General features: G+C 40.3%; 2 protein-coding genes across 2 annotated transcripts; both read left to right on the forward strand.

Moving 5' to 3' along the window:
• Window positions 1-2,828: 2,828 nt before the first annotated feature.
• Window positions 2,829-5,269, forward strand: LOC101530708 (T-cell surface glycoprotein CD1a-like). Its single transcript, XM_004589244.2, has 5 exons — window positions 2,829-2,889; window positions 3,214-3,480; window positions 4,076-4,354; window positions 4,542-4,820; window positions 5,175-5,269. Exons 1-5 carry the CDS (start codon window positions 2,829-2,831, stop codon window positions 5,267-5,269), a joined length of 981 nt encoding a protein of 326 aa, XP_004589301.2.
• A 1,447-nt stretch (window positions 5,270-6,716) lies between these two features.
• Window positions 6,717-45,673, forward strand: LOC131478130 (T-cell surface glycoprotein CD1a-like). Its single transcript, XM_058655979.1, has 6 exons — window positions 6,717-6,770; window positions 7,924-8,053; window positions 38,027-38,311; window positions 38,495-38,783; window positions 40,001-40,090; window positions 45,652-45,673. Exons 1-6 carry the CDS (start codon window positions 6,717-6,719, stop codon window positions 45,671-45,673), a joined length of 870 nt encoding a protein of 289 aa, XP_058511962.1.
• The last annotated feature ends 10,890 nt before the right edge of the window (window positions 45,674-56,563 follow it).

Genomic DNA, 56,563 nt, shown 5'->3' on the forward strand with positions numbered 1-56,563 from the left:
AGAGTGCATATCAGTCATCCTAGGATTTCTGGTGGTTATAGTCACATTGCTGGGGCTTAGGATCCTGGAATGGCTGTTTGTCCTACCAAGTAGGTCTGAGTGAAACTGCACCAATTGCTATGGGCTTTCAATTGTATGATGTGGATATACTCTTTTCCTGGTTCTGCTTTGTGTGAATGAGTTATGCTGGGTTTATTTTGTCGAGAGCCCGTGGTCCATCATTGAGAGATGTTAATGGGACCGTGGCCTCTTTCCACATGGTGGATACAGGTTGTGCTGAGGAGTGAACACAGCCAGTAGTGAATGTGGAGCCCTGGAAGACAAGTATGTTCTGTCCTGGGTCCTAAAGGTTGTATTCTGATCATTGTCTTCTTGGCAAGATAGCCTTCCTAGACAAGCAGTTCGGGAAAGGGGAAGTTGGTAGTAACAGAAAGAGTTGTTCGTTGCTCATTTCTCTTGTTTAAACAACTGTGCCAATTGCAGAGCTTATCACTTACTGAAGTTTTTCCTTCAGTCTTTTCAGTTCAATAGATAATATGTGAAATTTCAAACAATTAGCTTTACTATTTCCATGATACATTTTTGTAGGTTTAGGGATTTCCCCTTCCTTCCTGTTTGTCCCTCCCATTTCCCCCCATATTATTATAGTAGTATAACCCTTTTGTAACAGTTAAAAGTATAATATACATATATTTGGAGCTCTTATCATGACAAGATAGTGGGGACATCTTCAGAAGGATAACAAAGAATATTATAGACTCAGGTTAAGCATATGTAACACATAAAACATATCATATATACACTTATATGTGATATTTTGCCTGGAAACAAGCATCTGTTTTTTTTAGGCTTGTAGGCTTAATGTATCCCTGAATCATCAGGGTTTGTGTTTTGCTGTTGTCCCAATGGTCTTAAAAGTCTTTCAGTATGATTCTGATCATTTAAAGCTTAAGGGATGATTTTGCTTGTTCAAATTTTAAAAATTGTGAGTATATTTTCAGATTTCTATCTGCTAATTTTAGCTTTTAGAAAGTTTATTTCCTAAATTACTTTTAGATAATTATTCTTATAAGACAAGAAATAAGAAAAATAAATAACAAGATATACTGATAGGACAATACTAAGAAACCATAAAAATACTTGGATTTTTAGGTAGTTACAAATATCATGAAAGAGAAATATAATATTGCCAGAAGATACTAGATCAGGACAAGACAGTTATTGAAAATCCTAAGAGTACCAATAATAAAGGAATCCCCGATAAACGGTTTCAAAACCCTCTAGTTTTATTTTTCACAATATCAAGTTATTTTCTTATTATAGATAGCAGCAAAGTAAGAACAGAATCCTTGGCGTAAACTTTGTGCCTAGTAACATATGCATTTAAAAAATTACTGTGTGTGTCCCATTTAATTATGTAAGTTTATAATTAAATTTTCTAATGGCCATAAAAAGTTTATGTTGAAGGTCTCCTAGATAATTAAAAACTTAATTTTATGCACATGCACTGAATTCTCTCACATAAGCTACAACATTTTGTAAACCTTTACCCACGTGTCAGCAGTTTGGAACTAACATCCCAAGGCAACAGCTGAAGTCAAGGTCTGAGTGTGCAAACTCTGTTCAGAGTCACTTTAGAAACTCTCCCTCCAAGCAGGATAGTTTCTATACAGAGACCTCAGGTGTTATATTAATAGCCTTCTTGGTATTTAGAATGTTCGATGCGCCTTTTTTCTCTCTCTCTTCTTTCTCCCTCCCCTTTTGTTTAACTAGGTTAAACTTCTCATCCTGTAACCAAACATGGTGCATTCATAAATGTGACCAAACACTCAGTTCCCAACAAGTGCTCTCTGGCTGATGAATGAATATGTGACGAGACAATTCAAAGAAAGAAAGTTCGTCTTTATATGTTTTGTTGTTCCTGTGGTTTTCCTGATCATTCTTGCTCTTTTTAAGAATAATTAAGATGGGTCCGGCGCGGTGGCCTAGTGGTTAAAGTCCTCACCTTGAACGTGCCAAGATGCCATATGAGCACAGGTTCTAATCCCAGGGGCCTCACTTCCCTTCCAGCTCTCTGTTTGTGGCCTGGGAAAACAGTTGAGGATGGCCCAAAGCCTTGGGATCCTGCACCCACATGGGAGACCCGGAGGAAGTTGGAAGTTGGAGGTTCCTGGCTCCTGGCTTCGGATCGGTGCAAGATATTTCTCTCTGTATATCTGATTTTGCAATAAAAATAAACTAAATCTTTTTAAAAAAGAGTAAGACTTAGTGTTTGTATATAATGAAGTACATGGCAATGATAGAGGACTGTAAAAATGAAAGTAGAGGACCAGTAATGATTTGATTGCCATTGGATGATGTGGGATTTGGGACAATGGAAGAGAATACCCTAGTGGATAATCCAAAAGGGCAAATAAAGGCAGAGTGACAAAAATGAGTGGAGATATGAGAACATTAGGTAGTGTTGTGGGAAACTGTCTAATTTCTCAGCATATGAATGAGCAAATGAAAAAATCCCTAGCGGTTAGGCAACTTTTCAATGCCATGGAAGGCTTGCTGTTTAACAGGTGAAGTAGGGAACATTAAATGGTATGGAAATTGATGACAGGCAGAGAATCTGGGAGCCATAAACCAGAGTCAGATCAGAGGAAATGAGAGACCAAGTGGGTGGCTAAGGGTTTTGGGAAGGAGCAGCTGTTCCTCGTCACAGGGGAGATTTGCCTGTTGGTTAGAGAAGGAAGTCAGAATAGAGATATAACAGGGTAAGTTTATTTAGAACAGAAATCAAAGAACTCTTTTGAGAAGCAGAAACAACACCTGCAAATGAAATGTTGCTTCTGCTACTTGCGTTGCTGGTTGCTCTGTCCCTAGGTGGGAACAACACAGTTGGTTAGAATTTTGGCAAGAATTCATTTGCGTGCAAGAGGTTTGGGGTGTGTTTATGCGTGTGGGTTGGAGGATTCCTCAGTACATACTTGGACAATAACCAGATCCAGGCTTGCTTTAATCTGGGTATCACTGACTCTAGGTTGCTAAGCTCTTCTGAATGTGTTGCTAAATGAGGGGAACTTGAGGCAGTCAAATGTCTGCTAGGGTAATAAGGTTATGCTTGTCTCCAGATTCTGAGTTCCCCCATAAGGAACTTTTATTCTTCATTCTCTCTTGTTCCTAACGATTTTTTCTCTCCATATTGTGTCTGTTCTTTTTCCACAGGGTTCAAGGAGCCTGTCTATTTCCAAATAATCCAGATATCATCATTTTATAACCATTCCTGGGCAGAGAACTGGCTCTCAGGATGGTTGGGTGAATTGCAGATTGATCGCTGGGATAGTGAATTGAACACGCTTGTTTTCTTGCAGTCTTGGTCCAGAGACAGCTTCAGCCACAAGGAGTTGGTGGACATACAAGCATCTCTTCATGCACACTTCATTAGATTTACTCAGGAAACTCAGACTTTTGCCCGTAAATTGCAGTTGGAATGTGAGTGGTGGATATGTTCTATTTGTTTTATTGTTCCTTAGGCAACTGACTTTTTCTCTTTTGGATATTACTCGATTTTCCCTAGACTAAAATTGAGATCACAGATTTTTGGACAAGAGCTTTTTCAAGATTTGGTTCTGCAAAACTGTCAAGGCTTCTGCTACTAATGATCACTCTCATTGATTGAAAGTATTCTTTCATTATTTTCCATTATAGGTGTCCTGTGTCCATTCTTTTCTCGTTCTTCAAGCAGATATTCAGAGCTTTCTTACTCTTGATGGCTTGTTAGTGCAACCCCCTGATTCAGTCTCTGTTTACTGTATTCCATTCACTCTGTATTGCTATAATTTCAAGTTGATCACACTAAAACCTCTCTTATTCACACTATCCACATCTTTGGATAACTCCCCATCTGCACAAGAGATTCTTCTCTTTTTCTGCCTCCTGCTTCCCACAATTTGTCTTTTTCTGCACCTCTGATCAAACCCAACTTTGTCCCTTCCCTTCAAGGTTCTCTTTCATTTACATTGTCTTTTGCCTCTGCTTTATTTTATTTCATCTTTTGTTCCTCTAATTCACATCTTTTGTTTCTCAGACCCTTTTGTGTTGCAGGTGGCATCAAGATGTGAGCTGCATTCTGGAGAAGCCTCAGTAGGCTTTGTACGTGAAGCTTATCAAGGAATTGATTTTTTGAGCTTGGAGAACAATTCATGGCTGCCATCTCCACAGGGTGGAAGTAGGGCCCAGCAGACCTGTCAATTACTGAATTTATATGAAGGCCTCAAGGAAAGAATTCACTGGCTCCTCAGTGATGCCTGCCCACGTTTTGCCTTGAGACTTCTTGATGCAGGCAAGGAATATCTACAACGACAAGGTGGGTTGTACACCCCACCCCCTGCTTCTATTTTCGTTTCTAACATCAAACTTTTACACAATCACCTTCAAATTTAACATAAGAGAGGATAGTTCAGCAGTGTGAAAGTTGTGTCTATCTCTGCTAATGTGGAATCTGAATCTCATAGCGCGTTAGAGTTCTCGAATATCTTTCCTATCTTTTGTAGAAAAGCCCGAGGCCTGGCTGTCCAATGGCCCCAGCCCTGGTCCAGGCCAACTGCTGCTGGTGTGCCGTGTCTCTGGTTTCTACCCAAAGCCTGTGTGGGTGACATGGATGCGTGATAACCGGGAACAGCCTGGCACTGAGCAAAGTGACATTCTGCCCAATGCTGATGGGACATGGTATCTCCGTGTAACTCTGGAAGTGACAGCTGGAGAGGCAGATGGCCTGTCATGTCAAGTAAAGCACAGCAGTCTGGGAGACCAGGATATCATCCTCCACTGGGGTGAGAAAAACTGGGCCCAGGTTTTTGGAAATGGGAGGTTGTGATCCTCAAACACAGCAAGAGGGGCAGCTGAAAATGTCCAAACTTTTGTGAGTCCAGATCTAATATGGATAAAAAGTAGCAAACCAAGGAATAGAAAGGTAAATCAAGGGTGAATACATAAGTGAGGATGTTGGGGGTTAGGTCAAACCTCCGTCTTTGATAAGGAATGAGTAAGAAGTAGGAAGGAAGGAGAATTATGTGTAGGCCACCAACTGAGCAAAGTCGAGTGGATTGCAGTAAAGCAGGGAGTGTTTGGGCAATGTCAGGGAATGGATCTTCAACACTATTTCTGATGTCTTTTCCACTACACAGGGCATCACAACTCCGTTGGCTTTATCCTCCTGGCAGTGATGCTGCTCCTGGCTCTGCTGACAGGTCTTGCATTTTGGTCTAAGAAGCGATGGTGAGTTTTTGTATCTATTTCTCTTTCTCTTCTGTGGTTCCCTCACCAAGCTGCTTCTGTAAAAAGATTTCCTCCTCATTATTTTCTTATTCTCCTTTCCCTGTCCTCCTAAATTGTCTATTCTGTGGCGGATGGCTTCCACTCCCATCTCTGCTCTCCATGTTTTATTCCAGAAGACAGAAGAACTCTCGAGGAACTCGTCTATCCTAAAATGAGAACGTACCAATGCAGAAGCTTGGGATATACCTGCAAGCAACAAGATCGTGGCATCTTCAACTCCCTTTATGAAGTATTTGTTGTTATTTATTTATTTTTGGTGATCAGTTGCCAGTATCAGATAAATGTGATGAAGCTGTATATGTTGTTGTACTCTCTGCTCTGGAATTTTAAATGTTAGGTTTTAGCTTTTGCTAGAATGGGTTCTTAGCAGCCTTCTCCTTCATGTTACAGAATCATTAGGCTTATTTTAGGATGTTACTGTAGAGCTCCTTCCCTGATTCACTAATGGGAAGCAGTCGCTACCTCATCTGAATTCCTGTTACATCCTCAACCTACTTTGCTGGCTCTACTGTTTACTGTCTCTCTGTGTTTTGCAAGTATTTACATCACTTCTCCATACTAATTTTTCAGCTACAGTAATATTCAGCATATATATGCATATGTGTATACATATACATATACATATACATATACATATACATATACATATACATATATATTTGTCTCCCAGATGAAGTGTATGTCTGTATTTCACACTTTCTCAATGAAGTATGCTAAATTTATGTCAAACCTGCAGTCATTTATATTCTCTTTCTTATTGACCTTGTGCAATTGTCGAGACACTTCTTGTCCCTCTTGTTAAAAATCCTTTCACTTGGTTAAGAAACTCGACATTTTCTTGAGCAGAATTACTGTTCCAAGTGTTCTAAACATGAATAGCAAGATAAGATGTGGCCCCTTGCTATTAGTGTGGCTCAGAGGCATGCAGCAAAAGTATCACATCGGAGCTCTTTGGAAATGTAGCATCAGGTTCCAACCTAAGCCTTATTGAATTATAATGTTCATTTTTAATGAAATCAATACAATATTGACTGGAATATTGAAATTTGACAGACATACACACAGTTGCTATCTAAAATATAGTGCAAATGTGACCATAAAATGTTTAAGAAAAGGCTTCTGTACACCTGGTACCTTATTATTGTGTATTAGTTACATTCTGCACTGTTGCTGTCATTGGGTCAGGGAATATTGAGCCATTGTGTCTATGAGAAAAATAATAATACATCCCTGTGAACTTCTGTTCACAAATGCCTTATTAAATGATAAATACATAATCATGTTCTTTTTGAGAAAAAGTTATGTACTTATTTATGAACAAGGCAGAATAAGAGAGAGAGTTTGAGCAAGCTTTCATCTTCTGGTTCACTTGCCAAATAGTTAGAGTAAACATGGCCAAAGCTCAGAATTCCATCCAGTTCTCCCAGATTGGGAAAGGGGTCCAAGTACGTTGACCAACAGATACTGTCTTAGTGTGAACATTAATAGGGAAATGGATATTAAGACTGTTCTTCAGGTCAACAGAGTCTTTGGCTTTTTCAGCCATCTCAGAATGTTGCCTAGAGGTTACAGTCAGATTTGTTTGCTCCACTGCACCCAGCTGTACCTAATTTCCTGGGGCCATGAGCTTTGTCCTATGTGCCCCACTTAATGTTGCATATTTCCCCTGCTTGTTAAGATATTTGGGTCTAGAGTTTCTGTGCTTTGTTAGAACTTCAGATTTTTTTTTTTGTTCTTCTTGGAATAAGTGTTGTGGTAAGGTCTTCTCTCCATGCATTCAAGAATTTAAGGTAGATGCTTAAAGGAGTGCAGGGAAACAAAATTTCTATAAAGTTAAAGTACACACTCAAAAGAAGTGTGGGCAAGCTAGAGAGAGATGAACAGATGGTACCAGCCACGTTTGGACCATCCTTTTACACTATCGAGATACACATGGGGTGGTGTCTGGGATAGACTTCATTGAATATTCCAAAAAGATGGAGTGTGGCATGGGGTTTGAATGCTGCCCATTTCCTTGCTCCTTTTTCTGAAATATCAGAATCGTCATAGTATCAGGTAGGTAATGCGAATAGGAGTATTCCAATGACAATTGTATCAAAATGACTTAAAGGACACTGTCGGAAAACATCCTGGAGCTGTATTAGCTGTTTCCAACTGGCATGAGTTCTAAGCCTGCAACAGTGTGGAATTTGTGGTTTCTGTTCCATGGACAAGTTGGGGGTGGAGTAAGGCTCAAAGGCAGTGCACAGAAGGGACAAGCTATCAAATCTTAGCTTATTTTGCCAAAACCACCTACTTACCCATATCAGTAGATTTGTCTTTCTGTTTGCACATTCACTAGGCTATATCAACATTATTTCAGGACATGTGTGGATCCTATCATCAAGGCCTTTGGGAACATATTCTCAAAAATATTCTGGGAAGATCAAGTGTCACCTCCCCTCTCTACAATTTTGTATTTAATCTATTTTTTATGCAGATTCTCTATCTTATTAGTTCAACGTAAACAGGCATAAATCTAAGATCATAGCGTGCCCAGTATAAGTTTGTGACTTGTAATTATTTTTATTCCTTTTTTTGTTTTCTCTTGCAATGAAGACATGTTGTTGTGCTTCACATATTCACACAGTCAAGCCTCATGGTGAAGCTATAATGCAAAATGTTAAGCTGAAGAAGTTGGCCAACCTGGTGAGCAATGTGTATGATGAAGAGGAGGTTAAAATAGGAGGTTAAAGAGGAATTGGATATGAGATTGGAAAAGACTAGGGAACTCAGACAAAGGATGAACAGAGAAAAAGATGAAAACCCTAGGCAAGTGAAATAAGAAGCAAGGAAACAGAGAAGGAAAAGATTAGGTAAAAAGATTTGAATAGAAGCAGAGAGCAAGGCATTCTATAAAGCTACAATAATTAAAACAGCATGATGTTGGCATAAAAGTCAATGCAGGGGCTGGTGCCGTGGCTCAACGGGCTAATCCTCTACCCTGTGGTGACAGTATTCCATATGGATGCTGGTTTGTGTCCCAGCTGCTTCACTTCTGATCCGGATCCCTGTTTATGGTCTGAAAATGAAGTGGAGGGATGGCTCAAGTCCTCGGGACCCTGCACCTCCATCGGAGACTTGGCAAAACTCCTGACTCCTGGCTTTGGATCAGCTCAAGTCTGGCCATTGCAGACATTTGGGGAGTGAATTAGCAGATGAAAGACCTTCTCCATCTTTTCTTCTTTGTTAATCTGTTTTCAAAGAAAAGAAAATATTTTTAAAAAGCCAATGCATACGTCAATGGAACAGAATACAGAGCCTAGAAATAATTCACCTATCTTTAGCCAATTGCATTTTGCAAAAGTTCTCACACCTTAGTAATTTTTCCACTCCATTGTAGTTTATAGCTATTGTCTATATTCCCATAAACCTGGAGTGTTTTTGTTTTTTTACTTGTTAACTTATTATTCTGTGAAATATTTCTTTTAAATTAAGTTTTATTTATTTTTATTGGAAAGGCAGATCAGATTTACAAGGATGAGAGACAGAAAAAAATCTACCATCTGCTGGATTATTCCCCAAATGGGCACAACAGCTGGAGCCATCAATATGAAGCTAGGAACCATATTGGGTCCCAAAGCTTTTGGGTCATTCTCTGCTGCCTTCCAAGGTCATAAGCAGGGAGTTGACTGGGAAATGGAGCAACTGGGGCACAAACCGGTTCCCATAAGGGATCCCAGGGCTTGCAAGGTGAGGATTTGACCATTAAGTCAACATGCTGGGCCCTAATTTTTGAAGTATTAAGTCTTTTCCTGTAAGATAAATTAGAATATGTTATCTTGAGAATTAAAAAGAGAGAGATAAAGGGAGAAAGAAGGAGGGTGGATAAAAGGGACTAATGAAATATAAGTATGTTCATAGAAGTGACTCTGTGCATCACTTTGAATCTGCTAAAAACTAATTGAAAATTAAGTAGTCAAAAACATTTAAAAAGTCCACATTCTTCTAATTCTGTCATTTTACAGAAAGGATTCATGGTTTTAGTAAGCAGATCATCCAGGAGTTTACCCAGTATATCTCCTTGTATAGATAGATGTGAGAGAATACCAGCTGAAGACAGGAGCTGTCTCTGTAAGGCAGAGCTGATGGGGAAATGAAAGGGTCAGAAAGAGACATGTGATTAAGGGAAGCTGTGAAGTTTGTGGAATTTGTCTGTTAGGGAAGTGATCAGAGGAGGAAGTTTTTGCTGATGGTAAAGAGGATGACTAAGTATTGGGCAAGGAGCTAACATCCGAAGTCTAGGGAGACCCTCTTTTTCTCTTTCTTATAAAGTCACCCCTGGGGGTGGGATTAGGGAAGAGTCATATGGGAAATCTGGAGAAGTTGTACTTGAGAATGCCCATGGTTTCAGTAGCAAAAGGAAAACAGGGAGCTTGGGAAAGCGGGTTACAGGGAAGCACTGTGGGGTTGCATTGACATTACTGGGGGTCCCTGCTCAGCCTGGTCTCCCATCACAGCGTCTCACTCACCTCATTATTCTTTTAGGGTACACTATGTCAAGAGAGCTAATATTCTGTTTCTCTCTATTGCAGTGCATAACAACTTCAGATTCTTTGATCTAAAAGTATTCATGAGCAAAAGTGTCCACCTCTTTCTCCTTCTCTCCTCTGAGGATTGAGCCTCACACACCTTTCCATATCCAACTGGCATTGTTAAAGATCTGGATTTGTCATGGCAGTAATGAAAGTGTTTTATGCACAGAATTCATGTGACCAGGTTCTGAAGCAGAGGCACGAACAGGAGCACAAAGATCACATGGATTGTGAAGCACAGTGCACGACCGATGCAGTGGTACAGGTCACAGATGATGAAAGCAGACCTAAGTGTCTGTGAGGTTAGAGAGGAAAAGTGAAATGTTTAGGATCATAGAGAGAGCTAGGACCCGGAGACCTCAGGGAGCAGAACGCGTGCCTCTACGTCTGTGGGTGATGTGTCCTCCCATGCAGAGGATGAGGACGCGAACTTCCCTTCTAGTTTCTCTGAGAGAATTTTCCTTAATGATTTTTGTCTTTATCTCTCACTGCTGTCTATGGAAGTGGGGTTAATTATCTCCTTGGTAAATACAGGAGAGTACCTGGGCAAGTCTTTTTCAGTACTTTCCATCCACCTCTGCCACCTGGGGCCATGTTACTCTCACAGGAATTGCCGTCTTTGCCCTGTCTTGTCACAGCAGAAGTTCTGCAGATGAGACTCAGGATTTACAACTAAGTGACATTGCCACAACACACATGACTCTGGGTGGTTTGAAAAGCTGAAATGCCTGTCTACAGGTTTAGGATTCAAGTTCTGAATAAAAAAAGATTCAAATTCTGGCAGGTTTGGTTTCTGATGATAGCTCTTTTCCTCTCTTATAGACAGCTGCCTTTTGCTTTGTGTTCGCATGGCCTTCCCTTATGTATGCACAGAGTGGAAGAAATAGAAAGAGAAATACATATGGAATTGGATTCAAAGACAGCTGGGGAGGGAGAGGGGGAAGAAAGGATAAAGAGAGAGAGAATGAGAAGGAAAGTCAAAAGCAAACTCACTTTCTCATTTTCGGTGTCTCTTCTTACAAGGGTGCTAATCCTCCCAGATCACAGGCAAACTGCTTCCTGTTTCCTTCTCTCGGAACAGTTGCCCTGCACACCTGTACCTCAGAGGAAGATGATCAGAATAATTTTATTTGCCTGAGCCTGAGGAATTGTTTGCCTCTGGCATCACAGCAATTGCCCAAAACTCAGTCCTGTGGCATGTTCCAACTGAAAAAGAACAGAGAATTCTGGTTTCATGTGAAAATTAGAGAAAAAAATTACATTCTATCTCTCATAGCTTTCTAAACCCTCCATATAAGAGCTTGCCACTGCCATCAATATCTGGGCAATGATGAGATCTGGGCCTGTGAGTGATTTGAAGAGGGCTTAATCCGTGTGTTGTTCATAAAGGTGTGTGCAGTTCATACAAATTGCCAAGTAACTATGGCCATAATAGGAGGAGTTTTTTTGAAAGATTTATTATTTATTTTTTATTGCAAAGTCAGATATACAGAGAGGAAGATAGAGAGGAAGATCTTCCGTCTGATGATTCACTCCCCAAGTGGACATAATGGCTTGAGCTGCGCCGATTTGAAGCCAGGAGCTCGGCGTCTCCCACTCAGGCGCAGGGTCTCAAGGCTTTGGCCTGTCTTGGACTGCTTTCCCAGGCCACAAACAGGTAGCTGGATGGGAAAGCCGGGCTGTGGGATTAGAACTGATGCCCATATGGGAATCTAGTGCATTCAAGGCAGACTTTAGCCACTCTGCTGCCATGCCAGGCTGAGGAAGAATGCTTACTTAGAGAGTGACATCCAATCTCATTATTGTTGAAAAATCTTAGGACATAATGTGTATTGAAGCATACTATTTCACCCAAAAATATACATAATAGAACAAAAATTAAAAGAAATGGTATTACAAGTGTGATTTTGCATGACTGCTCCAACTCATTTTTTTTTGATATGAGATAAAGATTATTATAATAATAGAGATTGCTTGGATCTCAACATAAAATTGTGTCAACATACATTATGTGTATTTTTATACACATAAGCTAGTCAGTTACTGACAAATTACTGGCCACTTCTTGACTTACTTGAATAAATGTAAAAATTAACTATTGTTGCACATTTTGACAGTAACTTTGATCAGATCATAACATTTCACTAATCATGGATATTTATGCGTTCTCCATGCATGTTTCCTCTCAAGAATTTGCATGCTTTAACTACCCTAATCTTACATGTTGTGCACTGCATATACATTTTCCTTAAGATTGAACTCTATACTACCTTTTAGTATTTTAAGTTATGGATGCCCAAGGGTTGTGCATTCAAAATGCCTAACTATTTAACATTATTCTAAAAAATAAATATGAGATTATTTACATTAAAATAATAGTTATAACAATACATGTTAATTCTTAGTTTAAGTAAATGTCTTCTAGAATTTAAATATCACTGATAGAGGTGTTACAATGTCAATCTCTATATGTCCAATTGCCTAGTAAGATATTTGTACCAACCACATATTTAGTGATTCTTTTCTGATTGAATATATGGATTGAAACCAATTTGTGGAGTGAACCAATGGATGAAAAATCTCTCTGTCTCTCCTTCTATTTTTGTAATGTCACCTTTCAAATAATACATGCATAATTCTTTTAAAAAGTGAGTGATCTTTGTGTTTCTGAGTCATTTTGGGATTGCTTGCCACTCCTTGCATTTAGCGTAGGGATGCATGCAGGAATATGATGTTTATCCTTAATCAATTAAATATTACAAGGTAGTCCTTGATTATCAGTAAGGTATTCTGTGATTTTCAATGTGTCTGATGATATCACATAATGCAATTACCCACCCTGTGAAAAAAGTATAAAAAACCATAAATAAATTCAAGCTTGTGAAAGAGCGAACTTAAACAATTTGCTTGTTCAGTTTGTCTTACATTTGATCAGCTGGACAAACTTTAACTTTTTGTTCCCTCCCAAACTCTATTTCACTCGAGAGCTGAGACTTAATCTGGTACAACACTTTTCATTTACACATATTCTAAGGGTGAGTTTATTAATAAGTGGTTGGTTGACTGCTGCTATTCCTGATGCGTTTGACCCAATCAGCTTGGGAAATTTGAGTTTATGTCAGTGGATTCCAGTTCAAATATGTGTTTGATCAATTCAATTAAGGGATTTCAGGAGGATTTTTACTCCTACAAAATATTTTCTCTGCTCCTTTCTGAATGATTGCCCATGATCCCATTCCAGTATAAAGTTCATTTGCATCAGTTTCTTAGGAATATTCTAGATATGACTCCTCAAATTCGCTAGGCGTTTGCTACTTCTGTAATAATTTTTGAGTTCTATTATCTTCTTCCTGGGATCTCATTCTGTGGTCTAAAATCTATAGACACATCTGTCCCTTTCTTTGCTTGAGTTCCATAAAATACAATAGCTTCTCCCTCCCCCCTTTTTCAGTTTCTTTAAAAACAACACGTGTAGTTCAAAAACCAGCAAAAACTGTTCCATACATATTGTGGAATACTGTACTACCTCCCTCACACAAGTTTTCCTCATCCTCCAGTCTGTACTACATGGCTCTCCTATCAACTTTCTAAGCCTTCTTCACATCAATCTCTTCTTAATTGAAAGCATTTATCTCTTATCACCCTATTTCCTTATTCTAGCAGAGTTTCTGTTTTGTTCCTTAGTGAAAAGATTGCACATCCCTATGAAACCTCGACTCAGTTCTTGATAAAATCACAAGTTCTTACATCATTGCTCTCAGATTTTTATTTGAAGTCCTTTCTTTACCTCTCCATTTCCAGAAATTTCTTTGACATACAGGTGAAATTATACAGTAAGTTGCATTCTAGAAAGAGTCCTAAAAGATTCTTCCAGGCACACTCCTTCATTTTCCAGCACACATATTGATTCCATGTCCTGGAGATGGTGGATGGTTCTGGTATCTGTCAGTCTCTTGGCATCAAGGAAGTGCCTCATCAAACATGACTACCCCTGATTTCTCTAGGGTCTTCTGAACACAGGGAAGACGCCTTTCTGGAGAAAAAGACATTCCTTCCACTCCCTCTATGATTTTTACAATTCAAGTTTTTCCATCTTACAACCCTTTTAAAGCCTAGGTCATGGAAGAGGACAAGAGGTGACAGTTTCTTAGAAAAGTGATTGGATATATTAGCATCCACAACTGATTACTTGTTGCAGTTTCTGCAGTGATCTCAGAGGCTTGACTTACAACAAAAACACAGCCTTGGGTATGGACGATTATTGCTGGTTTGTCATGTCAAGTGTCATGCAGCAGCCTGGTCTCTGGAAGCCCTTAGAAATCATTTTATGTCAAATATTTTGTGAAACCATTTTATGCCAAACAAGCCCTCAGTATTGTCCCTTTCAATTTGTCTTCAGTTCCCCAGTCCTGGGCAATGTGTGGCTCCCCATCTTTTACTCCTCATTTTTATCTTTGAACGAAGTCTTTGAAAAGATTTATTAAGCTACAATTTCCAGTAAAATTATTTATTTTAAATCAGTAGTTCAATGGCCAACACGTAGGCCTACAGAAACCAGCCTACAATGAAGATAGAAACCCCTGACTCCTTATATAAAATCATAGTTAAATCTACCATCAGCTCTAGCACCTTGTCACCACTGATTTGCTTTATGCCACTCGTGCTTAGATTTGCCTTTTTCAACTTTACTGTGATGAAAACAAGCTGTAAATATGCTTATTGTTTTTTGTTACTTAGCAAATAGTTGTAATTCACAGCATGAACGAATGCATTGCATATTTTTATTTATCTGTGCTTTGATTGACAGTTTATTTCTAAGCTTGGTATCCTCAAGTAAATTTTATTTTGTGACTTGATTTGCTTTGATTTTTGTATTCTTTACATGAGTGTTTGTGTTTAGTTTCCTGCTTCACTGAATTATGTAAGTTAAATGACAAGTTTTCCTTCTTGTCTCACATTAAAAAGCCTGTATAAATGAAACCTCCAATCCAGACATTTTTTTTAACTGAATTATTGAAACACCACAAATTAGATTTAGAATTTGGATTCTTGTTTCTGTGTCAGACAACTTTTATATTTTATGCATCACCCTGCTGAATGTTTTCTGTATATGTTCTGTTTATGTTCTTCAGAAACATAGACATGGTCAAAAATTTTTACGATAGTTTTGTTTTTAACTGTTATTGCCTGATGAATCAAAGAGGGTAAATTTTAACAAGTTCAATGCCATTTCTTCCAAGCGATGAATGTATCTTTCTAGTCTTGAGATACTGAAGAAGCAATACTTGATCTTATCCAAGCCTTTTGCCTGAGAACTTCCGGCTGTTAACAAAAGACTTATTTGTTTATTTTCATTTTGATTGATAGAGAGATGAGAGAGAGAAAGACAGAGCGAGACTGTCTGTGTGCTGATTCACGCCACACATGTGTGAAATAGCTGGAGACATGTTGAAGTCGGTTTAGAACCCTATGTGCGTCTCCTAATCAACACCAAGTAGCTGGACTCTCAGGATGGTCATTGGCAGATAACTACATCAGAAACAGAGTGATTGAGACTCAGATATTCATCTATTGGTGGGCTCTTTTTTTTGTATAGTACCTTTGATGAGTTTGTGTCTTTTGGTTACATAGGCAGAAGTAGGACTGCTGGACCAAATAGCAAATATATTTCTACTTTTTACAAATTGAAATTCCATACTATTCTCCGGAGTGGCAGGGCTACTTTTTATTCCCGCCAATAGTTTATAAGTTTCCCTTTCTCCATATCCTTGGTAGTATTTATTGTTCTCTGTTTTTTGAATAGCAACCATTCTGACAGGAATGTAGGTGCTTTCTACTAAGCCTATCATTAAAGAGCATTTTTAAAAAGATTTATTTTTACTGCAAAGATAGGGTGACAGAGAAGGAGATGTGAAGAGAAAGATCTTCCATTGCTTGATTCATTCCCCATGATATGGCCACAATATTTGGAGCTAAGTCAATCCAAAGGTAGTATCCAGAACCATCTTTCTAGTCTCCCACATGAGTGCTGTGTCCCAAGGCTTTCAGCCAACCCCAGTGCTTTCTCAAGACACAAGCAAGGAACTGCATCTTAAGTGAAGCAGCTGGGACACAAACCAGCATGCCTATGAGATGCAGGTGCTTGTAGGTAGAGGGTTAGCCAGTTAAGATATTGTGCTGGCCCCAAAACAGAATTTAGAAAATGGAAAATATAAAATCTGTCAATTATTTAGAAAGTATCGCCGCTATTGTTTGGTATTGTTCTGGAATTTTTAGCCACAGCCATTGGGCTTGAGAAATAAGTACAACATATCTAAATGGAAAAGAAGAAAATGTAATTATCTCTGCATATGACATGATTGATAGGGGAACCAAGACATCATTAGAACTGCTAAGTGAATTTAACAAACTTACAGGATGCAACAGAACACACATATATGGTAAGGTTTTTACACATCAACAATGGTAAGCTTGAAAAAAATTTAAAAGAGCAACCATTTCAGAATGGCAATAAAATGTCAATATTTTAGAAAAAAAATTAGCCAAGAGTGTGAAAGTCTTCTAAAATGAAAATTAAAAATATTAATAAAAACAAGAATAGAAAATTAATGAAAACAAATCAATGACATTAGTATATACCAATAATTCCATGACTGAGAAAGAAATAGTAAGTACGGTCCCCTTAGCAGAGAGGAATAACAGAGAGGAATCTCAGATACCTAGGAAATAACCTAATCGTAGATGTGCAAGACCTGTATAATGAAAAATCACAAAACATTAACAAAAAAATAAGAGAAGACATTAAAAGATGGAGAAATCTACCATGTTCCTGGATTGACAGGAAAAACATCATCAAATTGTCCGTATTACCCAAAGTGATACACAGATTCAATGCAATCCAAATCAAAATCCCAAAAACATTCTTCTCAGAAATAGAAAAAAAGATACAAAAGTTCATCTGGAAATGCAAGAGACCACAAATAGACAAAGCTATCCTGAAAAATAAAAATCAAGGAATCACAATTCCAGACCTCATGACATACTACAGGGCAGTGGTCATCAAAACAGTCTGGCACTGGTACAGAAACAGAGAAGATCAATGGAACAGAATAGAAACAATAGAAGGGAGCCCACACATGCAGAACCAACTAATCTTCAACAACAGAACTGAAAACAGTTCAAGGGGAAAAGCCTGGTCTATTCAACAAATGCTGTTGGAACAATTGGATATAAGCCTGCAGAGGTAAGAAGCCAGACCCGCACCTCTCATATTACACAAAAATCAGCTCTAAATGGATCAAGGACCTAAATCTACACCCAGAAGTCATCAAACTGTTAGAGGAAAACATAGGAAGCATTATGTTTAGACATTGGGAAAGATTTCTTAGAAAAATCACTAAAAGCACAAGAAGTCAAGGCCAAAAAAGCCCAAATGGGACTAAATCAATCTAAGAACTTTCTGTACAGCAAAGGAAGAGATCAAAAAAGTGAAAAAGTGAAGAATCAAGATGGCAGAATAGGGTAAGGACACGTTTGTACAGACAGAAAAACATTTAACCAGGATGAAGCAGAGAGGACACATTCCAGGAAATAGGAAAGGACAGAACAGCAGCAGAGGGGTACCTGGAGACTGACAGACACAGGAAAGCAGCGGACACAATGGTGTGGTGTTGCAGAGACTGATACTCCAGCACAGCGATCTGAACTTCACGAGCAGCCAGAACTCCACCAGCAACCAGGTGGGAAGGGAGTTTCACTGGGAGCTTGGGAGGTGAACCCAGACAAAGATCTGTCCGTTCTGCTGGTCCATTTGATTTGACCGGGAGCAGAGACAGAACAGCAGATCTCAGACAGGCAGTGCGAGAAAAGGGTGGATTTCACAGCCCAGTCAGCCCCCTAGAGCTGAATTGGGTGCCATTTTGCATGAAGAGGAAAGGGCAAGGGAAGGGACTGAGCATACACTGAGCTGGGAGTGAGCTCATTTCTGTCTCAGTGAACTGCAACTACGTGGCATTCTACGGGTTCCACCTGGGGCAGGTCTGGGATAGCCCTCAGATCTGATGGGCAGCAAATCAAGCACCTTAGTGGTTGTACATCAAGTGCCATTTTGGCCACTGTGGCAATAGCTTTGGGACTGCAGGGGAAAATAGTGAACTGCGCAAGTGCTGATCTCGAGAGAATTTGCTGAGGTCCGTGGATTGCACTGGTTCCGCAGGAAAATAATACTGACTGTGGCATTGTACCGGTCAAAATAGGTCCGTGTGGCACCCAGACCTAACGTCCAACAGGTTCCGACAAGATCAGCACCAACAACAACCTAATTATATAGGACACCTGGTGTCTCTCTAATCCTGGGACCTGCTCCAACCGGAAGTGGGAGAAAGGTTGCAGAGACAATGGTGAAGCCTCAGCATGGTATCACAGGAGGTGGAGAGTGGTGAGCCAAGAGCTGGGGCTGTGGAGACCATGGTGGAAATCTGACATAAGAACCCAGACCTGGAACTCACTGGAGGTTGTGGCACAAGTGGCTGCAAGGAAAAAGTTGTGTACCAACTGCAATAAGTAAAATAGCACTGTAGACCTGTGGGTGACACAGCTTAGAAACCTGCACCAAGGAGAAGACTCTGCTAACCAGAAGTACAATGATCAAGAGCAAAGGAAGAGACAAAGGCACAATGAATATTGCCGACAACTCGCCTGCAAAGGAGCAAAACCCTATGCTAACCTCACAGTTAACTGAGGAAGACATCGAGAAAATGGGGCACACAGAATCCATAAGACTCATTTTAAAGATTCTGATCAACAATGAGAAGCTCATGCAAGAGTTCAAAGAATTTAAGGAAGCAATACAGCAAATCAAGGCTGATATATCAGAAATTAAGAACACAGTAGCGCAACTTAAAAGTATGGTGGAGTGTCTCCAAAATAGAATGAAGCAAGCAGGAGAAAGAATATCAGAATTGGAAAATATTTCCTGTCATCAGGGGGAAGCAAACAAAAAGCTGGAAGCAGAGCTGGATCAGGCCAAAAAAAAGTATTCAAGAATTGAAAGACACTATTAAGAGGCCAAATCTAAGAGTTATGGGAGTCCCAGAAGGTGCGGAAAGAGAAGCTGAGTTTGCAAATGTCTTTAATGAAATAATAAAGGAAAATGTCCCGCATCTAGAGAAAGAATTGGAAACAAGGTCCAGGAGGGACACAGAACTCCCAACAGGCTTAGCCAAAAGACATCTTCACCAAGACACATGATCTTCAAGCTCTCTCCAATTGAACATAAGAAAAAAATCCTTAAATGTGCACGTGAAAAAAATCAATTGACATATAAAGGAAAGCCAATTAAGCTCACAGGAGACTTCTCACAGGGAACTCTACAGGCAAGAAGAGAATGGAGTGACGTATTCCAGATTCTAAAAGAAAAAAATTGTCGGCCTACAATAACATATCCAGCAAAGCTTTCTTTCATCTTTAAAAATGAAATAAAATTCTTCCACAGTAAAAAAAAGCTAAAGGAATTTGCCTCTTTCAAACCTGCCCTACAAATGATACTTCAAGATGTTCTCTTGACAGAGAACAGGAATAGCACCTACCAAAACCAAAGGCAAACAGGAAGAACATCCCACTAAAATGACAACAGAAGACTAAACCAATGAACAACCCATTCCTAAAATGACAGGACCAAAGTACCACCCACGTATATTAATCTCTGAATGTAAATGGCTTAAGCTCAATCAAACGTCCTAGATTAGTAGACTGGATTAAAAATCAAAACCCATCTGTTTATTGTCTGGAGGAGACTCACTTCAAAAAAGTTCAGCAGAAACAGTATCACATGGGTTTTGTTGTTTTTTGTTAGTTTCATCTCTTCAAAACACTTCCTTCGGAGTGAATCATTCAATGACTCGTAGATCATGCTGTGGCATCATTATCTTCAAGAAGGTTCTTGATTTTCATTTCTTCAGCTACACATTAGTCATTTAGTAGCATGTTATTTAACTTCTTGGTGTTGTTAATTTCTTTTTTCTCCCGGATGTTGATTTTGTTTTGTGGCTTTTCATTTAAGGGGATATAGTAGCTGTGTAATGGAGACTGTCATATCTAGTAACATGTCATTTAACTTCAGGCATTGTAAATTTCTATTTTTCTTTTCATTGTTGATTTTGTACCATGACTTTTCATTTAAGGAGATGTACAGTAGTTGCTTAATGAAGACTGTCATATCTAGTAACATGTCATTTAACTTCATGCCATTGTAAATTTCTTCTTTTCTTTCTATTGTTGATTTTGAATCATGACTTTTCATTTAAGGGGATGTACGGTAGCTGTGAAATGGAGACTAACATTCAGATGTGAGGATGTAGTATGGTATGCATTTCTGCTTCCAGACAAAGATGGACTTATGATGAAACTGCTAACTATATCTTGACAATAGGATTCTGCACTCTCTACCATTGTCTAGGCCCGCAATGATGGATATATGACTGAGCATGAAGAACTGCATGTTAGTAATGATATAGAAGAACTGGGGGGGGGGGGGAACTGGGGAGAGGATAAGGGAATATGAAACTGTATTATAAAATAATAACAATAATAATAAAATATATTAAAAAATAAAAAAAGTTGCAGGCACCGGTCTCCCAAGGATTAACTCCACAGCTTAGCTTGTTTCTCAGAGCATAACAGGATTGGTAATTTTGGCCTGATACATATAGCCACTGGCTTAACCGCAAGTTCCTGCTTCCTATTTGTCAAGTTATCTGCCAGGGGATTGGATAAAACTCAAGGGATTTAGGGTGGCCACTAGAGGATTGGATAAACACTGGGAGGAACTGAAGGGATTTAGGGTGGCCACTACTGGGAGGAGCTAAGCAGAGTATAAAAGAAAGTCTGGAGTTGCAATAAAGATCATTCTGTCATCGATCGGCATTCGGTGTACTGCGTGTTGCCTTGTCTTGTCTCTCTGCGTTGTCTGCGTTGCAACCCTAGTCCCTCCGCTCAGCTCGGATTACGTGGCGACGCGGGCGTTGCCAACATCTGGAGGTCCCACCGAGATTGAGAAAGAGAGGATACGACGAAGGGTCGTCCCAAGAGGCTGGCCAGCTGATCCAGGTAAGTGGGACGTATTGTAAGTCTCTGCTAAACTGGTAGGAGAGGGAGTTTCATTTTGAAATAGAGTCAGGTTTTAGTCTTATTTTGAAATATAGTTAGGTTTTAGACTTATTTTGAAATATAACTAGGTTTTGGATTTATTTTGTAAGTTTTCGATTAATTTAGAAGTATAGTCAGGTTTTAGATTTATTTTGAAGTATAGTGAGGTCTTGGTGTTTAATTTATCCGTTGAAAAGGACGATAAAATGGGTTCTGCCTTCTCGCGGAATAAACTGGCCACCGAGCTTGAAGAACTTCTACATCAGCTGGGGATGCCAGTTAAATTTAAAATGATTAGAAATTTTGTTAAAGCCATTCAATCTAGCAGTCCTTGGTTTATTGTTTCAGGCAACTTGAGTATTCCCGATTGGGAACAGGTTAAGGCCAATTTACAATCCTGTTTACAAAAAGACCCAGATAATTTCCCCATTGTTAACTTTTCTTTGTGGCGCTTAGTCCGTGATTCATTATTTACTGATAAAGTGAAAGTTGAGAGACAGTTAAGAGAAGTACAGACTACTTTTGAAGGAATCCAGAGGTGGGAAGTTCTACGGTCCTTGGAAGCCTGGAACGAGGTGGCCTCGAGTGAAACCACCCCGAGTGAGACCTCTTCTTTAGAGGAGAGTGAGGTCTCTTCTTTAGAGGAGAGTGAAGCCTCTTCTTCAGATGAGAACGAGGCCTCTTCCTCGGAAGAGAGTGAGGAAAAACGAGATGAGGAGGTTTTCTTAAAGCGGAAAATTAAGGATAAAGAGAAGGTTTTCTTAAAGCGGGAAATTAGGGACATTAAAAGAAAGCTAAAGAAAGCAGGAATAGGTGCACGTTCCTCTGGCAAATTGTCCAGTTCAAGACCACCACCATATACCCCTAATTTTGTGACCCCTACCGCTCCTCCTGAGGAGGAAGCTGCGGGCCATTCACCCAATAATTACCCCACGCGGCCATGGAGTGACGGTCTCACTGATCAGCCTGTGGGTGGGGTTCGATGCTTCCCTGTAATAGAGGTCCCAGTTCGAGGGGGTCCCCCTCGCCGGGAGCATCAGCCCCTTCAATTTAAAGACCTCAAAAATGTAAAGCAGGCTGTTAAAGATTATGGTGCCCAGGCACCCTTTACTCTTGCACTCATAGAATCCTTTTTGAGTTTGAATCTTACTCCTAGTGATTGGATGCAATTGTGCCGCTCTGCTCTCGATGGTGGTGACTTTCTCCTATGGAAAGGGGATTTTCAAGATAGGTGCAGATTTTTTGCTGAGCAGAACGCGGCTGGGGGACACGCAGATCGAAGCCTTGAAATGCTTACTGGCACTGGACCTTTTGAGGGCATCCAACAACAAGTTAATTATGACCTAGGAGTTTATGCACAGATAGCAAATGCAGCCCTTGGAGCCTGGAAGGCCTTGCCTAATGCTAATACAGGAGACCAGCTTTCCAAGGTCTTGCAAGGCCCTACAGAACCTTTTCAAGAATTTGTGGACCGTGTTATGCAGGTTGCTACTAAGATCTTTGGTAATGTGGAACCAGCAATGCCAGTAATTAAGCATATAGCCTTTGAGAATGCTAATAAATATTGTCAGGATGCTCTCAGGTTCCACAGAGATAAGTCCCTGCATGATTATCTCAAAATCTGCAGACATATTGACTCCACCCATGCCCTTGGGCAAGTGATAGCAGCCGCTGTTCAACACCCTCAGCCCCACCCTAGGGCGCCTCCCAAAACCTGTTTCAGATGTGGACAGCCTGGACATTTTAAAAAACAGTGCCCCAAACTTCCGCGACAAGGAAGATCACCCCCAAGATCCTTGCAGGCCCCAGATCTTTGTCCAAGATGCCATAAAGGCTATCATTGGAGCAGTGATTGTAGGTCCAGATATGATGCCCAAGGCAATCCCCTATCGGGAAACGGGGTCAGGGGCCCGCTCCGGGCCCCCCAACCTCAGGTGTACGGAGCCCAGCAAACACCTGTAACTTCCGGAACAGCGCAGACTCCTTCCAGAGTCCCTCTCCCAAGGCGAGGAACACCGACATTTCAACCCTCCTCAGAGCAACACCAGGTAGCGCAGGACTGGACCTCTGTGCCACCTCTGGAGAGGTATTGACCCCGCTCCTGGGACCCCAACGGATAAAAACAGGAGTCAGGGGCCCCTTACCTAAGAATACCTTGGGCCTGATCCTAGGAAGAAGTAGTGCTACTATGCATGGAATCAGAGTACTCCCAGGAGTGATAGATGAGGATACTCCAGCAGAAATAGAGGTCATGGCAGAATCAGCCAAAGGCACTATAATCATTCCACCTGGAGCTAGATTTGCCCAGCTGATCTTGATCCCCAAGGTTCCAACTGACAACCCCATTCTTAAGAGAGATAGACAAGGAGGATTTGGACATTCTGGCCCCTTGGCATGTTGGGTCTCCGACATGCAAACCCGACCCACCTTACAGTTAGAGATAGAAGGGAGAAAATTCACAGGTTTACTTGATACCGGGGCTGACAGTACAGTTATATCCCAGGCACAGTGGCCAAGTTCCTGGCCATTAGAGGCTACCCCAACCGTTCTCCAAGGGATAGGAACTTCTCAGCCACAGAAAAGTGCCAGGTTGTTAAGGTGGAAGGATCAAGAGGGACATTCAGGAGTTTTCCAGCCGTATGTCTTACCACATATTCCTATCAATCTGTGGGGACGAGATTTGTTGAGTGCCATGAATGTTGTATTGACCTCTCAGCCTGTGCCAAATATGCTTAATAGACAGAGATACTTTCCTGGAAAAGGTTTGGGCAGACATCTTCAAGGTGACCCCCAACCAGTCTGTGACAGGGTTAAAAATTAGAGGCTGCAATTGAATTGGTAAAGGAACAGCTTGAGAGAAATTAAAAGAAGCCCATTGTTTACAGGCCTTTGCCTATATTTTAATATAACTCACAAAACAGGCATTCCTTATAATCCTCAGTGTCAAGCCATTGTTGAATGTGCTAACCGCACCCTTAAAGTTTATCTAGAAAAAATAAAGAAGGGGGATGTGGCCGAGCATTGCAGCTCACCCCATTCCTTACTGGCATCTGCAATCTATGTGTTAAATTTTCTAACTGTCACTAATGATGTAGCTCCTGCAGAGCGCCACTGGCTTCACCCTGCTAATGAGAATAAAGGCCAAGTAAAATGGAAAGATCTGGCCACAAATAAATGGCGAGGACCAGATCCAGTACTAACGTGGGGGCGAGGCTCCGTTTGTGTTTTTCCCCAGGATGAAGAAACACCTAGATGGGTTCCTGAGAGACTTACACGGCAAATCTCCTTGGCTCCAACTCAGCGTGATCCCACTCCTAATGATGTTCTTGCAGGATAGGAGACCCTGACAGCAGTGGTGCAACTTCCTGATATCCTGCCCATGGGATCTCCAGCTGCTCCCCGATTTACCATCATATATGTGTTACCCCTGTGAAATGGCATTTAACTGGCAGCATGGATGTTTTAGGAACAAAGCGGAATCTTGGCCATGAGGCTGATGGTCATAGCCATGATTGCAGTACTGTTTAGTCTTCTTTGCCGCCTATGCAGGCAACAAGCCTGGGAGCAGGTCATTATTTGACAAACCATGATGGTTTTAGCTGTGGAAAACCCTAGTGCTGAACATGGTGTGATGGGCAGCCAGAGACGGGTAAGATCTGGCAGCGCTGATGACCAACCTAAGACAGGGATTCCCCAGGTGGGGCTCCCCATGACGGGTAAGGCGTCAACTGACTGCTGGACAACCTAAGACAGGCGTCCATTAAAAAAAACAAAAAAAGGGGGACATGCAGGCACCGGTCTCCCAAGGATTAACTCCACAGCTTAGCTTGTTTCTCAGAGCATAACAGGATTGGTAATTTTGGCCTGATACATATAGCCACTGGCTTAACCGCAAGTTCCTGCTTCCTATTTGTCAAGTTATCTGCCAGGGGATTGGATAAAACTCAAGGGATTTAGGGTGGCCACTAGAGGATTGGATAAACACTGGGAGGAACTGAAGGGATTTAGGGTGGCCACTACAGGGAGGAGCTAAGCAGAGTATAAAAGAAAGTCTGGAGTTGCAATAAAGATCAATCTGTCATCGATCGGCATTCGGTGTACTGCGTGTTGCCTTGTCTTGTCTCTCTGCGTTGTCTGCGTTGCAACCCTAGTCCCTCCGCTCGGCTCGGGGTACGTGGCGACGAGGGCGTTGCCAACAAAAAGTGAAGAAGCAACCAATGGAATGGGAGAAAATCTTACACACCACACAACTGATAGGGGACTAATACCCGGGAGTTACAAAGAGCTTCAGTAACTCAACAACAGCAAAACAAACAATCTTGTGAAGAAATGGGTGCAGGAAATGTACAAACATTTAAAAAGCATTCAAATGGCGAATAGACATATGAAAAAATGCTCAGTTTTTCTATCTATCAGGGAGATACAAATGAAAACCACACTGAAGTACCACTTAACTCCAGTGAGATTGGCCTACACTCAGAAATCTACTAACAACACCTGCTGGCGTGGATGTGGGGAGATAGGTACCTTCCTTCACTGATGGTGAGAGTGTAGGCTAGTACAACAATGTAGAGATCTGCATTTAATTATTTTTGTCTCCTTGTATCGTTATTTGAGCATTTTTATTGAACGTTTTCCAAGTTCACTATTTTGATCTAATTTAATGATGAAGCCATCAAAGGCATTATACTTTCCATGTTTTCATTTCTGTGGCATCTATTTGATTTTCAAAAGATAATGCATCAGAATTATGAAATAATTTAATGATTATTCTCAGCTCCAATGCAACAACCCATAGTTTACTTATATGTTAGTTTTGTTGGAACCACTGCACATTTAACACACATTTATTTACTGTTTAAAATGTGTTTTAGTTATTGTTAATTTAGATAACATACTTTGATTACATCACAGTAAAAAAATCTTTATACAAGTTCCATTAAGTAAAGAATCCAACAAACAAAACATGGAAAGACCTTGATTTGGCAGAATATTGGTGATATTCCCAAAATGGATGCTGTGCGTGGCTTCCTCAAGCTAAAGCTGAGTCAGGAGCTTCCTCTACATCTCCCACATGGAAGTCAGGGTCCCAAGCACACAAGTCATCTAAGCACATGGACCACTTTTTTGTGTTTCCCAGATGCATAAGTGGGTAGCCAGATCATATGTGGCATGGCCAAAATTCAAATCAGTCCTCAAATGGGGTTTCATCAGCACAGGCAGGGCTCATTTGCAGTTCCACAGACAGATTCCCAAATACTGACTTTTTTTTTTTTTTAAAAAGATTTATTTATTTTTATTGGAAAGGCAGATATACAGAGAGGAGGAGAGACAGAGAGGAAGATCTTCTGTCCGAGGATTCACTCCCCAAGTGGCCACAACGGCTGGGCCTGAGCCAATCCGAAGCCAGGAGCCAGGAGCTTCTTCAGGGTCTCCCACGCAGGTGCAGGGTCTTAAGGCTTTGAGCCATCCTTGACTGCTTTCCCAGGCCACAAGCAGGGAGCTGGATGGGAAGTGGAGCTGCTGGGATTAGAGCCACTGCCCATATGGGATCCCGAGCGTGCAAAGCAAGAAGCTTAACCACTACGCAATGACGCCAGTGTCCCAAATACTGATTTTTTACATGTTAGTTGTATAACCTTCCACTTTACTGAATTGGCTTATTAGTTCTACCAACTTTATGGTGAGTGTTAGTTATTTTTAAAAAAAGTTCTAGTTATTACAATATTATTATGCGCAGTTAATTCCCAAATCCTGGTTCTTTACCGTGAGCCAAAAACACCAGACACAACGAGGTATTTTAGAAGGTTATTGCAGCAGGGGAGGAACGGGATGGAGGTGGTGGGAAATCAGCGGGAAAAAGAGAAGGAAAGGAGGGAAGCCAGGAGTAGAAGAGAGAGACAGAGCCGCGCCTGGAGGCCTTTATGTCATTCAGGTGAGCCTGCAGGTGTGGGGCGAGGGATTGGGAGGGATTTAGGGCAGGCCCCAAGGATTGGTGCCTGAGACTGTCACAGGTGATTGCCTAAGAATGATTGGTAAGCTGGCAGAGGTGGGGAAGGGGCTGGAAGATCGGGGGTGGGGTGGGGTGGGATTTTCAGGTGAAATGCCTGACTGATGTGAATTTCATGAGCTCTGAGGAAGAGGAAATGGAGCCGGGTCCAGGGTGGGATATTTGAATAATTCCTTACAGTGAGGTTTTGAGGTTTTTTTTTTTTCATGTACAATGCAAGTTCATCTGAAAGCATTGATATTTTGACTTTCTGGTTCCCAATTTCACTGCCCTTTATTTCTCTAATTGTGCTTCCCAATACTTCTAATATTATGATGGCTTACTCCCTATTAACAGATATTTCTTTAACTTCTCTGTTCAGTATGATACTGACTCTTGGTTTGTCATTTGTAACTTGATAAATTTGAATTATGTTTCTTCTGTGCTTAAATTTTACAGTGTTTTAATGATGATGCAGTATCAAATCTTAGGAAATGCTCTTTCTGTGTCTGTTGAGGTTACTGTTTTCTTTTTTAATTTTACTGATGCAATTTATGGCATTTATTGACTTGTAAATCTTGAACCACTAGTAAATCTGTTGGATAAATCTTGCTTGACTTTGATATGTGATTCTTTTGATGTAGTGCTGAGGTATTTTATTTATTTATTTATTTGATGGTAGACCAAGGTGGGAAGGATTGAGGATCAGGGAAAAGTGGTTGAGATCATTGTCTTCTAATTCTCCATTTCTTCTTGTCTCTGAGTGAAGGGGGAGGCAAAAGAGAAAGCCAAAGTCAGCCTCCCTAATGTCCCAGCACCCAGGAATAGGCAACCACCACCCAATAACAACCCACTATAGTGTCCCACTATAGTGCATGTTTCAAGGGTTCTGATCAAGTGGTTTGGGTAGATTTGCAATGCTGTTGATTACGCCAATCCAAGGGTGATGCAGTCCTCCCAATGCCCATTGCCTGACAGTCAACCTCAACTTTCCATTCACCCAGATTTTTGCTGTCATTGTCTGCTGGAGTAGTTGTTCGATTTGCTCTATTTTACTTCCTCTGTGATGCTACCAAATGGGCTGCCACATTCTCCATGTGCATCAGGATCTGCGTCCACAGCTAGGACTTTTTACTTGTTGGCAGGACCAAGGACCAGGGTCAGGTGACATGAGCGTTATTGGATCTCCCATTCCCAGGGCTCATGAATCCAGCACCCATCTCCCAGGTGTCCCTAGTTATTACTTCGTTACCCCAATCCTCCAGAGCTCCTTGCTGGGCAGCCAGTGGGCTTCACCAGGTACCACTGGCACACTGGCTGCCCAGGCTGAGATGGTGCCAGTGCTTTACATTCAGTGCTAAGGTCTGTCTTACTAGTATTTTGTTGAGAATTTTTGTGTCTATATTTATCAATGATATTAGTGTGTACTTTTCTTTTTGTGTTGGGTCTTGCTTACTTTTTGTATCAGAGCCTCATAAAAGAGTTTGGCGAAGATCTAGCCTGTTCAATATATTGAAATAGCTTAAAATGTCTAAAGTTGACCCTAAATATTTTGCAGAATTTAGCAGTAAAACTATTGGATCTTGGACATAGTTTCATGGAAGACTTTTAATTAATGCTCTAACCTTGTTGCTTGTTATGGATATACTTGGATATTATATATCTTTTAATTTAATTGTAAATGTTATAAGTGACTGGGAATTTATATATCTCTTCAAGGTTTTCAATTGGTTTAGCATTATTGTTCACAGTAATTTCTCATGGATCTTTTAATTTCAGTGATCACAGTTATAATTGCTTATTTTTAAAGCTCTATTATTAACCTGAGGGTTTTGTTTTTGTTAGTTTGGCTAACGTTTTGACTATTGTGCTTATATTCTAGAAAAGCTTTCTTTGTTTTGCTGATCTTTTGTATTTGTTTAACCTTCAATTTTATTTATTTTTGCAGTGCTTTTTATTTTTTGCTTTCTGCTAATTTTTTTTCTTGTTTTCTTGTGATGCATCATTAGGTCATTTATTTGAGATCTGTTTTTTTTTTTTTTAAGATTTTATTTTTAGTGCAAAGTCAGACATATAGAGAGGAGGAGAGACAGAGAGGAAGATCTTCCATTTGATGATTCAAAACCCAAGTGAGCACAATGGTTGGAATTGAGCTGATCTGAAGTCAGGAGTCAGGAGCTTCTTCTGGGTCTCGCACATGGGTGCAGGGTCCCAAGGCTTTGGGCCGTCTTCGACTGCTTTTCCGGGCCACAAAGCAGGGAGCTGGAGGGGAAGTGGAACTGTCGGGATTAGAACCAGCGCCCATATTGGGATCCTGGCGCATTCAAGGCAAGGTCTTTAGCTCTGGCCTGAGATCTGTTGTTATAATGCAAATAATTTTTACTATAAACTTCACTATTCACAATGTTTTTATTACATTCCAGTGCTTTTAATATTCTATGTATTCATTTTAACTTGTTTCAGGAAGGATTTTTGATTTTACTGTGGTGTGTATTTTCAGCCTCTAGCGTACTTACTATTAGCCACACTCAGGTTTGTGATAACTAGAATCTCATTCCTGATGCTGTTACACCAAGATGCTAAGTAGCCCTTATCCCGTCTCACTGTGAAATCTGGATGGTACTGTGCCTGTAGAGCCAACAGCTGTGGTTCTAGAACAGCACAGGTCCTATTGGTAGAGAGTAATTGCTGTGTTTATAGAACTGAAAATTCTAGTCCTGGAACTGCTGGATGTTAAGAGGACCCTGCTCCAGTTCTACCGGGTGACTGTAAGATATCATGGAGATTTTGCACTGGCAAACATGGGTTTTGGAAGGTAGAATGAGGAAGCTACTTCACTGAGTCTGACAGGCTGGAATCCAGTGAACCTGTGGAAATTGTTACCAATTGTCATACCTTGTGCTGAAGAGGTCAATGTGGTCATTATCCAGTTCTCCCAATGTTTTGGGGATGGTGGTTGTTCCTAGAACACAGTACAGCAATGAAGAGTTCTCCAGATACCACAGAGAAAGTGGGTTACTGCAGAGATTGTAATAGTAACAACAACACTATCAGTTCTTCAATGATTGGATGAAACTGCCTTAGTTCTCACATGACATACAAGGGTGATATTGTGCCTTGTTCCCTGGGCTTCTAGCACATGAGTTAGGAGATACAGAGGGAACTCCTTCAGGCCTGATCCTCTCAATTTTTATGGGTTATTGCTTGTGCTAGCCCCAAGAAACTGAAGGGAATCCCCCTGGTTTACACAGATTGAGTAAGTGGAAGTCTGGTTTATGCCCAGAACCACCACAGCCACAGGATGCAGTGAGTCTGTTCTCACAGTGAGTTTGGAAAGTACCTTGTCTGTGGCTCTTGTGGGTTTTGTGGGACTGTGAGCTTTCCCTCATGTCAGAGCAGTGTTCAGCAGTGGCTCTGCTTCTGTGAACTAAATCTAGCACTTTAAGAGGCTGTTGTTAATTGGTTTTCCCATTTCCAAGCAAAATAGCTCCTCAGACACATTCAGCTTTCCAGGAAGGCTAGACCTCACATCAGTAGGGATGTGGAATTTCCCTACCAGTTGGGCTTCTGTGGAAGGGATTGTGAAACAGTTTTCTTTTGTTTCCGCCAAATAAACTTTTATCTTTTGATTACATATTCCCATGAACTTTAAATAATTATTTTCTGTGATAGGGTTTTATAGGTTTAGGGATTCACCTTTCCCTTTCCTGTCTCCCAATTCCCCAATTCTTCTTGCTGTTTCCCCCATATTATTGCAATAGTATAGTCCCTCAGCAGCAGTCACAAACTCAACATTCTGCTCTTTAATGTATCATGGCACTATAGGTATAGGTAATGGTAAACAATCTAGTATCATATTGCTACAGTATATTTGCCAGTTTCATTGGGAACCCTTTTATTCCAGAGTTGATGTGCATACTGCAGCATGTATTCACTTTCTGGTGTGAATCCCAGTTACGCAGTTCATCCATGAGTATCTGTGTATATACATACATATCTATATATCCATTTGTTTTGCAGTTTGCATGAATGTTGCCTTATATCAAAAAGAATGTATGATATTTGTCTTTTGGGACTGGCTTATTTCACTGAGCATAATGGTGTCTAGTTGAGACCATTTGCTGCAAATGGTAGAATTTCATTTTTTTTCTAATGGTTTAGTTGTATCCGATTGTGTAGAGATAGAATTTCTTTACTTGAGATTAGATCAAAGGTCTGTGCATCACCCAATGCTTAGATTTTTAAAAAATTTCATTTTTGATGGTGATTACACAGTTGATTGGGGAGGGAAAGGTCGAGGAGTAAGGGAAAGCTAGGAGAGCACTACTTTCACACCTTCCTTATCTTCTTTCTATATCTGGGGAAGAGGGATATAAGTGGAGCAGTCACACAGATCCCTACCTCCCCATCATCCAGAGATGTGGAACAGTCACCCGATGTATTTCCAGGGTCCCCAAAGTGGAGTATTCTCTGAGAGTTTTGTTCAAGTGGTTTTGATAGTTCTAATGTGCTATTGATCTCATAGATCCAGGAATGAGGAAATCCTTCCAAGGTCCATTGGCAGATACAGTGCATCCCAGAGTCCCCATTCAGCCAGAGGTTTGCTCTTTTTGTTCTTTGGGGTAGCTGACCAATTTGTTCTGCTATCTTTTCTCTGTTATGGTACCAGATGTGCTCCGCAGGCTACAATGGACTCTAATCCTCCATATGCATTTGTGTACACCATCAACCGCACCATTTTCAGTAGCTGAAATGGCTGCTTTTAGACACACGATTGCACAGATTTTTTCCCTTTCCTCTTCTTCCTGGAGCCTGCTTCAGTTACAGTTCAATCTGGGAACAACCCAGATGTATTTTGGATGGAACTCTTGGTACACCAATTTGACATTATTTTCTGGTGAGTCCACCTAAATGCTTTGAGCTGGACATTACTTCTCCCTTGGCTTGTGCATGAATAGCTCACTGTTGTCCTCTCTCAGGGCTTTTGCCAGGGATGTAGAAATGGCACCTGATATGTTACTGGTAGTCATCTGGGCTGTGAAATCCACCTTGTTCTCACACTTGTCCATTAGGGCTGTGTCATTCTGCCTCTGCTCATGATTAGATTAATGAAAAATCAGCAGAATTCACCTCATGCATTCCTGGTGAATCTCTTTTCCTATCCTCCACTGGCTGCCAGCAGAGGTCCAATTGCTCCTGTGTTTGCTGTAGTGTTACTCTACTCTCTGCTGCTTCCCCGTGTCCACAGGTATCCCGGTGTCCCTCTGCCGTTAGCCTGTCTTTTCCTATTTCTTTGGATTAAACCATCTCTGTTTCTCTTTGGCTAATTAAAAAAATCATTTTTTATTGGAAAGCCAGATATACAGAGAGAAGAAGAGAGAGAGAGAGAGACAATGATCTTCCTTCTACTGGTTCATTCCCCAAGAGGCCACAAAAGCTGCAGAAGAGCTGATCCAAAGCCAGGAGCCAGGAGCCTTTTCCAGCTTTCCCACATGGGTGGAGGATCCCAAGGCTTTGAGGCATCCTCCACTGCTTTCCCAGTCCAAAAGCAGGGAAGTGAATTGAAAGCAGGGCCACTAGAACATAAATGAGCACCCAAATGGGAAGCAGGGCCTCCGGGACATGAGCCAGTATCCATATTGGATCCTGGCTTGTGCAAAGCAAGGACTTTAGCCACTAAGCTACTAGATAGCTCCTTGACTAATCTTTCTCTGTTTGTCTTAACATGTCCTCATCCTATTCTTCCATCTTGCTCTCCCTTGAAACATTCTTCACTTATTCAGATAAGATGGAAGTCTCTGGAAGCATCAGTCTTACACAGAGCCACATTAAGAGAGATTTATCTAGTCTCTATCTTTGGCAACAAAATTTCAACAACCTATGGTGAGCTCTAGGGATAAGAGGCTGAAGTTTTGTAAGAGCTTTCTTGTGTGGGAACAAGAAATCATTCCAGTCTTTAGTGGTTTGTCAACATTTGATCTTAATTCTGGCTTTACTAATATCTGTCCCAAGTAAGCAAAGCCTTGAATCACACCTCCCCTTAGAGCAATCCGTCTTTGTTTGATTTGGTTAATGTATAACTGTAACATACAAAGTCTATGATAAAGACAATTGGGGATTTTGAGTGTTGAAATAAAAAATTACAAACATGAAGGTAAAGTTCTTTTCAGATATCTGCTTTCTATTATTAACTTTAAAAAAGATTGCTTTCTGAGGCTATCATCATGGCACAGTGGGCCAAGCCTCCATTGCATCCCATATAGGTGCTGGTTTGTGTTCCAGTTGCTCCACTTTTGATGAAGCCCCCTATTTATGGCCTGGGAAAGTAGAAGAGGGTATCTGAAGTCCTTGGTGTACCGAATCCATGTGTGAGAGCTGGAATAAGCTGCTGGTTCATGGCTTAGGATCTGCTCAGCTGTCATAGCCATTTGAAGGCGTGAACCAGTGGATGAAAGATTCTCTCTGTCTCTTCTCTATAACTTTGTGTTTCAAAAAAACACAAACAAAAACACGAGCCTTTTAAAAAAAGATTGCTCACTTTTCAAAATTAATTTCAGATAATTTATTCTTATAAACCACATTTGTAAAAATAATAGTTAAGAAGCAAAGAGAACTTTTTAAAACTATTTAAACAATTATAAATGTCATGAATAATAAAGGTAAGTCCATCTATCAAAGAGTTGCTAATGGCAGAGTAATCATTGGAAAATCAGGAAGGAGCATTATAAAAGGGAGTTTTGGATAAATGATTTCAGAATCTACACTTTTATTTCTCAAAAGTTCTAACTAGCTTCTTGTTAACAAAAATTGAAAAACAATAGAGGATGCTCTGCATTAACTTTTTGGCTAGTAACACACAATTATACAGGATTATGAGTAAATTTTCTCATGCCCTTACAAAGTTTAATTTCAAAGGTTAATCCTTAATTAAGAGAAACAAATGAGGCACATGCACTGTCTTTTTTTCATCCATTCTACAAGTTTTCTAAAACTTTAACACTTTACAGCAGATTGGACTAAAAGTCCAAGCTAAGTGTCGGAGTGAGCAAACACCAGGTAATGCATGTGAACTTAGAAAATAGTTTGTCAAGCAGAATTGTTTCTATCCAGATATATTGCCCATTATTAAGATAAGAAGTCTACAGGTACAGTTGTTGGTGTACCTAGGTATGATAAAAAAATTTTAGATAGAGTGAATGTGTTGACAAATATGGTATGTTCATAAGCATTTCCGGATGCTGGGTTCCTGGCAGGTGTTAGGGGACCGTTTGAGTGAATATGTGTCAATGCATGTCAAACAGAAGAAAGTTTCTCAGAAGGTTTCAGTGTTCCTGTGATATCAGTGATCACTGGGTCTTCTCTGAAAATTGAGAACTTGGTGGTAATCTGTGAGACTTGTTCCACAGTGGGGCATTGAGCAGCATGGTAATTTGTGAAAGCAGAAAAGTTGAAAGGCCGAGAGAGGAGGCAGAACCAAAGGGGAAATGAGAGCCTGAGTAGGAGGCTGAGGGTTTGGGGAAGGAACACATGTTCTCTGTTGCTGACACTGGAGTTGTGTCTGTTAACTGGAGGAGATCAGATGACAGATACTGTGAGGGCAGGTTTGTTCAGTAGGGAAATCAAAGAGTCACGTTTTTAAAACAGAGAAATGCTTTGGATCCCCACCCTCTCTTGCAATGACCATCAGGATCGCCCTGGAGCCCCCAACCCTAAAATAGGATAATCAGAGAAATACAAGGAAAGCTTAGAACCAAACAGGAAACGATCAGAGTGGATCCACATATACCTTACTAGATAGGACACAAAGATTAGTTACTCCTCACCATGGTATGGAAGATGTCTCTGCACACCCCTCCTAAAACTGTTCTGCACCTCAACTGTAGACAAAGACCTGGTTAGATTTATAAGCCAGTTTAACACTATCCTAAAATCTACCAAGTTTAGCAAAATTATGCATCAACACAATAAACAGCTAAATACTAAAATGAAAACAGACACAAGGCAGCTGAATAGTACCCTATAGCCACTTTAAGGTGTATAGCAGCCAGTGCTGAGTACAAACAAAAACTGAAGGGTCAATGAAGTAATCACAGGAGGTGGTTAAGAACGTGCACTGTTATAACGTATTGATTACTCAATACTATGTCAATTAATTCTATAATGTTGTAAATTGTTGTTAATGTTGTGCTGGGGCTTCTAATTGATTGGGACGATATTCTGCCAGCTCTGCCTTCAGACCAGAGAGGGTCTCCCTAAGAAACTGTTGAATTTATCTGGACAATAAGATGCTGGACTCTATGCTTGGTATATGATTGCAATGAAAGAATCTAGACTTAATTTGAACTGTAATACTGCAATAAGGTGGAGGAATCCACCATGGCGGAGGGCATGGAGAGAGGATGGGGGAATCCCAGAGCCTGTGAATCTGTGTCACATAAGGCAACGTAATTAATTAAAAACAAATCAAATCAAATCAAAACAAAACAGAAATAGCACCTGCAAATGAAATGGCGTTTCTGCTACTTGGATTTCTAGTTGCTCTCCTCCTGGTGGAGACAACACAGATGGTAAGAGCTCTAGCAACTGCCCTGTGGGTGGAAGTCATTTAATGTATGTATGCCTTTGTGTCATTCAGCATGTGTGCTTTTTGCATGTGCTCGCTTGTGTGTTTTTTAGTGTATGTGGTATGTGTATTGTGTGTGAGTGCTTCTGTGCAGGGTATATAATTGTGTCCTCAATTTGTGCCTGGGTACTGGTTTCATTGTATGTATCCCTTCCTCTAGTTTCTTGTGCCTTTTTTTTTTAATTATTCATTATTTAACTTCAGTAATTACATTGTATTATGTGACACAGTTACATAGATACTTGGGTTCTCCCCACCCCTCCCCAAACCCTCCCACCATGGTGGATTCCTCCACCTTGTTGCATAACCACAGCTCAAGTTCAGTTGAGATTTCTCCATTGCAAGCGTATACCAAACATAGAGTCCAGCATCTTGTTGTCCAGTCAAGTTCAACGGCTTCTTAGGTATACCCTTTCTGGTCTGATGACAGAGCCAGCAGAGTATCATCCCAGTCAATTGAAAGCTCCAACATACCATCAGCAAAAATTTACATCATTATGGAATTAATTGACATAGTAATGAGTAACCAATGTGTTAAAAGTAAATGCGGGTTCCCAGCCACCTTCTGTGACCACCTCACCTATACTTCAATTTTAGTTTATACACAACATATAACATTCAAAACATAACATGTTATACATAACATCATATCATCTTAAATCAAGGCAAACATGTGGTATTTAACCTTTTGGGATTGGCTCATTTCCCTTAGCATTATGGTTTCCAGTTTGGCCCATTTGGCCACAAAGAACTGCATTTTGTTTTTTTTTAATAGCTGAGTAGTATTCCATGGAGTAGATGAACCATAGCTTTCTTATCCAATCCTCTGTTGATGGGCATTTTGGTTGTTTCCATGTTTTTGCAATTACTGATTGTGCTGCTATGAGCATAGGAGTGCATGTTGGTTTCTCATAAAACAAGTGTTCTGGATATATTCCTAGGAGTGCTATTGCTGGATCATACGGTATGTTGAATTTGAGTTGTTTGAATATTCTCCGTACTGATTTCCATAGAGGCTGTACCAGCCTGCAGCCCCACCAGCAGTGGAGTAGGGTTCCCTTTTCCCCGCAACCTCGCCAACAAGTGTCATTGGTGCTTTTATTCATGTGGGCCAGTCTTACTGGCGTTAGGTGGTACCTCATTGATGTTTTAATTTGGATTTCCCTTACTGCCAGGGAACTTGAGCATTTTTTCATATGTTTATTTGCCATTTGGGTTTGTTCCTTTGTGAAGTGTTTGCCCATTTCCCATGCCCATTTCTTGAGTGGCTTGTTTGTTTTGACATTTTGGTTGTTTTGTAGCTCTTTGTATATTCTGGAGATCAGCCCTCTATCACCTATGTCGTGTGCGAAGATCTTCTCCCATTCTGTGGGTTGCCTTTTTACTTTGTTGATTGTTTCTCTAGCTGTACAGAAGCTTCTTAGTTTGATGAGGTCCCAATTGTTTATTTTGGTCTTGATTTCTACTGCATCTGGAGTCTTTTTTAGGAAGTGAGGGCCTACCCCTAAGTGTTCCAGTGTGTTTCCAACATTTTCTTCCAAAAGTTTGAAGGTTTCTGGATGTAGGTTTAGATCTGTTATCCATTTAGATCTGATCTTAGTGTATGGTGAGAGATGTGGATCTATTTTTTTGTTTCTGCAGGCTATCAACCAGTTGATGAGAAAAGTATGAAATATCTGGGAATAAATCTAACAAAAAATGTAGAAGACTTATTTGAAGAAAACTACAAACTACTTAAAAAAGAAATTGAACAAGACCTCAAAAGATGGAGTAACATTCCATGCTCCTGGATAGGTAAAATCAATATCATTAAAATGTCTATACTGCCAAAAGCAATATATACATTCAACACAATCCCAATCAAATTGCCCAAAACATTCTTCATGGAACTGGAAACAATGATCCAAAGGTTCATCTGGAAACACAAAAAACCACGGATAGCTAGAACTATCCTGAAGAACAGGAAGTTAGCAGGGGGAATCACAGTTCCGGACCTCTGGACATACTATAGGGCAGTGGTTATCAAAACAGCCTGGTACTGGCACAAAGATAGAGAGAGGAAGATCAATGGAGCAGAATAGAAACACCAGAAGGAAACCCACACAGATACAGCCAAATAATCTTTGACAAAAAGACAAACGACAACCCAGGCAAATGGGAAGGTCTGTTCAATAAATGCTGTTGGGACAACTGGTTGATAGCCTTTTTTTATTAATTATTTTGCATTATGTGATGTTTTCATAGGCTCTGGGAATCCCCCCACCCCTCCCCATGACCTTCTCCCTCCAGACCCTTTTTTAAAAACATTTTTATTATATTTTTGACAAGCTTTACATAGTTAATTATGGTAAAAAAGTTCAAGGGCTATAGGGAATCGAGACCCTTTTGAGATCCAGGTGACAATAGGCTGTGAGCTGCAGTCTGAGGAAACCTCAGTGGGCTTTGCCCAGCTAGCTTATCAAGGAACTGATTTACTGAGCTTGGAGAACAATTTGTGTTTGCCATCTCCACAGGCTGGTAGTAGAGCCCAGCATGTTTGCAGACAGTTTGATCTTTATAAATTTTTTATGGAAACAGTACACAAATTCATCAGTGACACCTGTCCACATTTTATTTGGGGACTTCTTGATGCAGGCAAGGAAGATCTCCGACAGTGTAAGTGGTGTACCCTCATGGAAAACACTTCTCTTTCTACAGACTTTCCCACTGTTGCCTTCAAATGAGAAAGAAAGGACCCAAGAGGGAAATGTAGATTGTGTCTGTCTAAACTGAGACGAGGATCTGGTCTTTCTAAGTGTGCTAGGGATTTTGTATGAGTACCTTCTTAATTTTCTGCAGTGAAGCCTGAAGCCTGGCTCTCCAGTGGCTCCAATCCTGGTCCTTGTCTTCTGCTGCTGGTCTGCCGTGTGTCTGGCTTCTACCCAAAGCCTGTGCTGGTGACGTGGATGCGGGGTAACCAGGAGCAGCCTGGCACTGAACGAAGTGATGTCCTGCCCAATGCTGATGGCACGTGGTATCTCAGAGTAACCCTGGAGGTGACAGCTGGAGAGGCGGCCGGCCTGTCCTGTCGAGTGCAGCACAGCAGTCTGGGAGACCAGGACATCATCCTTCACTGGGGTGAGGAAGAGTGGGTTCCCGAGCTGGAGAAAGGAGTTGGTTTTCAAACACTTTGTGGGAGGGGACAGATGAAACATGAGTGATTTTATGATTTCAGGCTTAATATTAGTGAAAGTGGATAATCCAAGGAAGGCAAATGAATACGAGGAGCCATAGTGAAGTGTCAGCTTGAGCCCTGACTGTTCTGCTTCTGATACGACACCTTGCTATGGTGCTTGGAAAGGCAGTGGGTGACAGTCCCAGAGCTTAAGTGTCTGCTACCCCTGTGTGATGTGAGTGTTGTTCCTGGTTCTGATTTTGGTCTGTCCTAGTCCTGGATATTGATAACATTTGGAACTTGAGCATGAATGGAAGACTCCCTAATATGTCTCTGTCTCCCTTTGCTCTCTGTCTCTTCCTCTTACTCCAACAGTCTGTTTTTCGAAATAATATATATATAAATATTTTAATTTTTAAATATCTGTTTATATTGGAAAATCGGATGTACAGGGAGAAAGAGAGTGATAGACAGAGAAAGGACCCTCTGCTGACTCACTCTGCAAGATACTGCAATGGAGCTGAGCCAATTGAAAACCAGGAGCCAGGAGCTTCTTCTGGGTCTCCCACAAGGGTGCAGGGTCCTAATGGTGTGGGCTATCCTCCACTGTTTTCCCAGGTTACAAGGAGGACCTGGAAGGGAAGTGTAGCAAGTGGGGCATGGCCCATTCCCTTATGGGATCCCTATGCATACAAGATGAGAACTTTAACCACTAGGATACTGTGCCTGGATATATATATATATATATATATATATATATATATATATATATATATCTCCAGACACACATATATATAAATATAATATATATTTATATATAAAGTGAAATATCTTTTCTGAATGTTATATATAAAGAGAAAATGAATATATGTTTTTAAGAGAAATACACATATTTAAATATATCAATATAATAAATACATATTTAAATCTATCTACAAATATAAATATATATATAAATATAAATGAATAGATACATATTTATATATATTTGAATTGAAAATGAGGGACCAGTAGGAGTTATTGAAGATTCCATCTTTGAATAAGGTAAAGTCAGAAAGAAGAAGGAAGTAAACAGATAAGTATAGACAGTCACCTGAACTAAATACAGTGAAGCATAATAAATAAGGAGGTGGATGGGCACAGCAGGGAATGGATTTGAAATAACATCTCTGGTTTTGCCACATTCGCAGAGCGTCAAATTCCATCGGCTTCATTCTCCTGGCAGTGATACTGGTCCTGGCTCTTCTGGCTGGTCTTGTGTTTTGGTTAAGAAAGCTCTGGTGAGTCTTCTATGTCCATTTCTCCTACTTTCTCTGTTTCCTAACTAAGATTCCTCTTTACAAAGCTGTCTCCTAGGTTCTCCTTCTCAGAGCCCTCATTCCTTCTCCTATATTTTCACTTCTACCCTGTGCTGAGTGACTTCCATCTTGGCTCTCATTGCTTCATTTCAGGATGCACCATGGCCTTCCACACAATCCTCCGCATTGAAAAGAGAACTCAGCAGCCCAATGGCCTGGAGAATTAGTGAAGGTGACATGGTGATGCTATCTTCGAATCTTTTTACACAACTTCTGCTGTTGCTTATGTTCATTGATCAGTTGCTGATAACAGATAAGCTTAATGTTTCATGAGTTGCTGTTCTGACATATGTTATGCTGTTTCAAAATCTGAATTTTAAAAGTTCAATGGAATGGGGTCTAAGTTACCTCTCCCTGTTAAGTTACTTCTGGATCATCAGGCCCATTTCAGCTGTCACTTCCTCATGGGGTCATCTCTGACACTCCAGTGGGCAAATTTCCCTCCCTGGTCTGAACATTTGTGACAACTCTATTTTCCCTGGTAACTCCCTAGTCCCTCTCCACTTTTTGGAAGTATTTTTGTTAGTTTCATTTGTTCTAGAACAAAATGCTTATCACATACATATCCATGCAGGGAAGTATCTTTTCTGAATGTCATATTTTGTCCATAAGAATCTGTTGAGTGTAAGTCAAATCTGTAGTCAGTTTTTTTAAAATTCTTTTCATTGTTGATCGTCTGTGTTGTTTGTAAGCCATTTGATTCTCTCCTTGCCAAAAGTCTTCTCACTTTCCTGCTTGTGACAACTTCTGCACTTTCAAGAAGAAATACAGTGTTTCTTGTTTCTGCTGTTAGTACTTAGTATGTAGAATTGTTAGGACAAAAGCATTGCTCTAGGATTTATAAGCATGAAAAGCAAGACAAGATGCTTGGGCCTTTGCTATCAGTGTGGTTCTGTCCAAGCAGCAGAATTTTCATAGCAAAGCTGGTTAGAAGTGTAGAATATGGGGTCTTCTGTGAAGTGGAGGAGTTACAATGTTCATTTTTGTAAATGTATTAGTATATTCTGAGGTAAATTAAGATGTGAGAGGGCTTGATCTGGGAAATGCCTGAAATGCAGTAAATTAATTTCACTGAAGAGGAGATGGTGAAGAAAAGGAATAGGTTGTTGTCACTTCAGGACTGAAGTGGAACTAAGGTGGGAACCAGGTGTCCAGTGCATTCTCACTCATGGTGTTGAAGTTCCTCACAGTTGCTGGGATCCCTGCACCAGTGAGCACAGAGCCATTGCTTCTAGGGGAGATGAGAGTTAGGTCCCAATGCCCCTCTGCTCACAACTGTTTATTAAATTGTGATGATAGTATTTTGTTTTACATTTGTTTGTGCCTCAAGATACATAATTTTTAAAAAAAATTTATTTATGTTTGTTGCAAAGTCAAATATACAGAGAGAAGAGACAGAGAGGAAGATCTTCCATCCGATGATCCACTCCCCAAGTGAGCCGCAACGGCCGGTGCTGCGCCGATCCAAAGCCGGTAACCAGGAACCTCTTCCAAGTCTCCCCGCGGGTGCAGGGTCCCAATGCATTGGGCCGTCCTCAACTGCTTTCCCAGGCCACAAGCAGAGAGTTGGATGGGAAGCATGGCTGCTGGGATGAGAACTGGTGCCCATATGGGATCCTGGCACATTCAAGCTGAAGACTTTAACCACTAGGCCATGGCACCAGACCCTTGCCTCTTTATTCTGCAAGGTACAATCCAGTTGTCCCAACAGCATTGGTTGAATAGTCCAGGATTTTTGCCTGGATTGTTTTCAGTTTTCTTGTCAAAGATTAGTTGTCTATACATGTGTGAGCTCCCTTCTGGTGTTTCTACACTATTCCATTGATCTCTTCTGTTTCTGTAATAGTACCAGACTGTTTTGATGACAACTTCACTACAGTATGTCTTGAGGTCTGGAATTATGATTCCTCCTGCTTATTTTTTATTCTTCAGAATAGATTTGTCTATTTGCAGTCTCCTGCATTTCCAGATGAATTTTTGTATCTTCTTTCCCATTTCTGAGAAGAATGTTGTTGGGATTTTGATTGGGATTGTGTTGAATCTCTATATTACTTTTGGTAATATAGTCACTATGATTATGTTGATCCTATCAATCCAGGAACATGGTAAGGTTCTTCATTTTTCAAGGTCTTCTTGTATTCCTCCCCCTCCCCCCTTTTTATTGTTTTATAGTTTTCATTACAGAGGTCTTCCACATCTTTAGTTAGCTTAATTCATAGGTGTGTGAGATTCCAGTCCTTTATTTCAAAAGGGACTGTGCTTTCACATTCTTTCTCAGCCATGAAATTATTTGTGTACACTAGTGCCATCGACTTGTGTTCATTAATTTTGTTTCCTGCTACCCTGCCAAAGTCTCTGATGAGTTCCAATAGTCTCTTGACTGAGGTTTTTGGTTCTCCTATGTAGAGAATCATGTCATCTGCAAATACAGATTATTTTACTTCCTGGTTTCCAATTTGGATTCCTTGAATTCTTTTTGCCTAGTAGATCTGGCAAGGACTTCCAATACTATATTGAAGAGTAGTGGTGACAGTGAGCATCCCTGTCTAGTTCCAGATTTTAGTGGAAAGGCTTTCAAACTTTCCCCATTTAGTATGATGCTGGCATTGGTTTTTTTTTTAAATTGCTTTGATTGTGTTGTAGCATGTTCATTTTATGCCTGTATTGCGTAAAGTTTTCAGCATGAAGTGGTGTTTGATTTTATCAAATGCTTTCTCTGCATCTATTGAGAGTATCATATGGTTTTCATTTTTCAATCTGTTGATGTGATGTATCATGTTCATTGATCCCTGCATGCCTGGGATAAATGCCACCTGGTCTGGGTAAATGATCTTCCTAATGTGTTATTGGATCCTATTGTCTAGTATTTTGTTAAGGATCTTTGAATCTATGTTCATCAAGTATATCGGTCTGTAGTTTTCTTTTTCTGTTGTTTCTCTATCTGGCTTTGGTATTAAGGTGATCTTGGGTTCATAGTAAGAGTTTGGAAAGATTGCCTCCCTTTTTATTGTTTGTAAAATCGTGTGAAGGATTGGGGTAATTTCTTCTTGAAACATTTGGTAGAATTCAACAGTGAATTCTTCTGGCCAAGGACTTTTTTTTGGCTGGGAGGGCTTTACTGATTCAATCTCAGTGCATGTTATAGGCCTATTTAGATTGTTAATTGCTTCTTGATTCAATTTTGTTGGATTGCATATGTCCAAAAATTTATTCATCTCTTCTAGGTCTTCTGATTTGTTCGCATATAGTTGCTTGTAATAGTTACTGATGATTCTTTGTATTTCTGAGGTATGTTGTTATATTTTCTTTCTCATCTCTGATGCTATTGATGTGTATTTTCTCCCTCCTTTTTTGATTAGTTGGGTTAGTTGGGAGTCTAATTTGTTGATTTTCTCAAAGAACCAGCTCTTTGATTCATCAGTGTTATGTGTAGTTCTTTTGGTCTCTATGTAATTTGTTTTCTCCGTTATTTTGATTATTTCTTTTCTCCTACTAGTCTTGCAATTGCTTTGTTGTTTTTTTCTAGCTCCTTCAACTGCAACTTTTCTGTTAACCCTGCCTTGATTGTGTCCTGTAAGTTTTGATATGTTGTGTTGATGCTTTCATTTGTTTCAAGCAATTTTTAAATTTCCCCTTTGATTTCCTCTCTAATCCATTGGTCATTTAGTAGCATATTATTCAGTCTGCATGCACTTGCAAGTCTTCTTGGGTGTTTTAACTTCTTGGTCTCTAGCTTTGCTCCATGATGGTTTGAGAAGATGTATGACAGAACTTCAATTTGTTAAAATTTGCTGAGGCTTGCTTTGTGGCCTATAACATGGTAGATTCTGGAGAAGGTTCCATGTACTGATGAAAGAAAAAGTGTATTCTCTGTAGGATGAAAGTATTGGTAGATATCAACTAAGTCCATTTGCTCTAGAATTTGGATGAATTCTATTGTTTTCTTGCTGAATTTCTGTCTCTTTGACCTGTCCATTGATGTTAATGGGGTATTTAGGTCCCCCACTATGATCTTATTGCAGTCTTTTCTCCCTTTAGACCCATTAAGATTTGTTTCATGTAGCTAGATGCTTTGGAATTTGACATGTATACATTTATTATGGTGATCTCTTCTTGCTGAATGTTTTCTTGGATCATTTTGTCGTGTCCTTCTTCATCTCTTGTGTTGTTTTTCACATCAAAGTCTATATCATCTGATATAAGATTGGTTGCTTCCACACGTTTTTCCTTACATTTTGCTTTGAATATATTTTTCCATCTTTTCACTTTCAATTTCCTCTGATCTTTATTATTGAGATGCATCTTTTGTAAGCAGCAGATAGCTGAATTTTGTTTTTTGATCCAGTTCTCTGAGCTATGGCATTTAACTGATGAGTTTAAGGCATTTACATTCAGTTATTATGGATAAGAGGTAGTTTGGTCCTGTCACTTTAGTGATAGGTTGTTCTTTGAGTGAGTCTTCTGTTAACCTTTTATTGGGATGGTCTCCACATTTGCCTTTGGTTTTGGTAGCTGCTATTCCTTTTCTATTTATGAGAACATCTTGGAGTATTATCTGTAGGACAGGTTTGGAGGACATGAATTCTTGGATTTTTTTTCTTTATTGTGGAAGAATTGTATTTCATTTTCAAAGACAAAGGAGAGTTTTGCAGGGTATGTTATTCTGGGCTGAAAATTTTTTCCTTTTATGATCTGGAATATGTCACTCCATTCTCTCCTGGCCTGTAGTATTTCCCCTGAGAGGTCAGCTGTGAGTTTGATTGGGGTTCCTCTATATTTCACTCGATTTTTTTCTCACATGCATGTTTAAGGATTTTTTTCTTTTTGTTCAGCTGAAGAGAGCTTGATTATCATGTGTTGTGGTGAAGTTCATTTTTGGTCAACCCTTTCGGGAGTTCTGTGGCACTCCTTTATATTGTTTTTCAATTCTTTCCTCAGATTAGGGAAGTTTCATTTATTATTTTATTGAATACACCTTTAATCCCAACTTTTCTTTCTGCGCCTCCTGGAACTCCCATAACCCTTATGTTGGGCCTTTTAATCATATCTTTTAATTCTTCAATACTTTTTTTAGCTTGACCAAGCTCTGCGTCCAGCTTTTTGTTTGTTTCTTCATGGTGACAAGAAATATCTTCCAATTCTGAAATTCTTTCCTCTGCTGGATTCTTTATATTTTTGAGACTCTCCACTGTACATTCAATTTGCTCCACTGTGTTCTTAATTTCTGATATATCAGCCTTCATTTGATTTATTGCTTCTACTTCCTGTGTAACATATTCCTTAAATCTTTGAACTCTAGTATGTGCTTCTCATTGTTGGTCAGAAAATTTATAAGGAGTTTTCTGAATTTTGTGTCCCCCATTTTCTTGATGTCTTCTTCAGTTAACTCTGAGGGTGGTCGAGGCTTTTGATTCTTTGCTGGAGAGTCTACAGTAACATTCCTAGTGCCTCTGTCTCTTTTACCTTTTGTCATTGCCATTCAGGTTGGCAGATTCTTCTCCTTAGTGCACATATCTAAGCTGTATTACTTGTAGGACTATGAGTTGATTTTTATGTTCAATCTGTTCCCTGGATTCAGAAAACTCCAGTGTCTAGAATAATTGCTTTTTCGGTGGCACTGATCTTGTCGACACCCGCTGGCCAATAAGTCTGAGTGTCTCCTGGAGTTATTTTGAGTGGAGTTGTGGTAGCATGCCTTGACAGGGCTGTTTTTTTTTTTTCTGTGGAGCCTGTGCAGTGCTGTAAGATGGAGATGATTCTGTTCTCAGCTTAGCTCTTGGCCACCTCAGCTGTCCTCCCTTCAGGCTAACAGTGACTGGTCCTGTGACACTGACATCTGAGTGCTACTGATTTAGGTCATGCACAGTTTATCACTGCTCCTCCTGCAGTTTATCAATGCTCTGAGCCCTTGCATGTCTGTGGAAGATGGTGCCCTTAGGGGCACCAATAGAGATCTGGGGCCGTTGGCTGTCAGATCCAGGGACCACACAGAAACTGTACAATGCAAGCCTGGCACTGCTTTCTCTGTGGGTTCAGCTCAGTGCAATTAGCTAGAAACAAACCCACTCTGGGCCTTCATTGAAATCCACAGTCACTGCCCCACTATACAAGGTGGTGCCCTGTGGGGCACTGCTGGAGAATGGGGCTGCTGGCTTTCAGCTCCAGGTACCACAAAGACACTGCATGGAGAATAGCTGGTGCTACCCTCCCTGCTGGATCAATTCTGTGTGATCAGCCAGAAATGAGCCCCCCTCTTGGACATTCTGTCAACTCTGTACCCTGCTTCTATACACAAGATAGTGCCTGGAGTCCCCTGCTGGAGTCTCTGCTTGTGGCTGGCCAATGCTATTCAGAAAGATTGTCAGGTGTCAGACTGTATTCACTTCCCGAGCTTCCTGCATGAACCAAAGCTCCCACCTGGCTGCCACAGGAGCCAAGCAGAGGCCATTGCTGAGTGTCTGGCTGGTGTTGGAGCCCGGATCGCTGGAGTCTGGATTGCTGCTCACTGACTGTTGGTGGGTTTTTCTGCCCACAGCAACATTGTTCTGCCACCACCGCTGCTGCTGCTTCCATGTGCCCAGGGGGTCTCCAGGCACCCGCTGCCTACTGTCTGACCCGTTTTTTCCTTGTAATCTGCTTCTTGTGCTTCACCTTGTCTAAAAGTTCTCCATCATACTCAGGATTCTTAAATTATCACATTACAGGTTGTGTTAAACTTCTATGTTTTACCTCTTGGTGGCAGTAGAGATTAAGGCAAGCTTGAAACATCCTTAAAACCTTGAAAACGGGTTTTAAGAATCTCACATCCAAAAGCTGCCCAGAAATCTAAACTTAAATTAATAAAACCTTTTTTAGTTCTGAAAACAGTTTAGAAGTGTAAAACAAATACATATTATTACCATAAACTGTACTACGATAAAATTAGAGCCCAGAAGAACATTTAGCCAACAAAATAAAATAAAACTTAGAATGGAGTGATTTTTTTTTTAAGTACCACAATGTTCTGTGAACTGGCTAGATGTGGGTTGCAGACTTTGGGAGCTTCCTAACATGAGTAGCACAGACACAGTGTCTAGAAGATGCAGCTGCTAAGTCGCTTAGCTCTGCCAGATCCAGGTCACAAGGACATTTCTTTCAACAGAAAAGAAAAGCTGTAGAATACTTCTTTGAGGCAGAGAACAATGTTCTCATGAATTTGTTTTTCAGTAAATGTTGGTATCCTTGGGCTGGGTTTTTGGTAAGTTTTTAAAAGTTAGATGAGTATGCCAGCCTCTGGTGAAATTGGGAAAAGCTGCTCTGCACAATGTGACACGATGTGCAGTGATGACGGGGGAGAGTCATCATATAATGTATACAGGAATGAACCAGACTCCAGGTCTCCCTGTATGTCATTTATATGGCATTGGTTTAAGTTGCTTTTGAGCAGCATCAGCTATTACTTACGCATTCTGTCATATGCCCAATTTACTTTGCAACTCTTTTATCAATTAAATACAGAATTACACATTTGATAGTACAATTAAATGATATCTATTGCATAATTTCATAACAGTGAGTTCGACTGACAACAGGGAATTCTTGGAGAGTTAGGAAAACTACTGAAGTGTGGCTCTTGGAATTTCATGCTTGTTCTAGAATGCTGTTAGCACCCATGGGGAATACCAAGATTTTTCCAGAAGTGTAAACTTGGTTTTGTAGTTTTGTTTATACAGAGCACTGACTGGCTTAAATACAACTTCTTTTTTTCTAACACAGCGGAAGTAGCTGCAACTACCTGGTTACAGAAAATTAAAAAAAAATTTTTTTTCTTATGCAAATAAGAAAATAGAGAAGAAAGAAGATTCACAAAATTTATATTTCTAAAATATATGAAAACTTTTAATTTTTGGTATACATTTGCATTCAAATGATTAAAAAAAATCTTCCCAGAGTCATGTTATTGTTTGGTCTCAGAGAAACAGGCACAATGCCCAACATTTATGATCTATGTTAGATTTTTGTGTTATGATGGTGTGAAAGTCAGATGGTATGTATTTGAAATAAACTGCACATTAAACTGTGGTATCGGTCCTTTCCTAGGCTGGTGATATTCAGTAATATATGACTTGAAACTTTGTAGAGGTGATTACACCTTCATGTCAACTGTCCAACCAGCATGATGACCGTACTAATTGACACATAAGGAAGGAATAAGAAATCATAAGTATTTGTTTAGAACACTGTAATTTAAATGCTATCCAGAATGAAGGTGCTATTTATTCTTTGGGTTTGAATAGTTTGTTTCTTCTCATCACTTGAAAATGTGAAATATGTTTTATGCTTTGGTGAATTTTTACACACCTTCCTAAGTTTGCATTGCCCTCCAATATTTTATGGTTTGTGGTGGTGCTATTGAATATTTTTGAGAGTTCCTTTAATGTGAGCTTCCCTGATGACATCTCTTTATTTGGCACATCAAAAAGTTTGCTTATTTTTGTTTCAAAGTTAGAATTACTGAGAGAGAGAGAGAGAGAGAGAGAGAGAGAGAGAGTCTTTTCTGGCCCACTCCCAAATGGTCATTGTGTTCAGAGCTGGGCTGTTCTGAAGCAGGAAACCAGGAGCTGCTTCTTCCATTCCCATGTGGGTAGCAGGGCACAAGAGTTTGGGGACATGCTCTGCTGCTTTTTCAGAGTATGAGTGGGAATGTGGTTCAGAATGGAGCAATTTGTTGCCCATATGGGATGCTAAGATTGCAGGAGCAGAATTAGTTTGTTATGCCACCACACCAGCCTCATCTTCATTGTATTTTCTTTACTTAGACTGAGAGGTTTGTCTTTGCTAGGTTCCTCTAGCTTCCCAAGTGTAGTCTTCCAAACAGTGACAATCTCAGCACTTGCAGCCAGTGATTTCTTCTCTAACTTCTTTTATATCAGCTGAAATGTTTCTTCTAGGATTGTATGTAGCTACACTCCTCTTCCATGCCTTCCTGTTTGTTACCAAATTTCCTTGGGGTATTATCTGTTCATGTTAGGTGCCATATGGGTTTGCTACTGGGATACAAGGAGACAACAGTGCTATACAATTTGTAGTCTGATGGAGTCCATGCAGTAGGTGTGTATAACACGAAGGTGTGAAGAGAACAGCTCCCTGACTGGCAGGGCCCGGGGAGCTACCAGCTGCTTAGCAGGGCTAAGTGGATTCATCTCTGACCACCTTGACGCAGTTTTCACCCCCCTTCGCATGGGCACTCAACCACCCCACTAAGAATTTTGTAATCTATTGAGGCATTGTCTGCCCCTGTGAGATGGCTTTTACAACCCATGTGAGCTTAAGAGTTAATGTTACTGAGGATGTCCTGGTGAGTGGGCCTTTAACTACACATAGGAGTATAATTAAGTCTGTGCTGTTTACCCATTGCCATAAAATCTGGCCCAGATATTTAGCATGCTTTCTGGGGAATGGCTTGGTAAGAGGAACCCTAAAAGTTATCCTGTTACTGTGACCCTAAAGGTCATTCTGCTATGACAAAGAATATAGTTACTGTGACCCTAAAGGCCATCCTGCTATGACGAAGAATATAGCTACTGTAACCTTGAAGCCTATCCTGCTAAGGCAAAAAAAGTATGGTTACTGTGGTCTTAAAGGTTAGCCTGTCCTTGCAATTCTTTAGAATATAGAAAATGTAGTTGTTTTAGTTGTTTTCATACATTTTTAGCCTGAGGAAATACAGGGTGATTTCACTAATATCATAAAGATATATTTTTGATTATTGTTTGATCACTTATGAAGTTGTAGAGCCTGCAGTTGTAGAGGAATGTAATGTTTATAACTTTTTGTCTTAGATCTTCATGTTTTTTCTCTCTTGATGTATTTCTCCCATTTAGTGATAGATAAGTTGTAGAACAAGAATTGTATTAGTAGTGTATTACTGCATAAGATGTGTTGTCTACTAAGAAACTCTTGATTGCAACGTTGGAATGGATAATGCCTTGTCTAATACTGAAACAATTTGTGGAATTGTCTTTGGAAACACTCATCCATTGTAGAGTTGAAGCTTAAATAGAGTAACTTAGCTCATTGCTAACTGCAATTCTTTCCGCCGTTTTTACCCTTGCTTTACTTGTTTGGTTAACAAACTGTGAGCTTACAGACCTATGGCCAACTAATGTCAATAATCCTGATCCCCATAGACCAAGGCCCCAGTCCTTTTAACTCGTACGTAATTCAAGGTAGGGGTCTGGTTGACACAGATGGCGCCTAGGTTATAGCCCAGACCTGAGGAGAGCAGATGAAGACTGGCAAGCCAAGATAAGCAAGGAATGTGGAATCCTTTTTCAATCATTTCTCAAAAAGTTGTAAATTGTGTCCCCCTGAAGCTATGTCAATATGCCCCTAAGAAAAAACTTTGTACTGCTTCTGTATAAATAAAGCGGACAGCTTTCTCGCTTAGTCCACTACGATCAAGGAATCTGGTGGTCCGTCTCCTTTCTTTCTCTCTTCACGCCTCATCCACGCACCCTTCCCGAGCTCCGAACCTCGGCCGGAGCTGGACTCCGGCAGTAGTCTTGGAACAGAATAGCGCAATATTCATTGACCAAGTATAAAGTAAGGAATTGGTCAGTGATAATGATGTTTATTTCTTATTTGCATTGTGAATTATAGACAAAGGAGCTAGAAGTAAAGTTTATGTGTCAGATATACACTGGTTATGATGACTAGTTAATGAAAATGAAGTACAAAAACGTAATAGAATTGTAACATTCACAACTCATGCCCTTGATTTTTCATATGTTTACACTTTGGATCATCTGTCTTTGATGCTCCCAGTTATTTTGTCTGTAACAGAAACAAGGTATTCAGCCTCAGATGGATAGCAGGCCAGGCTTGCAGTCTATTTTATTAGATGCTATGACCAGTTTTCTGGACCATGCAAGACTTTTATTTCCAGGACACCTTCATAGAGCAGAGAAAGAGCAGAAAAGCACGACTACCCATAACCAGCTGCTTATCCTCATGCCAGTAGGAAGAAGCTATAGAATATAAACTTTCACCCATTCTACCCCCGTGGGATGTGTGAGATTGTTAGTAGGAGGGCAGACATGAGCATATGTATGTGGAAGGGTTGAGTGTGCAAGCACAGGATATTTCTGTGGGAACGAAGGTAATTGCCTAGGAGTCATACCGTGCAGTCAAATGCTCTACCCCGAGCTATAAACCCACACATAATGTGAAAGTAGTCTAGCCTAGCACATTAAGGTCCTGTCCATATCCGGTAGTTTTATAAGTGGTTCCAACCTATCAATGTTGTCCTGGAGACATCCTAGAAGACTTTTTTTTTTTAACCAAGGAAACTGTCTAATTTTATATTTTGGAAATAAAGTATTGGGAGAAATTGTACAAATTTCACAGCGGGAGTGGCTGTAGGAAAGGAGAAAAGGCTATGAATTGTTTCTCGTATAAACCCTAGTCTGAATGTAGTCTACACACTCTGACTGTTCTGATGAGTTGTCCACCTGGTCTGTCAGAAGTACTATCTGACTAAACTTTGCTTTCTGCTAGTCTCTGCAACTGAAAATCCTTCCTTATGAGACAACCCCCTGTATTTTAGCCATCTGTATTAATAACAGCATCAAGTTTTACATATTACATATACAAATATATGTATGAATAAATTTAAAAGGACTAATGTTACAAAGAAAATTTTACATGATTTTTCCTAGTGTTTAGTGGATACTTTTATTTAAAAGAAGCCACAGTATTAAGCATGCTGATTAAGTCTGCAAAATGTTGTGTTCAAGTACTTGCCTATTAGCCAGTGAGATCTGCTCACAGATTACACACTAACTGTTTTAGACTACTCAAATAAATTAAAATATCTAAGACTTTTGCAGATTTGCTGATAACATATTTTGATCAGATTAAAACTTTTGGTTTAAAATGGACTTTGATGTTTTGGCATGCCTGTACCCTTGTGAAAAGCTATGTGTCCTGATTATTCTCATCCTACATGTTGTAGACTGTGCAGAAGGAGGCTGATCTGGGATTCCCTTCCCAGACTGTGAGTACAAGATCAGCAATGATCATTCTTTCTTGCTTCTTCTTTCTATCCCCTCTGTTTTTCTTTCTGGAATGACATTGTGGATGAGATGTGTGCGACTGGATGAAACCTCACCGAGGATGCATGGTCTGTGACCAAGACTACTTCTCTGTGTGATCCAGAACTTCCAGGTGAATTCCAGACTCCAGCCACCTGATAAGGTATCCGAGCACTGAGTTGCACTTTACTTTTATTTCTGACTAACCACTTTCCTCAGTGGAGGAGAGATCCTTGGGGTTTATTCCTTGGAGTGACTCACCTGGACTTATGGAAGTATCTCTCTGCACTCTCCAAGTGACTTGAGAAAAGTGCCAATCTTCCTTCCATGACTGCCCATCTCAGAATTCATGAACACTTTCTTCTCTTTTCCTCCACATGTTCCCCACCCCCAATGCTTTAATTTCATTTTGGAAGTTTGGCACAGTGTCCTCCAGTCCCATTGCTAGCATTTTTCTTGACTATTCTTTTCTGAGTTACTAGGATGTTTTTCTTGTCAGTGTTTGACTACTGTTGTTGCTTTTAATTCCCAGTAGGGAAGACTTTTATCAGACAATATTTGCTGCTTTGGCCTTGACTCTAGGTGATTCTAAAATGGTAGATTCTGAATTTCTTTTGCCATATTCAATGTCATTTGTGTCTGTAGTTGACAAGGTGGTCTAATTTGTAGTTTGTGGTGATAGAGTTGAATGTGGATTTCACAGGGAGTGTATCTTCAACCACACAGAGTTTGGTGTCATTCCCAGGGGATTCTGTGAGTGATGTCTTAATCTTGGTTCTAAAGGATGTAATGGTGGCTATCTCACTGGCAAGCTTGAGTGACGTTTGAGCATCTGCCACCAATTCCTGTGGTTCTAGGATCGTGAGATGTGGATGGGATCTTTCTGAATTTCTTCTAAAAGAATGCATCTGCTTTTGTGGCTTTTACCAGCAATAGCCCTAGTTCCCAGATTGGAGTGTGTGAACTGAACTCTGCTGTACCCCTCCAGGGTGATTATAGGTTACTCAAGAGATTTTATAATGACAGATGTAAATTAAGGGAGGTCAAGTGCAAGTAAATTATTCTCCAATCCTACTGTGTGGATACTAGTGAGATTGAGAATGTAAGAATTGATTGTTAGGCCAAACCAACCCAATGGCTCAATGATGATATCCTCACCTTGCGCATGCTGGAATTTCATTTGGGCACTGGTTTGTTTCCCAGTGCTCCACTTCCAATCCAGCTCCCTGTGTATGGCCTTTGAAATCTGTGGAAGATCACCCAGGTCTGCAGAACCTTCTACTCATATGGGAGATACAGAATAGGCTCCTGGTTCTTGGGTTTGGTCCAACTTATTGCTATCCATTGTGGCCATTTTGGGAATGAACCAGTGGATTCAAGATCTTTCTCTCTGTATTTCCTTATCTGCCTGACATGTATTTCGAACAAAAGTAAACTAAATCTTTTTTTAATGAGTTGTTACTGTTGTGTTGTTGTAAGCTGTAGGGAATCAATTTCCTGATCTCTCAGGGTGGCAGCAGAGTGGTTAAGTGCTACTGCTCATTTTAGTCTCCAGAAGCAAGGGGAAACTCCCTTAGAATATGTAGAAAGCGGGTGTCACTTTAGGGCTCATGTTCCCAAATTCCCAGTTTCAAAAATGCACATGGTTTTTAATCTGTTGTGCAGTTTGTTCCGACTCTGGCTCTGTTCACATTTAATCTCTATGACAGAAATCTGCTGTGTAACTTTTTGGGAATTAATTTTTTATAATACATTTAAAACTTCTTTATTGTTTTGCTATTTTCTACCACATTTTGTGCAGCTTTTCACAGAGTCTGATTTCCTGCAGGAGAATTAGAGGGGAGGGAGCAATGTAGTTTCTGTGTCAGATCTAAATTTTGTTTAGAGGATAGAGTTTCCCAGACTGCAGTAAAAGTGACTAGTTGATTATAGAATTCTCCCTTTTCTGAGGTTGTGGATGGTGGGATATGTGGTGAACCCTTCCTGATGTGACTTGGCAAGAGAGTGATTCAGGCCAGCAGCTTGTTGTCCTCTTGTTGTCAACCAGCCACATCTTTGTCTTTTTTTCTGGCAGAATCTTTGTTGTGCTATCACTTCTCCATTAAAAATTTCTGTCAATGATTTTGTATCTCTAGGCAGCTGGATTCAGCATGGTTATGCACTATTCAGCAATTCCTAGCATATTTTTGCAGTGAAAATAAAAACATGCAATGTTGCCACAAATAAACCTCATGGCTATGTTGTCCATGTTTACTTATGGGAATTTAGGGAGCATTTGATAAAGCAATAGTGCTTTGAATTTTTTAATCTAGTCAAGGAAAAGGGAATAAAATTGAATGAATATGGAATATCAGTGAATCAAGAGGCTGCCCTGGAACTGGTGGGGGTTATGGGGAGTTGCCCCAACTAGGCTGCAGCTCCAACTGATTTGCGTGAGGACCGAGTATGAAGTGGGTAGGATCGAACTGGACTACAACACCCGTTGGTTCATGAGGAAGACAGGGCTGGAAGCAGAACGAACCCAGCAATCCCAACGACCAGCCTGTGTATAAGCTGATTGGTGTGACGGATGGTGTTGGACTCTGTACTAGCAAACTCGCGCAAGAATCAGGCCTGGGATCATCTCAGATGAAGATTCTTTGGAGATCCCTCCAACTGAACTGCTGATCTTAGAATCCCAACCATGAAGAGACTGTCAGCCAGTGGATTCTGAATAGGGTTCATTGCGATTGGAACTGAGAGATTGGCAGCAGTCCGGAACTGATGAACTATCAAAACTGTATGAGCAGGACCCTCAGAGCGTGCCTCCCGTTGGGGATCTGGGATGGGTGGGAGGTTGGGTGGGGCTTTTCCCTTTGTTTTTTTCCCTGACCCCAGATTCAGGGTACAATGACATTGATGTGGAAACAATGGTATTACACCCTTTCAAAAAATAAAAAATAAAATAAAATTTAAAAAAAAGGAAAAAAAAAAAAGAGGCTGCCCTTGGTATTAGAGAAAAGAGGAGTAACAGCCAGGGCATGAAAGAATGGGAAAGAAGGATGGAGAAGCAGAGTTTTGAGACAGAAAATCACATTCATGAGAAAGAATGGAATCACAATAGGACTTGAAGTTTAGTGAAGACACAGTGTAAGTTATAAAATAATCACATATTTCAATAATTTCACAGATAACAGTCCAGAATGTTGTCAGGGTCTTTTCAATTCAATGATCTCAACAGATGTCCCATGCAAGAATTCATCTGATTCTTAGTCTAGAAATCCTTTTGCCACAAGAGATGTTCTGAGTGTCCAGAGACATTTAGAGATATGAAGGGAACATAATGGAGGGCATAAGTGTGAGAAATCTTAGGCAGAATAGGAGGAAAAATGAGAAGCCCAAGAAGAGGCTTGTGGCTGTTGGAAGCAGTGGGTTTCTCTGACAAGGAAACTGAGGTTTCTGTTGGTGAGTCTGAGTAAGTTAGACGAAAGAAAGAAACTATCCGGGGAGGGGAATTCCTGTGGGGATTGTTAAGAGATCATGTGAGAAGGAGGAAGAAACAGGAACATTTAGAGGGAATGAGCCTACTTGTGTTCCAAACACCAATGGTTCAGACAGTATCCCAAAAGAAGTCATGTGAAAAAAGCAAAGAATTAGAGTCAGTGAGCTGGCGTTGACACCCCATGGCTAAAGTCTAATCATATGGAGGAGAATGTGTGGTACAAGAAATAGCAACAATGAAACAAAATCAAAATGAATGATTGGAGCAAATAAAAATTTAGTGGAAAGCCTCAATAATAGAATGGATGAAGCAGAAGAAGCAATCCCAGATTTGGAAGACACCTCTTGCAATAATGCTGAAACAGTCCAGAAAGTGAAAGAGGAATTGGCAAAGCTAAGGAAAGAATCCAAGAATTAAACGGACACTATTAAAAGGCAGAGCGTAAGAGTAATGGGAGTTCCTAATGGCATGGAAAGAGAAGCTGGATTAAAAGATACATTCAATCAAATAATATGTGGTAACTTCCCTTCCCTTCCACGAAGCAAGAATAGTGAAGCAAATACAGGAGGGGCACAGAGCTCCAAACAGAGCTGACCAAAGCGATGCTGGCCATGATACATCATAATCAAAATCTCTTCAATTGGCATTAAGGCATACTATAGGTACTGGAAATCAAAACAGTGTGGTACTAGTACAAAACCTGATAAGAAGGTCAATGGAACAGAATAGAAACCCCAGAAGGGTGCCCACACATGTACAAGTAATCTTCAACAAGAGAACTGAAAATAATCCAGGAAAAAAGCCTGGTCTCTTCAACAAATGCTATTGGCACAATAGATC

The sequence above is a fragment of the Ochotona princeps genome, chromosome 2 (genome assembly GCF_030435755.1).
Source record: "Ochotona princeps isolate mOchPri1 chromosome 2, mOchPri1.hap1, whole genome shotgun sequence".
Taxonomy (NCBI): Eukaryota; Metazoa; Chordata; class Mammalia; order Lagomorpha; family Ochotonidae; genus Ochotona; species Ochotona princeps.

Excerpts from the sequence above, each read along its gene's own strand:
- LOC101530708 (XM_004589244.2), top strand. The coding sequence starts at position 2,829 with ATGTTGCTTCTGCTACTTGCGTTGCTGGTTGCTCTGTCCCTAGGTGGG. Across the intron at positions 4,355-4,541 it reads GGAATATCTACAACGACAAG|AAAAGCCCGAGGCCTGGCTG; the intron begins GTGGGTTGTACA and ends TATCTTTTGTAG. Across the intron at positions 4,821-5,174 it reads GGATATCATCCTCCACTGGG|GGCATCACAACTCCGTTGGC; the intron begins GTGAGAAAAACT and ends TCCACTACACAG.
- LOC131478130 (XM_058655979.1), top strand. The coding sequence starts at position 6,717 with ATGGCCAAAGCTCAGAATTCCATCCAGTTCTCCCAGATTGGGAAAGGG. Across the intron at positions 6,771-7,923 it reads AGATTGGGAAAGGGGTCCAA|ACATGTTGTTGTGCTTCACA; the intron begins GTACGTTGACCA and ends CTTGCAATGAAG. Across the intron at positions 38,784-40,000 it reads CTTCACTGGGGTGAGGAAGA|AGCGTCAAATTCCATCGGCT; the intron begins GTGGGTTCCCGA and ends CCACATTCGCAG.